The sequence below is a fragment of the Zeus faber genome (genome assembly GCF_960531495.2).
Source record: "Zeus faber genome assembly, chromosome: 12".
Lineage (NCBI taxonomy): Eukaryota > Metazoa > Chordata > Actinopteri > Zeiformes > Zeidae > Zeus > Zeus faber.
In genome coordinates, this window is record NC_137196.1 from 17027878 (window position 1) to 17084865 (window position 56988).

Here is a 56988-nt window from a genome sequence, read left to right on the forward strand (position 1 = left end):
TGCAAATCGTTTGTCGATTCTTTCCTGTATTGTATGTCCGCTGCGTCGCTAAAACAAACATCCACAGCTTTGTTTGAAGCCTTATTTGTCAGGATCCTGACCTGCTTTTGCTTTGTTATCTGTTTCTCTCGGTCTCCCTCTATCTCTCTCTGGCTCCCTCTGTCTGTCTCTGGTTTCACCACGGTTTGCCACTGCACACCTGTCCCAAGTCAGCAGTGTCACCACCTGTCTTCACCTTCCTCGTCACTCCTCTTGTATTTAACCTGTTCTCCACTCACTCTCTGATTGTTGCATCTGTTTGTGGATTCCATGCCTGTTCCTGGACCCCCATTCCCTGCCTGTTCCTGGAAACCAATTCCCTGCCTGTTCCTGGACCCCGATTCCCTGCTTGTTCCTGGACCCCGATTCCCTGCCTGTTTCTGGACCCTGATTCCCTGCCTGTTCCTGGACCCTCTACCTATATATATATATATATATATATATAGTTCAAGTTCAAGAGATTATTTGTCACATACACATACGAGAGAGAGAGAGACAGAGAGAGAGAGATCCTTATTTTATCCTGATTTTAGTCACTGTTTTAAACTTGAACCTAATGTCCTGATTCCTTCATAAGGGATGTATAAATGTATTATTATGTTATAATCGCATTCCTCCGGCTTATTTAGCGTTGCCTTTGAAATCCCGGAGACCATACTTTGTATGCATGGAGGTTCCCTGGGAGTGGTAATTGAATTGATGGCAGAGCCTTGTATATGCTACGTCTCTGAGGCAGGGCGGTGACAAGTGTCTCACTAATCAGCTTTCTGTCCCTGGAGGAGCAACACGTCAATCAGAGGTTTTCCTATGTTAAACTCAAATGGAGGTCACTCGTCTCACCTGTACTTTTCCATGAAAGTCACGCTGTCCCGCAGAAATCTCAATGTCCGGGAAGATATATTGAAGATTTTGACAAGAGCACCAACACAGAGCGGGGGATATGCTGCCTTAGTGGAATTCATCGGTTTCTCAGTGCCTCTTGGTACATGTTTGTAAAAGGTTGTACTTTCAAAAAGTCCAATTTAGGCCTCGTCCACACTTATGCAGATCTCTCTGAAAACGCAAACATTGTACTGCCAGACGAATACATGGAAAACAGAATTCAGAAAAAGCTCCTTCTTCTTTCTGAAAATGTCCAATTTAGAATCTGTCAATTCCCTCTCCTTTGTTTGTATGAACTTCAATAGGTTGGGTCGTGAATGACGTTTGACGTCATATAATTAAGTATTTAATTTTTTTTTATCTCCACTAGTTATGGAGATTCATCGCAAGTTCAGTCGGGAAGACTACCTGATTGTCAGTAGGTGGCGTTCATCAGCTCCAGCATGCAGCCATCCAATCAGGTCCAGCCTCAACCCCAGGGCTACCCGCCATTATTTGAATAGCTGCTCGCTCTCTCTCTCTCTCTCTCTCTCTTTCTGTCATTTCAGATGCGCTCCCACCTCCACCCCACCTCTGCCCAGTAGCAGCCTCGCCGGACTCCCCAGTAACGGCATAGTCTCCATCACCACCAGTATCAGGACTCCATGGGGGGAAATATCTCTCCGGTGAGACCCCCCCCCCCCACATTCATATATTTATATTCAAGATTCAAGAGGTTTATTTGTCACATACATATATATGTTTCCTCCATATATGCAGTGAAATGTTGATTTTGGTTGAAGCTCCGCAGCTTCATGGGGTCCTATTGCCAAATAATATCAATAAATGTCCTTTTTTTTCCCATCTAGTCTCTCCTGATTGAAATACCGATGTCTAAGTAAAGGAAGTGCATGGAAAAAGGCGTATCAGTGCCATTTTGACGGATGAAATAACACTGCATGGCTCCCGGTAGGATCCATATAGCCAAAACATACTTTGTGCATAGCGTAGAACCATGGCCAATAAAAAGCTCTCGGGATAAAATAAATAAAGCAGCAGTACTGTATGCGAGGTGGTCCGATTGCCCCCGGCTGCCGCGTTTTGAGTTTCCCATCTTATAACTCATCCAGCCTATTACCATCTTGTGTATTTATATATTGATTTATTTATTTTATTTATAGATATCTTGATGATTAAATTCGGGAGGATTAGCATTACAAAGCTGCAGCTGTGATCATCTCTAATTACTTGTAAATACCGGTCCCACCGAGCAGCGGCAGCCGCAGACCTGGAGCAGATCAAACAGAACGCGTTAGAGGACGGGGATGTAATTACCACCGAGTGCACTCTATCGCAGCCGCTCCACTAATGACTCAATGCTCAAGCGCGGGTTTTTATTTTATTTTATTTTTTATTTTTTAAACAAAAAATACGGGCCGTTTTCCCGCCCTGGCCATTAGTATGCGTGTATTAAGTTGTTTTTGGTTAATTTGTTCTCGAGTCGCCGTGTTATAAATATGCTAAACCTATTTGTATGCTGAAGAAGTGGTATGGTGGCGACGTGAGAGAAGTGCTACAGCAGGGATCCATTGAAGGAGCCAATTCAATTATTCTGCGCAGCGGTTCTATCACATACATTTTCAAGGTTGTACTTGGCTGCGGTAGATAGGGCGGAACAATATACCATAACTCACAATTGCTTTTTTTGCTTGTTTGATTTTTGCTTTATATTCTCATATTTAAAGGGGACCTATTATGCTTTTCCTTATTTTCTCTTATATACGTAAATATTACAATGTCAGATGTTCATATTAGACTGAAGGGTGAAATAATGAGGTAAACTAACGTAAAGTAATCACCTCGTACCGGATTTCTTTATGGTCATTTGTGCATTTCTCCAAACAAATCCAAAAAAAATAACTGTGGGTTTTTATTGTCGATGTATTTATTTATCTTACCACATTATATTTTATTTTCTGACAGTTACATGAAACAAAAAAATCCCCGCTGCGAGAGTGGCGGTGCAGTGTCCGTGTCTGCTACAAGCCTGGAGCATGGCAACCAAAGTCGGAACAAACTTTTGAATCAGTCCTCGTAGATCTAATACCGGCGAAGATTCGGCAGCTGGATCGCTTATTTCTCGCCTCAAATTTGTTCAGAAGGTTTGAGTGTACCGATGAGCTGATATCAGTGAAAGTTTACAGAGTAAATAAAACAGAGGTAAAGCTCAAACCCCATTGGCTCAGAACAAGGGGCTTGGTTGCTCGTTCATAATTAAAGCTACAAACATTGAAACAGCCCGTTTTGGAACAGTCTGGGTTTAGAGGCATGTCACAATGGCTAGAATGGATAATCTGTCCGGTATTTTCAGCAGAAAAATTCAAGAAACGTGTTTTGGGGACCTCAGAGACCTATATTAACTTGTGTGAAAAGGATCATAATAGGTCCCTTGAACAAATGATGAAATCCCTGAATCCCCGGTGGTGTTTTTTTCTCGCAGCATTTTCAGGTTGGATTCCATTGTTATGTCCAGCTGTTCTTGACCAAAGTAAGCAAAATGAAAATACACAAACCCCTATGGATAAAAAAAACCAAAGACAAATTTAGAAATGATAAGATTCAGAAAGATCTGACTGTGTGGTCAGATGATGAATGTGGCCGAGCATCCTGTGTGTGTGTGTGTGTGTGTGTGTGTGTGTGTGTGTGTGTGTGTGTGTGTGTGTGTGTGTGTGTGTGTGTGTTGTGTGTGTTGTGTGTGTGTGTGTAATTGTTCTGTCCTGTTTTGACTCTGCTCATTGATTACATCACAGTTTTTAGCCTCATTTATGAAATTATTTTCCTCTTTCCATTTTGTTTTGTTATCTTATATCTTATATAATATTATTTTATTGACGCCAAACCTTGGTGGAAGGAGCGAAGCGATGATGACACATCCTCTACTGAATTTAATTAATGAATTAAACATGTGGCCGTGGCCACATTAACAATTAAATTAACAGTACACAACCAACACACACCTCTGCATTATAGGCACATAATAATAGGTGTATAATAGGTATATAATATGTATATAATAGGTATATAATAGGCCTATACCGTACAACACTGTGGCTCATTTTACTTTCAGCTGGTTTCAGTTTCCTCCTGCTCTTATGGTTGATATGAATAACTATCACTTTTCAGTGTATCCACCTCTGAAAGAAGCACTTCCAATATGGCGCTCAGCTTTGTTCTCAAGTTCTTTTTCCCCTTCCTTTTAACACTTGATGGATTTTTCAAGAGGTTTTTTTCCTTCTCAAGCTGTGGGTTCCCTCAAAATTTTCAATCTAAATGGTCCGTGAAACCCATTCACAGTGCGAGATAGATACAGTAGCTGGATGCTTTATTCAGAGGGATTCAAGAGGTTTATTCGTCACCTACATATACATACTCTCATACATATATGCAGTGAATCTTTATATATGATCTATATATATATATATATATATATATATATATATGATCTTTATATATGATCTATATATATATATATGATCGGTATATATATATATATATATATATACCGATCAGCCTCAACATAAAAAACACTGACAGGTGAAGGGAATAGCAGTGAATAGTGAATAGTGAATAGTGAATAGGCAGCCAGCAGTGACCAGTCAGTTCTTGAAGTTGATGTGTTGGAAGCAGGAAAAATGGGCAAGCGTAAGGATCTGAGCCACTTTAACAAGGACCAAATCGTGATGGCTAGAAGACTGGGTCAGAGCATCTCCAAAACGGCAGGTCTTGCGGGGTCTTCCCTGTATGCAGTGGTCAGCACCTACCAAACGTGGGCCAAGGAAGGACAACCGGTGAGCCGTGAGCGCCCCATGGGCTCACTGATGCACAAAGGGAGCGAAGTCTACCCCGTCTGGTCCGATCCCACAGAAGAGCTACTGGAGCACGAATAGATGAAAGAGTTAATGCTGCTGTGATAGAAAGGTGTTAGAAGGGGCTGCGTAGCCGCAGACCGGTCAGAGCGCCCAGGCTGATAGAAAGCACCTACAATGGGCATGTGAACGTCGGAACCGGAACCATGGAACCACGGAAGAAGGAGGCCTGCTCTGAGGAATTATTTTCTTCTCCATGATGTGGATTGGCAGGGTTAGGGTCCGATCCAATCAAGCACCAGTGGGATTTGCTGGAACAACAATATATATACAGTATATATATATATATATATGCAGTACACATATGCAAAAACCCTTCAGGTCACCCACATCAAGCCAGTCAGTAATGATTATTCTAAAGTGTGACAGACATGACTTGATTTGACTTTCTATTCCTGTTTCTTTGCTGATGGCGCTTCCTGACTGTCTGTGTGTTTTGTGTTCAATACAGAACTCGCCTTATTATAGACACACATCCAAAAAGGGATGTCTCCTCCTCGTCTAGACGGGCTCTTCTTTTATAGTGCAGTGATCACGGGCACAGCCAGGAGGTGGCAGCAAGGCGATAGCAGTCCGATTCGGAACGGTCGGAAATGATGAGCCGATTAGCGGGCGTGGCGGCGTCCCAGTTGAACGCACTGACATCACCTAGAAAACACCACAAGCAATCAAGCGGGTTCTATAATCAACCTTAGCGCTGTGAATGGGCCTTCTGTGTGGGAGGATATTCCCCTTGGGACGAGACACGCGGTTTGTTCATATTAACGCCATGTGACAAAAACCATGTGGTCAATCTCACTATACTTCAGTGCTACGGAATGGTAAATAAAATGGTTGATTATCACAGACAAACAAATAATTGTTGTCTGGGTTATTGTTATTGAGTCTAATAAGTCAGGTTGGCTCTAAATCAGCGATTCTCCGCCTTTATTTCATATCAACGACCCTATTTGATATGTATTCGGTCAAGGACCCCATTTGACACGATTCTTTCCCTCTGGGACCCCAATCTGAGGACATTTTCATTGATTGACTTTCATGACTTTGTCCAAACTTCAAGACCCATCTAGACTGTAGTTAGGGAGATAATAGTGAAATTAGGAAAAACAGTAATGGTGAAGTTGAACTGTTAATCATTGCTTCTGGGGACCCCCTCGAAACTCGAGAAGGGCCCCTGGGGGTTCCCAGACACTGGTCGAGATGAATCACTTGACTCAACGAGATGAATCCGTCAAATGCTTGGTCGCGGTACTCAAAAACATCATTTTAATGTGAGTGGGTTTCAGTTATTGAGACACTGAATGAGCATTGTAGTTTGTAGTGATTGCAAATCATTGTTGAAATAGCCAATGCACTTCTCTGCTTCACAGATTATTTTGACACCGTTTTAAATTTGTCACCGTCAGTGACAATGAAGCTTTCATCCCCGCTTGTCCCTGTCGCAGTCGAATCACGTCCGAGTGCGCGCCCTCTAATGGATCAGCCGAGGCATTTTAATGAAAACTCCAATTCCAATGCAGCCCGGGAGATGTTGACATTTCAATCACTTTTTGCATTTGAACGCGACTTTTTCTAGTTTCTTACACAACGTATGTCTGTGAGTGGGAGTAATGGATTTGAATTGGCCATAAGTGGCTTGAGCCACCGAGGGACTATTTCAGGCCCCGGTCGCTCGTAAGGAAACAACCCAGCCATTGGTTCGGTCGTCGGCATCACAGACAAGCGAGTACGAAAGAGGGAGAAGGAACAGTATGTTCAGTGTGCGGTTAAAAAAAAAAAAAAAAAAAAAAGCAATATTGTGTGCAGCGTGTGGTAAAATCAACAGCGACTTGTTGTCTGATTGTCTGAGATAACATCAGCAACCCTCAAACCACCGTTGACCCTTTCCATTTTGCGTGCTGTTTACGAAATGTGACTCACCCCGAGTAACCCCCATCGATTACGTGGAGTAAGTTCATTAACTTGCTCCGGGCGTTTTAAGCTTCAGCGCCGCCTCCCCCGTTAGGAGAGCCATCGATTTCTGATTAATCACCAAAAAAAAACAAAAAGCGAACAAAGCAGACGCTCGCCCGGGCAGACATCGGAGGAAGACTCAGTCCCCTCTGATTAACCGCACAGGACGCCTTCTCTCATCGCTGTTTTTCCAGTGTTGTGTTGTTTTGTTATCTCTTGACAAGAAGTACATTTGGCGGAGGACGCCGGGCGGCGTGGGCGATCCCCCCCTGCGGTTTCGTGGAAAGCCGGGGGTTATTTCTGCGCATTCTGACACCGTCCTCGGATTCCTGACGTTCTGTAGGTCGGGGTCCCCGTGTGCTGGTTGATGCTGGTTGGCCGGGCTCACTCAGGTGGAGGAGCGATGCTTCTCCTCGGCATTGCGTCGGCATTGCGTCGGCATTGCGTCGGCATGGCGACGGTAACCCTGGCGTGAAGATATAGTTGGCACGCAGACACTTAGAGATGTGGGCTCCGGTGCGTACAGTTCTATTTCAAACTGAGCACCGTCGCCTTCTGTGTACGGGAGTCATACGCTGCCCGTATGGAAGACACCTCCGTATTACTGATTTTTGTTAGGTTTTGTTTCCATCTATCTTTCTATCTATCTATCTATCTATCTATCTTTCTATCTATCTATCTATCTATCTATCTTTCTATCTATCTATCTATCTATCTATCTATCTATCTATCTATCTATCTCTGTCTGTCTCTCTCTCTCGCTCTCTCTGTCTCGCTATCTATCTATCTATCTATCTATCTATCTATCTATCTATCTATCTATCTATCTACCTAACCATCCATCGATCATGGACGTCGAACACCCCATAGTAACTCTGTGGTATTTATACTTAGAAGTATTTATTTTGGTATCTTTACAGTAAATCTAATACTAACACTATAGTGCATTTCAATATGGGTTCCCAATCCAAAAAACATCAACAAATGTGATGTGTGTAAATGAGGTAAGGTGTCTCGCCCTCAGCAGAGAGTCGGACGTTTCGGTTCATCCAATAAAAGGGTTTCATGACATCATCTATTTCATTACAGTGAGTGTAGGAGCTCAGTATATCTGATTGTTTCCCCCGCGCGACGCATCACGTCGGATACAGTATCCGCACAAATCCAACGCTGCCGCCAAGGTTTTCGCCATCTATTAATTGACCTCTCCAGCTGAGAGGGAACGGGGATAGAGGGGGCATCATAAAATAGACTATGTGGCTTAGCCAGCATACATACAGTGTACCAAACCTCCCACACACACACACACACACACACACACACACACACACACACACACACACACACACACACACGCACGCACACACACACACACAGACACACACACACCACTTCAATGTTTACCACAGCATAATGTAATTCCATGTTAAATATTTGACAGATAAATAGCCCCTTCTCCCAAAATGACTGAGACAGAGATTGTGCGCATTGCATCGTGGGTGTCCCTGATTATCTACAATTAATGTTAAATTTTTTGTTTTTGAATGTCTTGGGGGGGGGGGGGGGGTCCTCCTGTGAGATAATCTGCCTCCAACACTCTCCAGTCAAAGACTTACTGCTGCTTAAAAAGAACAATATGTGTTTCCACTACACTAATGTACTATTCTATTTAAAAACCTGCATCCACGTTTTTTTTTTAATTTATTTTGCTTCTAATCTGGGCAATTTTCATTTCAAATTACACTTCTTCAGCCCGCGGCACTCAAGGGAGCGTCGCTTAAAAAACAAGGTAATATGAGCGGTCTACCAGTTATTTTTTCTCTCTAATGACTTCTTGATTTTCTCACAATTTTTCTTTCCCTCGTGACTATTTTACACTTGAATTGGATGATGGAAAAACGTGCCAGCTTTTAGTTTGTTGGCCAGAAAGTGAGTTTATGACAGGTGTAGCAGGAAGAATATACCAACCTGGCAGGAGACGGCATTTTAAAATATGATGCGTTTCTGCAATTTCATGGATTAAGAATGATGTGTATGCAGTGTGTGTAGAGCCCTTCCAGCTTTGTTTCATTGTTTTATTCAGCCCCTGTTTGAATAGACTGTTCATGTGGATTCATCCCAAAGTTGATGTATTCCTTATTCCTGATTGTCACATAGACACTATTAACACACTGGGCGTTAGCAGCAGGTGACCACATAGAGATTATTTGGTGGACTCATTTCAATATTATTATTGGAAGAGCATAAAAACAAAGGATTTCGTCAATCCACTACTGCCCTCTATTGGACGTTGCATAAGAAATAAACTGAAGGCTCTAAGCCCCAAACAGTGGATGGACACACTCATAAATACTTGAAGTTGAGGTGCTTGAGGTTTTCCTCAACCCTAACACATTTTGCAAAGTTCCAAACATATTACATACATATATATGTATATATACATATATATATTTGTTTATAAAAAATATATATGTATATACAGTATACTGTATATACTGTGTATATATATATATATATATATATATATATATATATATATATATATATATATATATATATAAATTCAAGATTTATATAAATATATAATCTTTAAGACCACTTTTCAAGGGAAAAAAAACCAACAAAACAAAAAAACTATACAAAATGTTCCTCAGCAACAATAGACATGTGTCCAGAGTCCAGAGAGGACCACAGAGAGGACTTCAAACATTGGACCTTGTTAAAACATTGGACCTTGACAATGAATCAAGGTCTCTGGCGTTCGCTCCAGGAATCACATGCCACCTCCCTCCTGGGCAGCCACTCTAAAGCATCATCATGAAAACAATACATTTCAAAGATCCATCAGAATGTCAGATTTAAAGATGAATCTCTGTATTTCTTAATTCGCATATAGCATCAATATATCATTTGTGTCACTTGAGTCAATTGACATCATACCTTTTTCAGGAATAGAAGATGCATGAAATTAAAGTGCCCTTTCATATGTTCTCCTATAAATAACTTCATTTAAAAAAAAAAAAGCATGCTTGAGTGCTATCAGAGAATACTGAGGATATTTACTGTCCTTTTCATGTATTCACAATTAATGTATTAAAGTTGTGTCAATGTAATCCACTTAAGTTGTATTTGTTGTGTGTTGTAGAATGTGTTAAGATACATGTATTTTATACATATATGTATTTTCTGTGTATTAAGTGTAGTTACACAACACTAACAGCATATTAATGGATAGTATACTGAGGCTGTACTTCAAATGAGTACATACAAGTAAATAAGAATGACTAAACTCACATAAAAAAACACAATATTGGTAGGAATAAACTGTACATTTAACACACTTTATATACTATGTACTAACTTTCAGTATGGAAAGTTGTTTTTGTTCACTTGAGATGTGTGTGTATTTTCTTATGGTTTTTGTTGTTTTTGTTATTTTTGTATTTTAAGCTCTGTGTTCACTAGAGGGCATTGATGAGGTTGGGAGTTTTCCTTCCTTTTTTCCTCCTCAGTTTGGTCGCAGCGCAGAGTTTGGAACTCTAGGGGCCCTCTTCAAAAAGCTGCTACTGTATCTCAATCCTCTGGAATGACCACTATGTAGGTGAAGCCAAGGAGCCCTTTGGCCTTTTCATTGTTCCAAATTGCTAAATAAAATCAAATAAAAAGAAATTACATTTAAAAAACAACTTGAAACTATTCATAAACATGTTTTGGGCGTAACCCACAATAAGACTAATGTTGAGGAAGCATATAAAGAATCTATTTAAAGCGTGTGCGCTGCAGTAACAATGAGGACCCCGGTTCAAAAAGGAAATTGTTTTGGGCATTATCTTGATGTAGGCGGCTACCTGCAGTAGTGCTATTGTGTCAGGCTCCCACCACACATTACATCCCCAACGTGTTGTTATAAATGACCCCGTGGCCACAGCTGAATGGCTGCACCATATGGCCGCGCTGGGCGACCTCTGGCTGCTCACATCCAATTAGGAATCATCCCTCAACCACTATGGACTTTAAAATGAGCATAAAAACACACTTTTATAAACTCACAATCTTCCGGTTCTTATTTTTCTTCTGCGCCTATATATATATTTTTATTTATATTTAATCATTTGAAAAACTCTACCTCGAGTAAGTTTATTGTAATTATTATTATTATTATTATTATTATTATTTTTTTTTTTATTATAAATGTAACTCCCATAGTCATAAGACACTGAGCAAGACTTTTAAATTATCTTTATTTGCTTCTTCAGTCCATAATTATACTGCGAATACTCATATATTAAAGTGGTAATCCATAACATTTTATTTATCCCGTAAAAAAATTCTATGTATTTGGGTTATGTATGTGCTCCTCTGTATGTTGTGTCCTCTGTTGTCGGTGGGGTCTGCCACACCTGGCAAGAATACAAAGATCAGCAGTTTGGAAAGGAATCCACCCAACACAGACAATCTTATGGAATTCCATTTGAACATGAAATGACTACCCCCTATAATTATACAAAAATAAACAAAGAAATAAAGAAATAGATTTTATATATATACACAATACTTTGGAAACCTGCTGGATGTTAATGAAACATTTGGCAAGCCTTATAGGTATAGGCCGAGCCAAGTAGGGGGTCAGATGCTGCAGAGGTATTCAGGGTAACAATAACAACATTTCAGATGTGAGACTACGGGGATATTTTGCCATAAACAGCTTGTAGGAAGGATCATTTGAGATGCTTGGTTCCAGTAGCTGATGCAGAGATACTCCCGTCAGCCACTCCAGCCACTTTAACGGTTAGGCACCAACATTTCAGCAATGTCTGGAATTAGGGAGCGCCACAGAACTTTGTAAATAAGAATCACTTTTGCACTGTTACACAACAAAGTCATGGAAAATGTCCGGGAGTTGTTTTGGTAATGAATTCCATTTTCGGGACCACAGCTTAAGTATAACGCTTTCCCAGTTGAGGGTCTTTTTTTTCTGTGGTTGGGATTATCAGTATCTGGAGGACCACTAATAAAAGTAATTCACCTATCCATTGTTAACAATGAGAACATACAATATATGGTTTTGGATCTACAAACTTTTCGTAAGCAATATTATAGGAGTGAAGACCAGTGTGGAGCGGAGTGGAGTAGGAGTGGAGAGCTTCCATTTCGCCTGTCTCTGAGGATAACCAATTACAAATAACCCATAATAGACCACTAAGCAGAATCAATGAAGAAGCCCCCTTGGATGGCCTCCAATGAGTGCCAGGCATGTCCTGACACCGGGGAAGATATATTGATTGATATTTATATTGGCATGCTGACCACCGAGGCAACCTCTAAAGGCTACATGTAATATCGCAAATGACATGGAACGGTATATATTTACACCTAATTATTCCTGAGGCCCATCTCATCCCTGCTGATGTTTGGGGAGGTTGAGCGTGAACCCACATGGAGCCGTGGATCCAGCGAGGAGAGATTTCCGACCGAAACAAACCCCGTTTTACACCCATCAATATGCTTCTGTTTTGATCGTCTTGTTTGAATATGAGATATATATTTTTGCAAAAAATACCCCAAAACTATGTTTTTGCAAGGTTGAGGGCAAGTTTCCCCTCAACATTTCGATCTCACAATGGCAGGATACTGAGTTGAAACAACACGCAGCCCCAAACACCTACTGTATTTTTAGTTCCCTACAGTGCTATCGTAATATTTATAAAAGTCTTTTTCTGGATAGTGATGTTTCTTGTCCTGTTTTCTTTCCCTTCAATCGTTAACAGAATATTTTATATATATATATATATACTGTATATATGTGTGTGTTTGTGTGTTTGTGTGTGTGTGTGTGTGTGTGTGTGTGTATGTGTATATTTGTCTGTATTTATATATATATATATGTGTCCCCCACGAGTTAGATTAGATCAGCATATGTGTGTGTATTTATATATATATATAAATAAATAAATAAATATATATATATATATATATATATATATTTATTTATATATATAAATACACACACATATGCTGATCTAATCTAACTATAAAGGAAGGAATTTCTGTCTGCATGTATGTCCTTCGATTGTCTCGACAACCGTTCATTCGATCTACTTCACACTTGGCGAGTGTATCGCTCGGGACCCAAGGACGTGCGGCGTCGAATTTGGTGCATTCTGGACACGCGGCACGCGTCATATTAATAAACAGTCAATAAACAGCCAGCAGCGAGGTGGCGGGGCTTCGGGGCTCTGCGGCACCAACAGTGTCTTGGACAGGCACGCTCAGGACCGAATCGCCGACATTTTGTTCAACTGCGCCATTCACATGTCTCAGAAGGTCTTACATTTCGAATGGGTATGCGCAAGTTAACTATAATGACAGGATGCGGGCCAAGGACCAGGCCTTCCAAGAAAAACAAAAACTGCCAGTCCAATCTGGAAAGGGTGTTTAGAACTGTCACAATTACTGGCCTCTTGCCTGATCGGCCTTGATTTTTGGAGAGCGTCACTGGTTCAATCCATTGTTCAAAATACTCCACGGAGAAAGATCTGCGTAAGCAAAAGGTGTGTCAGTATCACATATGAGGGGAGCACATTTAGAAACTTTGCATGCAATGGTATTTCTTTCCCGGATGATTTGAGAAGGTCAAAAGAGCATTTATTCACATTTTCTTTGGAGTACAAGTGTGAAAATTTGGGGGTTTTCCTCCGGTTGATCAGCATGGATTTCATTTCAGTATGTTTTCTAAGTAGGGGAAGTAGGATGAGAGCAATTTTTTTGCTGATCAGTTTGGAATGAGGGAAAAATACTTAATGTGGAAATACTCTGTGTGTTACTCCAGATTAGACCTGATGTTTGCCTCCAATCAATTTTTAAGATCGCAGGACGGCCACGGTAAGGAATCGGCCGTTGGGAGTCACAGTTACTCACTTCCTTGCCTTTCTTGTGAACTTCTCACAGCGGCATTTAATAAAATATGATTCCTCACAGAGTTCAAAAAGAGTTCACTTCAGTATTTTGAGAACAGAGATATGAGAGTCATTTCCACCCCACCTATTACGTGATACGCTGAATAATAAGGAACCAACGCTTAATTATTTGTCAACATTTACACACATTGCTTTTTCCCAGCCCGGTGAGTGGAGGGCTGCAGAGGTTTGCCTGGGTGTGAATCCACGATTCAGGAAGGAAATGGAAACACATGGTGGCTCTTTGGCCCCAAATCCCAGCGGCCAGTGTTTATCCATAGGATTTTCAGACACCAATCTTGTTCACATCCTGAGTCCGAACAACTGCAGCGGCAGACTCTTGGCAGGGCTCCCCCTCATTACCATGCGGGTCTGAAACGGTGCCGTCCTTACGCTCCCGATGCCTTTTCAAACGCGGCCGAGCTCTTTCAATGGCCTTTATGCGCCGCCGCTGGCAGCGTCGGTAGGAGAGCAGATTAAAAAAAAACCTTTCGCGGGCCCCCGTGGCGCGCTAGAAAAGGTACTCGTGACCGACCTAATAGAAGGGGACTAAAAGGGACGAATTGACCTTTGAGATAACAAAGAAAAGTTCCAATTGTACTTTTATCATATTCCGACGGGGCTTTATTTCAATGGGAGGTTAATTACACAACGGGTGGAAATTGTTAAGGTTAATGTTATTCAAATTATTATAATAAAATCCTAGGGACCCAGAGAGGTTGGATCCTCGTCATCTGCTGTGAAAACGTTTTGGAATTGGGGGGGGAGATTTGTGGCATAGCTGTTGACAAAGTGAATAGTAAAAAGAAGAACTTGTGGATTGGCAAATGCTAAATTGGCAAAAAAGAGCATTTATAAGACGTCAATGGCACGCCAGTGGAGCGGCAATGTCTTGGCCGCCTGGCGGCCTGGCTGACAGGTGCAGTCCAGGCAGAAATAATGTTAATTATGATGTAAATAATGTTTAGTGTTGGTCAGTATTGGGGGGGGGGAGCAAAAATCTAATCTCAGAATTTTATTAAGCTCAGTCGAGATCCACTGCCATGCATTCAGGCCGTTTGAACAGGCCTTAAGAGGCTGCCAAGTCTAGCCCTCATTTCCATTGATTATTCTGCGGACCATTCTTTACCACACCTTTCAAAAGTTACATGTGCATATACGGCACTCCGTTCTGGGGAATATTATGTTGTATTACATAGGGTAGATGGAGAACACCATGACAGATGAGCGGTTGGCAAGTGCTGTGGAAGAAATGAAAGAAAAGGACAGCAGACTGTTTATTTACTGACTTGGCAACGTGTGTTTCTTGGCATCGCTGATCCAAAGTGAAGTGAATGGGTCAAGGCTCTTGTTATGCAGCGACACAACTCAGCTGTTCAACAGATTTCAGGTGGAGAGAAACTCCACCGATCCACGAGTGAGTTGTCCAGGGCAGGGACGATAAAAGCGGTGAATTGGCTCATTGGGTGGCAATTTTAGGCAAAGATAAATTGATACACATTAAGGGGTGTTGTTTTTTGTTATACTCATTCTTATTCTTGGAGTATTTTCCCATCTAGGCTTTCTTGTGTTGAACAGGCCGAACGTGTGTTTAGGGCATAGAGTTAACACTGTCAGATCAGTTGATGTAATTCCACACATTTGTCCGATCTTTTTTAATCTGGGCGTCCCAGATTCTTCGAAGGCGCCAAAGAATCACCTTGGACCGCCATTCGGCATTATCTCCTTCCTGCTGAATGATGAAACCTCCACTCATTAGCGGGGGCTGGAGGGCAATACAGCACAATGCAGGGAAGCGCCGCACAGATTAGTTCCTTCCCCAGATAAGACGACCACCAAAGAACGGGAGACGTTAGGCTTCATTTTTCACCCCTGGGACAGCCGCTATGACAGAAGATCCTGTGCTTTTTCAGCCAACACCTGCCCCGTTGTCGCTGGTTAACCCTCCCACCTTGATTCCCAACCCGCTTCCCACTGATTGCAAGGCCCCTTCTCATTTCCATCTCGCTGTGCACACCCCTTTGTATTTAGTATTTATGAGCCCGCATGTTGACACCAGGAAGCCTTTGGTGCACATGGGATTTCATTCTCTGCCCATTCCTATGGGAGGGAGCGCCGGGAGATCGCCACTGCCTATTTATAAGCTGGACACTAATTCAGGTAACATTTCTGGCTGGATCAGAATTTAAAGCTTCATTTGCTATTTTAAATTTTAAATGTCTATTACCACTAGAATTGGCTTCATCAAGTCTCAAGTCTCCCCGAACCAAAATCCCCTGGAGTAGCACATTCTGAGCTCTTCTCTTCTCGTGCTGGAAGTATCATGCAGTTTACATATTACAAATATGAAGAAGAGAGTTAAGGAGTGGTTACGTACCCATTGAAGATAACTTGGATCGCACCATGTACCATTTACCTCCCTGAAGTACAGCAGCATTATCAAATAAGAAGAAAACAATGTTTTACAACAGAGATGAATAAGTCAATGATGGAAATCATTAAAAGCAAAAAGCTGACCAGCTTACCAAATGACTGAAAATGCATGTTCTCCCAATGTTTGCTTGGGGTTCCGCCAACGTGCCCAACATCTCCAAAAAACATGCAGGTTACATATAATTTCCCGTAAGTTTTAAGTGGTGTGAGAGTAAAAAGTGTGTTATCACTGCAAAGGAATGAGGTTCTATCCAGGGGGTCTCCCAGCCTTACAGCCATTGTCAGCTTGGAGAGGCCCCAGCCCCCCTGGAGTCTGACCAGGACAAAGTTGATGAGAAAAATGGATGGATGGATGGATGGAGGGATGGAGGGATGGAGGGATGGACATAGTATTTAATGTGAATAAGACATAAAATATCATGTCCATCCACTTTCCCTTTTCGAAAACCCCCAAAGCAGTAATTCGGTATCAGAGGATTGCAGGTTTGATTCCCATATCTCAGGGAGGACATATTCCTGATATTAGCTGATGACTGGTGGCTGGTGTCTAATCTGCAAAGCCCACCATTTCTGATAAGTGCTTTTGGTTCCAGGGACTCTGGAACAACTTTTCTCTCTCTGCGCAGCAAATGCTGGTCTTTGGGATGAATTCCAATCTGACTGTGCATGCGGGCCCATCAAATACCACGCCAGCTCAAAGTACCCTTTATCTAAAATAACTCGCCACCAAGGATGAACGCCGACCGAAGGCTGGAGTGTAGAAATGAAAAACAAACAAACAAAAAAAGCAAAACGAAAGACATCGCAACCTTTCAGACTAACCCCAGGTTTATAAATCCAGATTAACAAGATGACCTGATCCAGTGCCTTGCTCTATGGCACTCCGGCAGGCGGGAACACAGCCGAGTCACCGCAGGCGTGGCCTTCCCCCGCTCCGCCTCCAAAGCCTCTCTCAGTGGCTTTCAGGACGGCTCGGAGCAGCGTGGGGCGGACTCGCACTATTGTCATTCCCAGCGGTAGCGCCACACATTAGTTCCGCCTCTGGACAGGGCACGCCGCCACGTGAGCGCTTGATAACCACCGCGAGCTACACCACTGCAAGCACTCAAACACAAAATGGCAAGCGCCAAGGGGTCATGGATGGGAACTGGAAATGAAAGCAGTTAATCATCTTCCGTGCAGACCGCCTCAGTTGTTTGTAGGGAGCAGCGGGTGGATGTCTTTGCTGGATTTTAACTCATTTGTCACCGTCATTTGTTGTTGTTGGGGTTCTTTTTACAGCTGGTCGCCTTTTGTTTAATCGCGCGACCCTCATCTGCAAAAAAACAAAACAAAAAAAACCCAATCTGATGAACGCTCAAAGGGCCGGTGTCGCCCAGAGGTCGGTGTAAAGCTCTCCGACGGTTCTATCCGGCGTGACAACACCCTTCGGATCGTGCCGCAAACCCCGAAAAGGGGAAGGGGACAGCGCATGTCACAACAGCACCGCCCTGCATCCAGAAAGGACAAACGCTGACAAACGCCGCCTCAATGTCTCCATCCATTCCCTGTCCCCCGTTCGACATCATTACCAATTCCCAGTGCGCCTTAAGTTCCTTTGTGTGACTCTGCGTGGGTGGATTTGGCAATTTAGAAAAGGTGATGAAGCAAGCACAATAAAACACGAATCATTGAATCAAGTTTTACTATATGAAGATTTATATATATATATATATATATATATATATTTATTATTATTTTTTCCACCACTTTCTTTTATGTTTCCGCCTCCCCCATCTCATCTGTCCCCATCTTGTCTGTTATCACCGAGCTAAGCCCTCCGTCCAAACCCCCAAAAAATCACGGGTCGACTACAGTGAGAGAAAAAAAACAACGACTCCGAAACGCGCTGCCAACAATGTTGATTGAATCCTCTTTCGAGCGGACGATGCAGGAACAATGCTGCATCCTCGCCAAAACAATGCACCCGCGCCGATCAGAACGGAACGTTTTGTCTCGGTCAAATCGCAGAAAAACAAACTCGGTAAACACACTAGGCAGACTGAGCGGAGTGTGTTTGAGGCTGTGGCTGTGGTTAAAGTGACTTAGTCAACTGAAATGTAAATTAGTGTCAGTTAATTCCCATACTACAAAACACGGGACAACTCCCATAACAAAGAATCATCGTGTCATCTTTTTTTTTTTCCATGATTGTTTTTTAATGTATGTTTCACATTCGGGGCGGGGTGGAGTGCGGGAGTCGCACTCATCTGATTTCGCAATTCCTGAACTGGAATGATTTACCCAAAGGTCATTCTAAATATCACACCCGAAAAGAAAAAAAAACTTAAATATCACAACAGAGAACTTGTCAAATGGTCCACCGTTCTCTTTACTAGAGAGCAGAATTCAATTTGCTTTGTCATGGAGGCGTGTTAAAAGTATTAGCTATTGAGACATGCTGACAGATCCCTGAACTTCAAACTCTCGGCAGCCAGTTTTGTTTCCCAATTCTGACATTTATTAATTTACTTTTGTATTTATTTATTACTTTTGCTTGTTTGTTTGTTAATTCATTTATTTATTATTTTTGCATTTTGTTTTTTACTTTTGTATTAATTTCTATTGTATTATTATTATTATTATTATTGTTATTATTGTTTTAATTGTTATTATTATTATTATTATTATTGTATATTATTTATTCAGTAATTACTTTATTTATTACTTTTTCATTAATTTATTAAGTGATTGATTGATTGATTGACTTGATTTATGGATTCATAATTTTTTGGGGGGGGGGGTTATTTGTTTGTTGGTATTTTTTATGTATTACTTTTTCAACACTTTTAGCACAATGACTACAGTAGCCATAAAATCACTAACCAAGTTGGGATTGATGGTGGGCACCCTAAACATAAAGGTAACAAAGTTATCCTAAATCTTCCCCTGAATTCAATCAATTTATTCTTCCCTCACCCTGTTAACTTGACTGTTTTTCACGGAACCCGTGAAAGAGTTTGTGACAAACACAAGATGTACTGTACCTTTTGGTGCTCTTCTGTAATCAAGAGTTGCAACAGCTTGGGATATGCGTTGACTCTTTTACACACGCACACACACAGTCTTCCAGTATGGGGAGTGACTGAGATAGAGGGCGTGGCAAATTAAAGGAACATTGCTGTGTCATAAATAACAGCATCTTCCTTAGATAGAGACACACACACACACACACACACACACACACACACACACACACACACACACACACACACACACACACACACGTGAAAAGTTGAATTTGCAAATAGGGAACCACACCAGGAGAATCATTCACTGACGTTCCCTGAGTTTCTCCATTGACCTGACGTACAGATATTCTGGCGACGACAAATATGAAAATACTGACTAACAGTGAAGCAATTTCCGCAACACCTGCCGCTGCTGCAAGGAATTCAAACTTGGTGTGACGAGGAGGGTGAAATGTAAAGACCCGCGCTCCTCATTCAAGGAAAAAGACAAACGTACAGAGCACAATAGACCGGATTCTCCCCGCGTTTCTTTCTGCCACGGCACACTTTTCACAATGACACAAACCCACGGCACGCCACCTCCAAACGACTGTGCTTATTATTATTATTATTATTATTATTATTATTATTATTATGGCCTACTGCTAGTGATGCAGGACTCTTACGTTTGTTATCAGTTGCCTACTGTAATCCCATTTGTCCCTGATAAATACTATTTATACAACTATCAATATAGGCCGGTTACCATGTCACGGGAAGGGCTGTATTCTTTTCTCCTAAAATGATTTCACCAAAGATGACCAATGCAGAAGGAATGTCACTCAAGAGAATGAATATGTCCAGAAACAAAAGGCTTTATTTCATTTTTTTTCCAATTTCGGAAAAACCTTTACAAAAACCCTTATCCTTTACAAACTCAATGATGCTGTATAAACAGAGAGCGAAGATAACATCCAGAAAACTAACAAACCACTGTGAAAAAACAAAGCAATGTCAAAAAAAAAAAAAAAAAGCAAAACAAATTCTTCACTTGAGTATTATTTTATTACGGTAACTGTGGACCTGGAGGAAATTGCTGTCAGTTTTGAACTTCAATTTAACAGTTTTGAAAAGAGTATAGTAAACAGCTGCACAATGGTCTGCATAGCTTTGTTTGTGGTTGAGTTTGGGTGAGAAAATAAGTCGTCAATTTCTGCTGCTGTGTTAATGGTGTGAAGAGTATTGAAAAGGTAAACTATTGAGAAATGCATGTTCCCCCCCCCCCAAAAAAACCTGCAAACCAACGGAATCAAATTTTTGATGATAAACCTTCACCTTTACAGGTTTTATTTATGGCTTATTTTTTTTTTAAACCCATTTCATACGAAAAAAAAAAAAAGCTACATGTTCCTATTGAAAGCTCATCAGCTTATCAGAAAAAGATGGATCATCGATGGTGTGGTTTGAGCAGCCACACCTGTCCTGGGTCTGGGTAACTGGGGGCCCAGGATCAGAGTGGTTGCATACCTGTTGCTCGTTGGTTCGTCTGATGAGCAACAGGTAAAACCACCATCCCCACACACACTCAGGAGAGAGGAGCCTGCGTCATGACACATGTCTATCTGCTCCTGGGCTTATTCAATCTAGCCCACTCTCTACAATAAACTGTGTGTCTACAACCCCGTCGTCTCTGTGTCGGAGGTCCCTGAAAGCGGCACTTGGGGGGCGTGTGGTAGGCGAAACTGGCACAATGTTTTTTATTATTTGTTAATTTACTTATTATACTTTATTAATCCCTCTGGGGGAAATTAGTTCATTCTCTGCATTTGAGCCATCCTATACCTAGGAGCAGTTGGCAGCCGCAGTGCAGCGCCCGGGGACCAACTCCAGCTCTTTTGCCGGTCCTTTGGTCAGGGACACCGACGGGAGTATTAACCCCCTAACATGCATTGTTAGATTATTGTTATTATTCGTTTTCTCACACCACTTTGCACTACTTTGCACCATTATCTAAATATTTTACCAGATATGTTGGCTGTATCCGAAAGCGACATAATCTCATATTTGCCTCTTTCTAACCGCTGGGTGGTTTCACCACAGCTGGTGGGCGTATGGAAGTGGAGTTATTTAGGACTCGACACCAAATAACATGTAATGATACAGTCCAGCCACAGCCTTTGTTATTTACACCCCCTGAATTCACGACTTCTTAGAAAAAAAAAAAAAACCTTCAAATAAAACCAAAATACAACTCCTGTCAGAAGACCGCGAGGAGGTCTGCGGGAATTTACAACACAATAACTCATTTGTATGACGCCGCAGGTTCCTCCAGAACATCCACCAGGGAAACCTCCACCTTGCACCGCCCTCCGGGATCAGGTCGGTGCGCCATAAATAATTTCAACTCACTTTTGTGACCTTGGAGGATCAACCCGCTCTTCCGAAAGGGCGATACCCTCGGATCCAGAGGAGGGTAGAGGGGAGGTTTTGTTTAGGTTGTTATTTTAGTTTAACAGGCCGCCTACCGCGAGCACCGCGAGAACAAAACTCCACGTATTGGAATGTACCACTGTGCGAGGTCGCGGGGGGGTGGGTCAGGGATCGATTTTACGAAGTCATAATCGAGACCAGATTAGACGCCTCAGCAGAGCCGTAGTGCGAAGTCCGTGCTTTGATGGCGATGCACTTCCATTTTATTATTTTATAAACGTGTTTGTTGTGCCCCGAGGGACATAACGTTATGATGAGTCGAGGTGTCCGGGGATCATGAAATCCCGGCGCTCTCTCTGATCTATACGCAGCACATCTTTACACGCACTTGGACAAACACCAAAGCGTAAACTCGCTGTCTCGTCGCGAGGACGCTCAAATTCAACTCTTTCGCACCCGTAGACGGTTTTAAGCGGCAGACTTTTATGCCGGTGGCCTAGATTAGATCGACAAAGGCGTGCGGTCAAAACGGACGGGAGTATTCCATAATATCTGAGCAGTTGCCATGGTGTCACAGACCCCCCAACTAAGCTTTTGAAAAAAGAAGTGGTTTTTTTCTGTGTTTTGTGGAGGAGGTGGAGGAGACACGCATGGGGCCTTCACAATGGTAATAAATAGACAAAGAGGCCAGAGAGTAACAATCGAAGGGGATTCTAATAAAAGACCCCTGATGTGTTTGTGAGCCTCTGCCTGGCAAAGCGCAGTTTGAACGCTCTCCAAAAAAGTCCCGCTTGGGTGGGTGGTTGCGCTTCGGGGATGGTTGTGGTTGGAGACGTCGGCTTCGAATGGCACACCATCTGAAATACACGGCGATCAATTTGCTGTTGAACACGGTGTGAAACAATTTTAGGAAATTTGCAAAAAAAAAATGGACTCTTTCAACACGTTCAGAGTTGTGAGTAGTGAGATGATAACAGATGAGATGAGAAAAAGAAACATGTTTACAATTCAGTATATATAACCCCCAACTAACTATATATATTTTGTATATGAAAAAAAAAGGCAGTATTTAAATATATATGTATATATAATATTATATATAAAGTGTATGATATATTTGTAAAAAATATGTATATATTATTGTTATTACATACAGTATATAGTATTAGTGAGACGTAATAAGATGAAAACACACACATACACACACACACACACACACAGTAGATATATATACAGTATATACTGTATATGCATGTATACTGCATATGGATATGCGTTTGTCTCCGAGTTGCTCACATTGCTAATCAATTATCTCCATCGGCAGAATTAAGGGATATCCTATATTGGCTGTCGTAAAAATATTAACAGCTCTGCAAATTCCTATGCACTGCACATGCCCTCAGCGGAAGTCAGATAACACATAAATAATTAAAGAAACATCAGGACTGGCTGATGTTTCCTGAAAAAGTTTCACCGAGCGTTATGCCTTGGCTGTTATCTCTAAACCCATTGGCACCTCTCGTCATTCCTCTGGAGAAAAAATAAAAACAACAACCGTCTGAAAGGAAACATTTCTATCCGTTTGCTGACGAGAAAAACAAAAACGATAAATCATCGACATTCAGTCATTTTTCGATGCAATTTTGCGCTCGTTCCCTTCATCTTAGTTCATAATGAGTCACAGCAATGCAGGGAATAATGGGCTAATTTGGATTCTTAGAGCCTCTTTTATTTGCGGTTGTGATGGTTACATAATGTGCGGCCGTGTCTGGGTCACCCCGGTGTGGTGTTCTCCCCTCAACCTCTCATTAGACCGCGGTGCACATGCGAAAGCGAACGTCTGGGGTTTGAAATACAGTCCTTTTGAGGGATCCATTTTAATGGATTCTTCCGTGGGTGGCGGAAAGTGCGGCGGCGGGCGACGCGCGCGCGACGCGCGGGTGATGCGCGGCGCCAGGTTTTCGCCGTTTTTCCAGTGCCGTGCGGTTCTTGCGCCGCTTCTACGTTTTGTTTTTTTTTTGTTTGTTTTTTTTCCTCAGTCTTCAAAGTAAAGCTCAGACTAATTATTCGGGGCCTTTTGTCCCCTTCTTCTTTCACATGCTTGTCTCCGAATTCCTTTCCTTGTCAGTGTGAGGTCGTTGTGAAGGACGGCCTTTATCTCTGCAATCAAAACAACCATTAAACAAATTAATCAATCTGTTTTCTGTTGTTTTTTTGGGTTGTTTTTTTTTTTATAGTCTTTGTTTTTGATTTTAGCTTTCATATAAAATACATTTTTGGATTTTGAGCATTCTCTTTGGCAGCCCCTGGCCTATTTTTCCTGTGAAAAAACAACGTGCTTTGGACATATCAGAGGAATTTACCCTCGGACACGTGACGTCCCATGACCATTTTGTATGAATCCAATTAGATCCGAGCAATTAGTAAAATGAGTCTCAAACTGTCACAGGAGGTTTCATGGGTCGCTTGGCGTTCGTGTTTTTTTGGCGCTCCTCGACCTTTGACCCCCTCGGAATATGTTTGTTCAGCCATTGGCCCCAGAATTTCCCCCAGAAGAAGCATGTGTTGTGTTTGCTTTCTATCTGAACTACTACTACTACTACTACTACTACTACTACTACTTCTTTCAGACCAATTTGCATTGCATTTTTTTTTTTTTGCATTTATTTTATTTTTTTTGTCCCAGTATTTTTGTCATAAAGTGGAAATCCATAAGTTTATTGTGTTAAACAAATCCTATATTTGAACATTTATTCGGCTGTTAAGAAACAGCCCTTCAATGTACAGTATGTCAGTTATGCATTTGCTCCTTCTATACGCTGTTTGCACTGCTAGTGTCAGGGTCTGCCACCGACAATGCCAGCAGGAATGCAAAGATTGTGCAGATGCAAGAAGTGAAAGGCGGATGCATACTTTGGAGAACGGAAAGTGAAGGCCTGAAATCACATTTTATCTTAACTTGCCACTTTATGCGGTAGAAACACACACTTTAGGTGAATAAATTAACTTTAAATGGATTTATGATTACGAGCCGGAGCCAGTTTTGAGTCAAATTCTATTTCCATTTTGTAAAATAAAGGAATTTAATATAGGTTGTTTTTTTGTTTTTTTGAACAATCACACATCTTGGTGTGCCCGAGTCAACCTATGACCTTGATATTGACCTTCTCTTCTCTTTCGGTTGTTTTTCTCCGCGGCAGCAGCCGCCCAATTATTTTCTCTGTGTAAATCTGCCGTACATTAAAACAACATTAAAGTTAAATATGTTTGACAATGTTGTCCGCATTCTTCCACCTTTGACCACCTCGCAATTCAAATTCCACTTGCATCGGCGACGCTTCCTCACAAGATATACGCAGCGTGAGAGTGAGAGTTCTGATAAGACACAGATATATCTGCTGCAGCTGTAAAAAGGTTTATGGAACTGCAACCTCGGCAGATGTGCACAACTGAAAACTGCGCTTATCTAGTTTTATGGAATCGGCCACATCACAGGCATGGAGCTCCGAGGGGAAATGAATCGCACTGCGTGTGCGGTGGGGGGGAGGGAGTGCTGTTTTGAAAATGCTAGATGAGTGAAATAAACACTTGATTTGATGAAACTTTTCCCAATGAACATTGTGTTTGTTTGTTTGTTTGTTTGTTTGTTTGTTTCATTGGTTTAATGGTTGATCTGTCAGATGGTTGCCTGGTTGGTAAGTTGTTTTGGTTGGTTTAAATGATAAATAATACATGTGGCACATATTAAACATAGTATACAACATATACGTTGTATACTGTACTGTATATCTCCATACTAACTTTATTCACATGCACTTCACTGCACATATCTGTATATACAGATAGGAATTAGGTTAGATATTATGTTCGGTTTAGTAACATAAATGCATGCATCAGCACCATTTCACTGCATATATGTATGAAAGTAGGTATATGTATGTGACGAATAAACCTCTTGAATCTTGGAACTTGATTCTTGCCTAAATTCCTTCGTACATGCATTCATTCATCCATTCATTTTGGCTGATGATCTGATGATATAATAAAAAGTTACATCGCCTAATTTCTACCATACGTCATCATCACATATCATACATATCATAAAAGCGGATTGCTCGTATTGATGCATTATAAAACAACACAATAAGGCTGATGATGATGGTTAAGGATCTATCCATAAGGATCTCTAACTCCCTTCACTATAAATATGTATACTGTATATATTCTGTATATATATATATATATATACATTCTTTAACTCATGCTACTTATTCCTCTACAAGGTTTAGCCGTGACTGACATACACTTGGTTTGAGTACTACTAGGACTACCCTTACTAAATGCACTTACTGTCAATTTGGACAAAGCGTCTGCTGGATGATATAATCTAGTGTATTGTGTAGTGTCTAGTGCAGTCTAATCGAGTGTCATGGATTGAACAGGTATAGAAAAACTTTTGGATTCGGAAAAACACCGATCAGCCACAACATTTAAACCACCCCTAATAACCATGTGTAGCTCCCCCTCGTGCCGCCAAAACAGCTCTGAGCCGTGGAGGCATGGACTCCAAAAGGCCTCTGAAGTTGTCCTGTGGAATCTGGCACCAAGACGTTAGCAGCAGATCCTCTAAGTCCAGGAAGTTGTGAGGTGGGGCCCCCATGGATCGGGCTTGTCGTTCCAGCACATCCCACAGATGCTCCATCGGATCCTAACCCCGACCATCCACATGAAAAAGCGACTCATCAGACCAGGCCTCCTTCTTCCATTGCTCCATGGTCCAGTTCCGACGCTCACGTGCCCATTGTAGGCGCTTTTGGCGGTGAACAGGGGTCAGTCAGCATGGGCACTCTGACCGCCCTGCAGCTACGCAGCCCCATACGCAGCAAGCTGTGATGCACTGTGTGTTCTGACACATTTCAATCATAGCAGCATTAACTTTTTCAGCAACACCCCACAAGACCTGTCATTTTGGAGATGCTCCGACCCAGTCGTCAAGACATCATCATTTGGTCCTTGTCAAAATTGCTCAGATCTTTACACTTATCTATTTTTCCTGCACACATCAACTTTAAGACCTGACTGTTCACTTGCCGCCTAATATATATCATCCCTTTACAGGTGCCATTGGAACGAGATGAGCAATGTTATTCACTTCACCTGTCGGTGGATTTAACGTTGTGGCCGATTGGTGTATGTTTAAAGTTTTGAGTGTCGGTCCGCCCCCAATGCTCCATTGTGCTCTAGGTCCTGTGTGTAGGTGAGTGTAATGACATTGTGTGTGAGTGGTGTCCTCGGGGGAACGGTGTCAGCCCTGAGTGACACGTTAGTCATCTTGGCATCCCAGCGCTCACTTAAAGCAACCTTGAGTGCATATTAAATACCCTGCAGTCGGTCGACCACAAAACCGCTAAACGGGCAAAATGATCAAAATCCTGACACTGTTAAATACCCATAAACGTCATCATGTTTACTGCATCGGCTTATGTCATGTCGTATTGTGCGATTCTTCATCTAGTATAACTCCCTTTGTGTCTATTCTGCTTGTAGACCAAGGATTCTTGTCATTTTTTCTTCATCTTGGAAAATATGATGCAAAAAAAAGCTCTGATCTGAACATACATTTGTTTTCACAATTTGTCGCGTTCTTATACCTTTCTTACAAAAAAGGAAGGGAGGAAGAAAAAAGGGTTTGAACATACTAAGCTTGTGACAATAGGGGGATGAAATTGATTTTTTTGGGGACATGAGAGCCCTGTCTTTCTGGGTAGGGCAGGCTGTACTGCTACTTATAGGTTGCCAGTTGCTGCCCCCCCCACCCCGCTCTGTCTCTCTCTCTCTCTCTCTCTCTCTCTGTCTCCCCCCCCTCTCTCCCTCTCTCTCTCTCTCTCTCTGTCTCTCCCCTGTCTCTCTCCCTCTCTCTGTCTCCCCCTCTCCCTCCCTGTCTCCCCCCCTCTCTCCCTTTCGCTCTCTCTCTCTCTCTCTCCCATCTCTCCCTCCCTCTGTCTCCCCCCTCTCCCTCCCTCTCTGTCCCTCTCTCTCTCTCTCTCTCTCTCTCTCTCTCTCTCTCTCTCCCCTCTCCCTCCCTCAGTCTCCCCCCTCTCCCACCCCCGTCTCCCCCCTCTCTCTCCCTCTCTCTCCCTTTTCTCTCTCTCCCTCTCTCTCTTCTCTCCCCTCTCCCTCCCTCTGTCTCCCCCCCTCTGTCTCCCTCTCTCTCTCTCTCTCTCTCTCTGTCTCTCTATCTCTCTCTCTCTCTCTCTGTCTGTCTTTCTGTGTGTGTGTCTCTCTCTCTCTCTGTCTGTCTCTCCCTCCCTTTATTTAAATATGACGACTGTGTATAGTCACAATAATATTCACAATCAGAATCTGCTTATTCAGCTGTACAGATAATTAGCAGATATAAATACCCAAATACATAAAATACCTAAATATACAAAATGTAAAAAATGTGATTCTACCAAATAGTAAATACATGCTATCGTTTGAAAGAAATGACCTTTTTTTTTTACATAAGAAGAAAAGATTTTCACCCTTTGGCTGAAATACATATCTCCATAAGGAAATGCCAATGAGGAAATACTTAGATCTTACATTTAGATTCATTGTCAGTCTTTTTTTTTTTTTTCGATTTTGAGATCAGGTGCAACAGGGAGGTCATTTCTGAAAGTTGATGTTTGACTAGATGACAACTATTCCTTGTTAATAATAATGAACTCTGCCGTGGTTCTTTTCCATCCACAAGTTACTGATTCTGCCCTTGAGAGTTTAACCTAATGCCAATGTGTCCAGTTGTTTGAGGGGGGGGTTGTACCCTTTACCATTACAATTTTTAAAAAGTCTTAAAGAAAAAGAAAAAAAAATATATATATATAGTTGTTCAAAAATAGATGCAATGCTTTCAGATGTGTCATTAAGATCCATTCCTCTCCTGGTTCTTCCTCCTTCTCTCTGTCCTGCGCTGGGAAAGCTTTGATTCGCAGGTCAGAGCGACAGCCTTGTTAAGTCTGAAAACACCATTTCTGTGGGAGGAAGGGAAGGATGTGCCAAGAGTGAAAGAGAAAATGAGAAAATGTGTGGGTGTCGTCTGATCTCTTGTGTCATTTCGTAATGACCAATATGCTCAGTGTTCTACACTTTTATTTAAAAAGTTATTTAAAAAGTGGACTTTGTACCGACTTTTCTGCTCATTTAAAGCATGGGGGTATTTACTGGCTCACAACTTCTGTTTAAACCACACTAGTCCCCTTCGCTGATGGGAAAATTACCGCTGGATTCATCTGCTCCCAAATCCCATACTTCTGTTCACAGAAAGTCCAAAGAGCAAGCGCTGCGTGGGGAGGTGCTGGAAGGGAGGGGGCTGGAGGAAAGGGTGGGGGGCGGCGAGAGCAAAGCGGGAGACCAGCCTTTTGGGTTTCTCATTAATTCAGCATAGCCGTCCTTTTCACTTTTTGGAGGCCCGCCTCCTTGCCATTATCAGCCGGGGCCATATATATGCAGCCCGTCGCTGTTGTTTGCGAGTACACGTTTCCCCCAGAAAGCCCCCCGAGCAGCCAGCACCATGAGGGAGTTCAAGAGCAAGGCGTTCTGGAGGGCGGTTCTGGCCGAGCTGGTGGGCATGACCCTCTTCATCTTCCTTAGCATCTCCACGGCCATCGGGAACAAGAACAACGCCGGCCCCGACCAGGAGGTGAAGGTCTCGCTGGCCTTTGGACTGGCCATCGCCACGCTGGCCCAGAGCCTGGGCCACATCAGCGGCGCCCACCTGAACCCGGCCGTGACGCTGGGCATGCTGGCCAGCTGCCAGATCAGCGTGCTCAGGGCCGTCATGTACATCGTCGCCCAGATGCTGGGATCGGCGCTGGCCAGCGGCATCGTGTTCGGAGTCCGGCCCAACACCACTGACGCGCTGGGGGTCAATTCTGTGAGTGAGACTTTTTGGTATTTCGGGCCCCTGAGACTTTGTGACAATACGGGGGGAAAAAGTTTGAACTTGCATGAGGCTGTGTCTGTCCACTGTACGGCTCTGAACTACTTCCACTACGACTTCTCCTGAGAAGCAGTTTCCACGTGCGTTGCGCTGTGTACTCTTACACAAATGAAAAAAAGATTTATTATTTATCAGCTGAAAGGCTGCATGCTAAATGTGTCTGACGTTAATTATTAATGATTATGGGATGTTGATTCATCGAATGGACTTACTTTGTGTTTTGCTTTAACATGCTGCATTCTTTTTATTTACGTCAAAATTCCTCTACGTTTTACAACCGCTGTGTTGAAATCAAACAGTTATTATCATGATATCCATCGACTACAATGGCAGTGGAATCTGTCGGCCGATGCAATCACACTAATATTGTTGTTTTTCCTTTTAAAATCCATTATCAATTAATAGACAATCCGAGAGGGAATCGACAGGAGCTCAGCGATGTTTAAAAAAATGGAAAATGTTTCATGATGGCCTCGGCGTTAACTCGGAGTGCTGACGAGAACCGTTGTTTGTGCTGTTTCTCTGGGTTTCTAACTGCCCCCCTTTCCCCCACCCCCACCCTCACCCCCTGCAGCTCAACGCTGTCACTCCCAGCCAAGGCGTTGGTATCGAGCTGCTGGCCACCTTCCAGCTGGTGCTGTGTGTCATTGCAGTCACTGATAAAAGGCGACGTGATGTCACTGGCTCCGCACCCCTGGCCATCGGCCTCTCAGTCTGTTTGGGACACTTGGCAGCTGTAAGTAGTGCAATTTTGCAATTTTGCAATTATTATTTTTTTGCCTCTGGAAATACAGTTTATCTGCACAGGAAGTTCAATGCATCTTTTTTTATGTTGTTTGACTGCAGATCAGCTACACGGGCTGCGGCATCAACCCTGCTCGCTCCTTCGGCCCGGCTTTGATCATGAATGATTTCACAAACCACTGGGTAAGAAAAGTAACACAGAGAGAGAGAGAGAGAGAGAGAGAGAGAGAGAGTGGTGTGGAGTGGAGTGGTAAATATGAGTACATACCTCACATATTTGCGCCTGGCTATTATATGTCATGCTTCAATAATTCAATAACTCCACACCGCCACTTCTTAATTTATTCGTGCATATCTGGAAAGTTAATATCTGATAGAGCCGTTCTATTGTTTCTCTAATCGCACAAAGGTTGGAACCTTTATCGCGACCATCTAATCTTCCCGTCTGTCTGGGATTTTTACAATGCCACCCTGGGGGTTTTGAAAAGAGAGCATGCGTTTAAATGACCTGACTCCTGCGTCACAGGTGTACTGGGTGGGGCCGATGTGCGGGGGCGTGGCCGCGGCGCTCGCCTACGACTTCCTGCTCTCCCCCAAACTGGACGACTTCCCGGAGCGCTTGAAGATGCTGGTGAGCGGCCCCGTGGGCGACTACGACGTCAACGGCGCCGAGGGCCCCGCCACCGTGGAGATGTCGTCGAAATAGTCCCCATCGTGGATAACTTGTTTATACTCCTGTACAAAAACAAAAACAAAAACAAAGCATCTTGTATTTACCCTCGCATGTCAGGATTTTGCCTATTATTTTTTTTAATACCGATGAGGTTTTTTTGTTATCGTCCATGGGTCAGTCCTGGGTCAGTCTTGGCTACGGGCCGGTCATTGTGTTTGTTATTATATTATTTCCACTCGATTTTGTTTAACCGCACCCTTTTTATATCCCGACCTGCATCACAAACATGCGTTGAATTTATTTTTTTATTTTATTTAGAATAATTGTTACAAAGCAGCTCTGTATTAAATCAATTTCCCATATTATTTCATGAGTATTCTCTGTGGAGCCATGTGTTTGTGTACTCCTTTTCTTAATACCTGAATAAGACATTTTTATTTTGAATGTATTATGTATATACACTGGAATGTCTTTTGTAAGTAAATAAAGCACTTTTTCTTTTTAACGGCTTTCACCATTTCCATTTTGTAACACAAAGATCAATATCAACATATGTAAAGTGGATAAACCATTGTGTTGATAATCACTTTATCCTGTAAATGACGTCCAGAATAAAATTTGATCAACCTGGAGAACTTGAACTAGAAGTCACATCTCTGCTGTAACAACAAAGTGTTTAATTTAGACTTTAGACTGCAAACAAGGATTTGCAATTGATTCAGCTGTATCAATACTAACTGCACACAAAGAGATAATTCACAAGTGAATGTGAATATTTTGATAAAAATATAAAATCTTGACTGTTTTAATTAAGTTTATTTTTCGCCCAAAATATCAAATATCAAATATCAAATCATCTGGCCCACGGCACGAAGCTGACCAACAATAGTGTAATCTCTTATGCGTTCCTTCTCTTCTAGTCTATTCACACTCATTCATCTGTTTCTGTGTCTCCATTTCTGAGACTTCAACACAACCGATATCTTCAATTTGCACCTCTTTATGGGCTTGTGCATTGAATATTTTAATTTTGATCAACTGTGTGTGATATAATACTAGCTTGCAATATCAAATTCTGGACAACGTGAAGCCAGGTTTCTAAAGAAGATAACACTTGAACTTTTCAAGTATAATTTATGTTCACGATTTTATTTTGCTCAGAAAGGATGAACAAATTACCTTTAAAATGCAACTTCATGAGTGTTTATTTTCTTTGAATCACGATGAAATACACGACTAGAAAAATGGCATGGTCAAATGCGAATATTCAACGCCGACATATTCTGGTGAACATAATAAAGATAAGGATCATAAAAAATGTATTACTATCTTAATGTTGAAAAATAAAAATGAATAAAAGTGATCCAAATTAGAAGACGCATTTTATAAACACTTTTCCCTATTATAATATATCATAAAATCCTGAGGACGCGTCATTCTAATAAAACTCCATCTCCAAATACTATCAGAAAGAAGATGATGTTTTCTTTTGTGTCATTCAAACCATGATACCCTCTGAATTACTGGGAGGCTCCTTCATTGAACCACACCGGGCTTCAGCTCCATCCACTCAGCTCAAGATGAAGCTGGAGCAGGGTTCTGCTGGAACAAAGGTGCCTCCTGTTTATTTGGGAAAGCACTGGAGAGGGCATGGGATCATCAGACCCTACGAGGATCAGCTGGTTCCAATAAGGCCTGATCCTCCAGAGCCACGCGCCGTGCCAGGTGTTAATGGGACTCACGAAGGCTCTCGCTGTTTGGCTTGGGGCGAGCACGTCGGGTGGTGTAGTAGCGGCGCGGGTGACGTCCTCCGGCTCGTCCGTCCCCGCCTAGTTCTCCGATCATGGCCGAGGTCAAGACCTGGGCCTTCTGGAGGGCCGTCCTCGCCGAGTTCTTGGGCACCGCCGTCTTCGTGTTCGCCGGCATTTTGGCGGCCGTGGGCAACCAGCACAACTCCAACCCGGACCAGGAGGTGAAGGTGGCGGTGGCCTTCGGCCTGGCCGTCGCCACGCTGGTCCAGTGCGTGGGCCACGTGAGTGGCGCCCACCTCAACCCGGCCGTCACGATGGGCTTCCTGGCCAGCTGCCAGATCAGTCTCTTCAGGGCACTGCTCTACACGGTGGCCCAGATGCTGGGCGCTGTGGCCGGCAGCACTGTCGTCTACTACGTCAGGCCCAAAACCACCGATTCACTGGGCGTCAACAAGGTGACACCGCCCTGTCACGGTCCATTCATTCATCATTTTCCTGTGAAAGCCAAACACTCATCACCCGAAAGCACCGTGTTCTCAAACTGTTACGCAGCCAATAATTACTGCCGAATGCCGTAACTGTGATTCAGCGTCGCTTTACTTTGTAGCTGACCTTTCACAAACGCAGCCTTTTATTTATTAGTGTGTCTGGATAAGAAAGGTTGAGCTTTCCGGTTATTGGCTGAATTGGTGTACCTCCTGTAAAATGACCACCTGCTGGCATGTTCATGTTTACTGATACTTCCAACACCAAGTGTATACTTGTTTTGGCAGACACTGAAGAGCTGACCCACACACACACAGGGGTCTGGTTATATCCTTTGCATCTATTGAATTATGGTAATGCTGTAATGTCGCGGGTTTTGGAGCACCGAAGGACAGAGGAAACTCTGAAGTTGGCTTCCTGTCTTCTGCCATAGCTTAATGGAATCAGCACGGGTCAAGGTTTCGGTGTGGAATTCCTGCTCACGCTGCAGCTGGTCCTGTGTGTTAAGGCCGTCTCAGACAAAAGACGTGACGTGAGCGGCTTCGCGCCGCTGGCCATCGGTTTGTCTGTGGCTCTGGGACACCTCGCAGGGGTGAGTATATCAAAGCGACCCCCTTCTCATATTTTAGGCGCGTGTGTTTAATCCGGTCTGTCCCGACAACAAAACGGAACGGCCGAACGCGACGCTGGCTGCTTTCATGTGATGTGGCTGATGTGTGTCCAGAAGGAGCCAAGTGGCCTTTTCCTCTAAACTGTGTTTACAGATCAGCTACACAGGATGTGGAATAAACCCGGCACGATCCTTCGGACCGGCCGTTGTTCAACGGTCTTTTGAGGACCACTGGGTAGGCAACGTCAACCCTCTTGTTCGTTTTTTTTTTTTTTTTTTTCTCCTGTAGTCTCTAAAGATGTCTCTGGAAATCCTGTTTCTTGGCGTTTCTTGGCGTGACTTCAGGTGTACTGGGCAGCGCCACTGAGCGGCGGCCTCGTGGCAGCGCTGCTGTACGACCATGTGCTGCATCCCTGGAATGAGCCCGGCCACAAGATGGGCAAGGTGCTGTGGTGCTGCGGCCCCGATCTGGAAGTCGACGTCCAGGATCACATTCTGGAGAACGCCAAGGAGGAAGTCTGAGTCAGGGCCCTGACTTCCAATCCATGTTATTTATATATATATTAAAAAAAAAGGAATTGTTGCAACTTCATAATTTATATGCTGTGAAAAATAAAATGTATGTCAGTGGTTCTAAATTTAGATTTTGTTATTGCTAGTGTCTGTGGCTTAAATGTGCATACACACACATCACATTTGAATAACCCCAAACTGGAGGGCTCGCGCTTGGACTTTGCGCTGGACGTCCAAATTTGGTGGAGCTCATTTCAACTCATTCTTTGTCTGATTATTTGTCAGCGGCCAGAATAGTGTCTTTAAATCTGCGTTCCTATTTAGGCTTGGGCAAATTGTAGTTGAAGATAAAATGCACGTACTTAACTTTGGGTTAGGAGTAGTCTTCAAACTTGTATTTTTTTAGGAATGCAATACAACAGTGGAATTGACAAATAACACAGGCAAGTTATTGAGTTTGACTTTTTTTTTTTTTTTTTTTTTTTTTTTTTTTTTGCTACCTCTGTGAAAGCTTCCATGTTGTTACGGCAACCGGGCAGCTGTGGGGTACTGATAACGTTCCCAATCAGAATCTGGGGCTACCACGCAAAGTTCCCTACAAAGAGGAGCTGAACTGTTATAACTTAAAATTGACAAGTTGTTCTGTAAGTGTAAGATAAGATTGTTACAAGCGGTAGACCTGGCTTCACCCGTCCGTTGAGGTTAGACAAAGGCATTAATATAATTTTGTTGTTTTCGGTTGCATAATCACACTGTTGCTGATATCGCATCTACATAAAAAAAATTCAGGGATGTCCTGTATTTATCTGGTGTTAAAAATCTAATTTTCCCACACTTGTTCACAAGTTGCTGTGTCGATATGCCTTATTTATGAAACATTTTTAAGCTTTTTCCCCTTCAAAGCAACAGAGAACGTAATCTATTTTTTTTATCAGACATTATCACCATTTCCTTCGGTATCTGTGAACACGTGACTTGAATATTTCAAGTGCAGGAATGTCCCGGTTAATGGGCAAGGATTTTAGCAGCAGCCGTGGACCAAGCATTCCATCACATTTTTCATTTTCTCACTAGGCGTAGATATGCATCGGAAAATGTGGATCTATTCAAGATTCAAGAGGTTTATTTGTCACATACATATACATACTTTCATACATATATGCAGTGAAATGTCTTTGCAACGCACCTGGAGATTATGCACAATAGTTACTAAAACGAACAAATCTTACCTAATTCCTTCCGAGCTAACTAACTGAAACTAACTGATTCCTAAAATGTGTAGCAGTTAGTGAATAGAAAAATATATAAAAAAATAAATAAAACATAAAATAATAAAATATTAGGCCCGTACGGGATGTCTCCCAGGGGTTAAAATTGGAATATTCAGTTCTATTTTCTGTCAAATACAAAACGCCCACTGAAAAATACATGACATGCCTTCCGTTTCATACAGTACATCCTCCAGAATATAAACGTATTGGCTAAGTGTAACAAAATGATGTAAAGCGGTTAATTATACATATAAAATATTACATTTGAATATAATGACAAAAATAAATATAACTGCAGAATAATATGGCATCGGGGCAATTTCCCGTTTGGCTGTATCATAAGTGCATTCAATTCATCGTGGGTATTTTACGGTCTCCACACCATGGACCATGCACCGATTATTATTCTTATTATTATTATTAGACAACCATCAAAAGAACTCACAGCCAAACACACTTTTGACAGAAATTCAAGATGATGACACTCGCAAATAGACCTTAATTTTAATTCAACTTACTGAAGTAACTCATTATAGACGGCTCTGACATTGTGCACAAAGCACAACTTCAATAAACAACACAAGAGCAAAGAGCTCGGAGACCATCGAGGCCTTCAAAACCCGAACCATATATAACAGCTTAATGGGGGAGGCTGGTGGCTCAACGTTTGTTTCGTCTCACGTCGCGCCGTAAAGGCTCCTCGCGGTGGGAGTTTAAAGGGGGTCGGGTTGGTGAGGTTTTTCTTTTTTTTTTTTTTTTTTTTTTTTTTTTGTTATCCTCGACCTGTTCATTAGTGCACGTGGCAGATAAGTGTCGACTGGAAACTGTCTTCCATCACAAATAAACGACAAGAGTAAAGAAATAACTCAGGGATGCATGACCTTCAACAGAAGAGGTTCTGATATTCTGTATACTGTATATGGTATACATTATGGTATACATTATGGTATACATTATCATGTATACCATCAAGGGCCAAAGTCAGTGTTTGCAAATTGAAAACCCATTGAGCGTAGAGGATTTAGGTGCCGTGCACCAAAAACATTATCGATGCACGAGAGTTGTGGTGATGTTCTTTGGTGTTTTTTGTTTTTTTGTTGGTAGCACGTTGGTCCTTGTCTCTGTGGCGGATCCGTGCGATGGAATCTCTGAGACCCAGTCGTGTGACGCGGCGATCTGAAAAATCTTCTTCCTTTGTGTGCTTAACCCCAGAGGTCAACGCATTCTTTTTTCTTTTCTTTTTTTTTAAGTCGGTCTGCGGCAAAACACAGACAATGGCCTTTTCTGTTGTCCCTCAGACGTTTGTCAAAGAATCCTTCCCGTCCAATTATTCGGCCCTGCTGTCGAATGTAAATATTTTGGTACCAGGCGAGGGCGGGTGTTCAGTCGACAGTGTGTCTCTGTACCACTGTGAGATGAGAGAGGATAACTGTAGGCCTGCGTGGAAAGTTTTGTATTTCACTCCCTACTTGGAATCCTCTCGATCTCTATCCCGGTTGTCAGTTACAGTCACATAAACTTCTTTCAACTTGTTTATTTGCTCGTTGGCTCAACGTCCAGTAATGTGGTGAAGGGAGTTTCAAGGTCCGCGGTAAAACACTCAACTCGAGCATCCCCTTGCACGAGAGGAGACACATCCCCGACACACAGAGTTTGGAGAATAGTTTATTTGAGTCTTAACTCAAACCCCGCACCCCTTCATCAACTCATCGCTAAATCCACCACAATCCGTGGTCGTTGTGCCTTATCTGGAACCTGAGAGCAACTCCCTGCTCACTCCCTCTCTGCTTTGTGTCAGGTTCTGGCACTAGGTCAGTGTCGGACGGGTGAGCGCCGTGATATGCAGGGAACTGGCTACAAAAAAAAAAAAAAAAAGAACAGACAGTTGGACCAGAGCAGAGCTTTGGATTTGGAAAGAATGTGCCAAATAATATAATGTGCCACCTCAAATGAAGTAAGTTAACCAATCACTCCTGTCACGTCCTATTGACCCATGTCATAAGAACAACTCAATAATGAGCTTTATTCTATCAAATATATCAATGTTTTTGCATGAGGATGTTGCAACTATAACCACAATTGTACATAAAAATAATCACGCTCTTATTTGCCTCCCACATTGTGTACACTGTACAACATTGCCATCCTATGGCCAACATGAACTGAATCACGGCACCCTGCTAAACCCAGTGAGGGAGATAGATTTTCTGCAGATGAGCGGTGATGTGTACTCTGATTACAATTTATAATAAAATTGCATATTATATATATGTATATATACATACATACATCTATATGTATGTGTATATATATATATATATATATATATATATATATATATATATATATATATATGCAGATTAGAAGAAAATATGGATGAATGTGGATGTTAGAAATGTAGTTGAAATTAAAAATAGAAAATAAGAACATATAAATATATGTGTATGTATATGTATAATCATGCGTGTGTGTATATGTAAATGTGTTATTAAAAGGTAATAAGTACAGTTATAAATGTCATATAAGCCGCCTCGTCTCAACGCGCGGAAGGGACCGGAAGTCGTGACTCGGAGGTGCCGGAAGTAGCGGAGCAGAGCGTCGAGCAAAGATGTCGCCGTCCCTGTACAATTTTGTTGACGCTAAGGACAAATTTACGGTGAGACGCCCTCCTTCGCCGCCGTTGGCCGTTTGCCTCCTGCGGTCGACGTCGTAACACAATATGCGACCCACTCCTTACGCGTCAATCGCGATATTCCACCACTCCCACACTTTATCCCCCTCGGAGCTGGCGTCGGTAGCTAGCTCCAGGCTAACGGTTGCCGGTCCGGGGGGAACGTTTCCTCCCATTTAATGACGATGATCTCAATCTTTATTATTATTTTTTTTTTGTTGTTGTGTCGAAGGCTTCTGCTGAGAGCGCCGTGACAGAGCGGAGCAGCAAGCCGTTGGTACACTCGTTCAACCAGGTTCCTGGGAAGTAAGTAGCCCGTCTGATCTGGAAGATTTGACAGGAAACAATGATGAACAGAGCGTATTCATCCATCTCCCTGCATCGCTCCCCTTCACAGCGAGGCCGAGAAGAAAACCACACTGGACCAAGCGCTGAGGGGGGTCCTGGGCGATCAGATTGTAAGTACGATATTAAGTACTAGTGAGTAAGTATAAGATTATAACTCTTATGCAGTTGATCTGCTTTGAATTAACAGGGTTAAAAGGGTCATTGAGGTGCTTTAATTTCACCCTTCAAAGTACTGGAATGCCTTGGAAATAACCCCTTTTTTTGTGCCGAAGTTCTTAAAAAACGGTACTTGAAACAAAAGTATAGAAGTGTCTGTATATGTACGTGACGAATAAACCGCTTCAATCTTAACAATAACAATCTTCTGAGACAGACTCTAAATGGATGTTAGGGGAGAGTTTGTGAGATTCAACCGAACGAGCCCGCTTCCTTTACCTTCACTGCAGGTCGAGCAGAAAGCAAGCTGTGATGACTACCTGTCCCTCATCTCTGTCAGCATCGACGCTGTTACAGAAGGTGGGTTGGGACTAAAGGCACGCACTTAAAAACAATAAGCAGTTCATCTCCTCCGGATTGCGAGAAGGACAGAAAACGTCAAACGTTTGAATGCATTTTATCGTCTCCTATATCTGAGAATTCTATAAGCTGGTTAATCTTTGCTCCCGAACAGTACAGAATTGGTCGGCTGGTGCTCCACATGGCATCCGAAGAGTTGAATAGAAATACTTAATGCCGGCGGGCAGCCGGTCTCAAATAAGAAAGTATCTCATTGACCTTGAATTATCTCAATTTCACATATAATATTTGTGGTGGATTGAACCTCTTTTTTTTCTCTCTCTCTCTCTCTCTCTCTCTCTCTCTCTCTCTCTCTCTCTCTCTCTCTCTCTCTCTCCCTAATGCTTGCAGGGATCTGTTCTGCCACAACCCCGTTCCTCTTACTGGGAGACATACTGGACTGCCTTCCCCTGGACCAGTGTGACAAGATATTCTCTTTTGTAGAGCAGCAGGTGTCAACGTGGAAGTCGGTGAGCTGGTCCTCTCTAACAGTTTCTAGCCTAAAACAGTGATAGTGATAAAAGTCCTTCTAGAGAACACTGAAGTGGGGCTGGGTATTGAAATGACTGACCTTAATTATATTGTCAGAATTGCGCTGCTACTACCGCATATCCAAAACGTACATTCTCTGTACGTTTTAAATGACCTTTTATATTCAAACTCCCACTGTTTGTGTCTCTGGTTTCCTCAGAGCTCTTTCTACACTGCAGGGAAGAACTACTTGTTGAGGATGTGTAATGGTGAGCATGGTAGTGTTTTGCGGGGCTTGAGAATGCAGGACACCTTCAGCTGTGTGTGACTCACTTCTCCATCTGCGCAGATCTCCTGAGGAGGCTTTCCAAATCCCAGAACACGGTGTTCTGTGGGCGAATCCAGCTCTTCCTGGCGCGTCTCTTCCCCCTTTCTGAAAAATCAGGTGAGAGGACAAATTGTTTTTTTTTTTTTTTTTTTTCTTTGCTTTGGGAATAAAATAAAAAACATTTTTTTTTTTTTTCCCCCGTCTTAGCCTGCATAGACAATCGAAAGAATGATATTTGTTATGATTTGTACACGTCACCTTATAATCTTGCAACGCGGCTCCGCCTATTAACAACCCTTCAGCTTGAATCCACCAGGCCATTTGAATTCCAGCATGTACTGTGCAATAACTCATGCTGATGTTCCATAGTAACAGTAGAAGCGTCATCACCCTGTTCCTTTTTCTTCATTTCGGCTTTCTTCATTTTTTTTGTTTGTTTTCAAGGCCTCAACCTCCAGAGCCAGTTCAACCTGGACAACATCACAGTTTTCAACAAGAATGAGCAGGAGAGTACGTTCGGCCAGAAGGTACGAAGCTGCGTTTGAGTGACGGTGACGCTGATCTATAACGGTATGGACATGGCTAATGGGTTACTGTGTTATGTAGCACACAGAAGAAAGGGAGGACGGCTTGGAGGTAGAAGAGGGAGAGATGGGAGAGGAAGAAGGCCCTGCGCCGTGGTAAGCCATTTTGAAATGCACCGCGAGTCCCGTCCACATTTCCCTCGATGCGGTTTTCATCCCCTGTCGCTGATATTTGATTTTTTCATCTTTTACAGTTCCATTCCAATTGACTACAACTTGTACAGAAAGTTCTGGACGCTGCAGGACTACTTCAGGAACCCTGTGCAGTGCTACGATAAATTCTCCTGGATGACTTTCGTCAAGGTAACAAACCTCAGAGCAGTTTCACGTGTTGTGGTTCTCTTCTTCAGCGTCGTCTGTAAAGGTTTTCACACAAACAACAATGTTTTATTGTAGTTACTGATATTGACCAAAAAGATCACAAGTGTTTACCCCGAGCCTCTTTTCTCATCACACTTTAGAGCATAAGGAACAGTTGAAGTGTTTTTTACGTGAATTTAATATTTGTGCCTTTTCTTCTTTTTTTTTTTCTCTCAATGTAGTTCTCAGACGAGACTCTGGCGGTTTTCAAGAGCTACAAGCTGGACGACATGCAGGTGTCTAAAAGGAAACAGGAGGAGCGTAGGCTGTCGGAGGGAGATCACGTCTACTTTGCCAAGTTCCTCACGAGCGAGAAGGTCGGCTATGTTTCTTTTTTATTATTAATATTTATTTATGGTTCTGCTCAACTTAGCGTGGATTGGGTTTCAACCAGTCAGATGGGACATTTTTGGCCATCGTATCATGAGGGCAGGATGCTTGGAAACACACAGAAGAAACTCCCTGTGAGGAAATATTGCCACCATTAGAATTTAGTTCTATTCAAATTCTATCTTTACTTGTCTATGTTCTTTGTATGGCGCTTTTCAGGGACACTTTACATCACACAAAACAAAAGAAATTACATCTTTAAATACAGCAATTTTGTTTTTGTAATTTCTACAAAAACAAAATGACATGAAAAGTGTAGGAAGAACAACATACAAATATAGTGTCAGACATTGAAAGCGATTTTAAAAGGTGTGTTTTGAGGGGGAGCTGTGACGTGGTTTCTTTCACGTGAATACGGGAACCCACAACACATACTGTGAAATATACATTGTGATATCTCACGCCCACGCATAGATTTTAATAATTGATTTATTTTGGTGACTTTGGTCCAAACATTTGTCTCCTAAACCCTGAAATTATGACCTGAACACATTGCCAGCGTTCACAAGTAATTGTTACCAGTGGAGGGAAAGAAACGTGTGATAGTAATGTCTTGAATGTGGTCGATTTAAAGGAACTCTGCTCATCCTTGTCGTTGCTGCCTTTTCTGCCCGTTTTCGAATGTAACAGATATCTTGTTTGTTTGTTTATCCCTGAGCACGCATTTGATATTCCGTGTCCTTCTCCCTCCGTCAAGCTGATGGACCTGCAGCTCAGCGACAGCAACTTCAGGCGACACATCCTGCTGCAGTACCTCATCCTCTTCCAGTACCTGAAGGGACAGGTCAAGTTCAAGAGGTGAAGTGGAGGCGGCGTGAGGCCTGGCGGAGCAGCACGTCAAGCGCTCCCGCTCCCGTGAGGTGTAACATCTCTCTGTCTCCTCGTCTTCCAGCTCCAGCTGTGTCCTCAATGACGACCAGACGACTTGGATCGAAGAGACGACCAAACTGGCCTACCAGGTCTGTCCTGTCTGTCTCTCTCTCCGTCTGTCGATCTGGACGTGTCATTCTACAGAGTTTTGATCAATCGAAACTTGAAACGTGATTGAACAAATGCATTTTGTCTACTAGGTTACACTTCTCATTATTATTATTATTATTATTATTTTGTTTTTATTATTATAATTTTTAGTATTTTTATTATTATTATTATTATTTTGTGTTTTTTATTAATTTAATTTTTTTATTATTATTATTGTTATTATCAATCCCAGCCTCTTGTCAGTTGTTGTCCCAGACTCGTTACTCCACTGCCCCTCTCGTCTCCTTTGTTTGTGTCTTGACGTCTTTGCAGCAACGAAAATCTGCTCTTTCTTCTTGTTGCCTGTTTGGAAATGTTTCATACTCAGCCCCGCGACTCTGCTCATTTTCTGTTGTTCCAACATTTTTAATCGGTTGGTAAACAAGTGAAGGTTGGAGCAAGGCAACAATGGATTGGTTTGGCGACAAACTACACACTCATGCCGCTGCTCCTCAGGAGGCAGAACAGTAATTCAACTTAAACCAATGGTCCGGAGTAGAAGTGTGAATGTTTGTTTTAATGGGGTCGTTGCTCATATGAAGATTCGAATTGCATTGAAACTGTAATGGTCATAACAATTAATGTCTTTAAACATTTTTATCTTAATGAAGTGTTAAATGGGTTTGACTGCAGCTGCTGAGGGAGATCCCGCCCGACGGAGACAAGTTCAGCACCATGGTGGAGGTAAGACCCGGCTGCCCGCGCATCTCACCCGCGGTTATTTTGTCCCGGTTTCCTCTGTCGCGGGTTCCAACAATGCGCCTCGTCCCCGCCAGCACATCCTCAACACCGAGGAGAACTGGAACGGCTGGAAGAACGAGGGGTGCCCCAGCTTCGTCAAGGAGAGGTGAAGTCTTTCGGCTTCCTTTTTTTTTTTTTTTTTTTTTTTGCCATCGAGCCGATTTCCTGGCGACCGTTCATTCCTTACGGTGGCTCTCGTTTTTTTTTTTTTTTTGATCCGCCCCTCTCGTCCACAGGGCGGTGGATGACAAACCCAAGAGGCCCACCAGGAAGAGGCAGGCCCCAGAGGACTTCATGGGGAAAGGCCCCGACCGCAAGATCTTCATGGGGAAGTAAGGAGCCTTGGGGGGGAGCCTTACAGCGGGAGGGGGGAGCCGGGTGGCGCGCGCGTGACTGCGGCGCTAACTCCTTCTCTGTTTCCTCGCAGCGACGAGCTGACCAGGCTGTGGAACCTGAACCACGACAACATGGAGGCCTGCAAGTCAGAGAGCAGGTCAGTGCAGCAAGGTGTGTGTGTGTGTGTGGGTGTGCGTGTGCGTTTATATTTATACTTGTTGGTGTTTCCGCGCAGGGAGTTCATGCCGTCGCTGGATGAGTTCTTTGCGGAGGCCATCGAACAGGCGGACGCGGCCAATATGGTGGAAGAGGAGTACAAGTACGTGGGCAGCTCCCGCTCCTCCTTTTGGAATAAAATGTTTGAACGCGGCATGTTTAACACCGGTGTTGTGTTGCCCTCCGCACATCCAGAGTTGTGCGCAACTCCAACTACGGCTGGCGAGCTCTGAGGCTCCTCTCCAGGCGGAGTCCCCACTTCTTCCAACCCACCAACCAGAAGTTCAAGAGCCTGGCCGACTACCTGGACAGCATGGTCAGCAAGCTGGCCAAGGAGCTGCCGGTAAGGAAAGGAGCGGGCGGACGCCGCGTCTGCTCAGTTATTCCGTACGTTGACGAAGGAGCGCGGCGTCACGAGACACTGTACTAAAGCTGGCGTGGTGCTTCCTGCTCCCCTCACGCAGAAGGACATTCCTTCAGAGGAGATCAAGACGGGAGAGGAGGACGACGACGACAACGGAGACAACCTGCTCAAAGAGACCAACGACAGTGAGTTCCAACTGAGACTTCATTCCCTTTGAGTCGCGGGAGATGCTCACTACAAGTATGGAGAACAGTCGGGGAAATAAGCTGCTTGCTTATGGGAACGCTTGAGTTCACCTCTTCGCCGAGAAGATGAAGCTTAATATTTCCAGGTGTTTCTGTGATGTGTGGAGTGCGTGTTGTCATGGGAACACATTAACTGTCATCCTTGGTCGTGGTTTAAAACACCTTTTCTTTCTTTTAACTTGCAATTCTTCCCAGTTTCCACAATTTTACTGTTAACGCGCGGCAAGCTTGGAGCAAAGCCGCTGCACTTTCAAGCATCTCTGGTCATAATAATCCCAAATTTTATTTTTTTTTTTTAAACCTATGAATTAGTCTTCATCATTACGTAGTCTACTTCAAAAAGGAGATTAATAACAATGCGGGTGGGGGGTCATGGTTGGCCCGGTTACCAGCCTTGCCGACACTTTTGTATGGGACTCCCACTGCGGCAACTGCCGTGACTGGACAGTAGTGTAGTGTCACTATCTCTGCGCCGTCTATGTTCTCCATTGACAAACCACTCCGGCCCGCGTGGGTTTTGAGCGTCGCGGTCTTTCCGTCCCCCAGGTCCGAGCATGCAGAGCAAGCTGGTGTCAAACCAGCAGATGGACGACGTGGCGGCCAAGCTGGGCGCCGACTGGAAGAGCCTGGCGGGGCAGCTGGAGATGAAGGCCTCGGACCTGCGGGAGATCGAGACGGACAGCGAGGACGTGGACGTGCAGGCCAAGCTGCTGCTGGTGGCCTGGCAGGACCGGGAGGGCATGCAGGCCACCGTCGACACGCTGGTCAACGCCCTCAACGCCTCAGGCTTCTCCCAAATCGCCGACAGCCTCAGTGAGGCGTGAAGTTCGTCTTTAGGCACCCAAATGTTTTTTTTTTTTATAAATTGTAAATTGAGTCAATCCACAAAATGTCAATTTTAATGTTGTCTTTGCTTTTGAAGCTCACGTGAGTTGTTTTTTTTCCACTGCAGAAAATTCAATAAAGTTTTTGTAATAAATCCAGGCTTTTTTTTTTTTTTTTCTCTTCCTAAACATGACTCAGACACACTTGGTATAACAGTTTATTCGAACCATCTATGAGAAGCTGGCAGTCAATAACTTATTACAGACCGTGGATAGTTACAAGTCTGACAGATCGTGGCAGGGTGAGGATGGAAAACAGCAAAGCATCGTGGGTGGAAAACCCTGAAAACCAATTCCGTCAACGTGCGAGAATTGTCAAGCAAACCCTGCGTCCACCTCAAGTCCCCGTCCTCGAAAACTAAACAACCTCGCCGGGCGAGACTCGAGACGCCGCCGCCGCCGGGCGAGAAGGGGGCTCGGCCTCACGGAGTCGGATTTAGCGGATGCACGAGTTTGTCTAAGTCACTGATAGTCATTGGCCAAACTCTCTGTACACGTGGTTCGATTGAAATGGCGAGAGAGGATTTTGTTTTCTTGCATGACATGAGCACCTTGGCAAAGGCTTTAGAAAATATACAATGTATAGAAAACATCTAATGGAACCGCAGAGCTAGACTTGAAACCTCAGGTGGGGCCAGTCCAAAGATCGCCGTTTTTTTTTTGAAACTCCAGGTAAATATACTCAAAACACCGTTTGACAATTTGTTTTACAAGCATTGGTATCTGTTACAAAAACAAACAAAAAAAAAAAAATGTTAAGGTCAAATTCTTTTTTTTTTTTTCTTTTCTTTTTTTTTTAAAGACACCCGGATTTATTGCACATCTATGCAGACAGTGCTTAGAAATGGCATTTTGTAAGTGTTGGATGTTTCGTAGGTTCGTCTCCTCTGCACCTGCGTCGCGTTTCATTGTTCCTCTTCAAGTAGCTCCAGCCGGCGCGGGCCGTAGAGTAGAACGTACGCTATATGCCAGTCGCCGCCGCCGGACAGCCGCAGGATGTCCTCCGGAGTCACCACGCTCACCTTGTCGTCGTCGAATTTCACCCACTCATCTGCAAAAGTATGACGACAAATTATGAGCGCCGCGACGGACAAGCCGGACATTGCTGTCCGGCGGCCTCTTGTCCAGGGAGATACCGAATTGAGGAATGGTATCCGAGCTAGCGGCACAGTCCACACGGCCAGAGAACGTGGAAATGGAACTAGAATCCAGCGCTGCGTTTTACATCTGTGCAGTCCGGCTCTGACCCCCCCACCGGTGCTACCCAGGCCTTGGCACACCTGCCGAAAAACTCTACCTATTCAAATTTCCCAACACAGGTTTGAAATTACAAATAAATTCAATATTAAATCCCCCCCCCCCCCCTTTTTTTTTTAAGCTGGCGCACAACCAAATTGGAACACAAATGCGGATATTAATGATATAATAACGATATTTTAGTCGGACAGATGGTCCAAATCATTTGCAGGAAAAAAAAAAAAAAAAAAAGAAAAGAAAAAAGAAAGTCACTATATATAGACACGAGAGCCGTCACAAATATTAGATAAATGGTTCGATTCCACGATCATGCGTTTCCATCCAAACCTGAGTGGAATAAATAGAATGGGAATTAGGTCAGTTTCCATCAGTTGGCTTGAATTGAAAAATTAACTACCTGAATATTTACAAATAAATGGCTCTTCTGCAGTAGGTGGACATGTACTATCAAGACTAATATTATTACGTTTATTAAGTAACTTAATATTAAATTAAGGTTTATCTCATACCCCTATGCTATGACACAGTCTATCTGGGATTACACCACATTCTCCACGCCGGGGGACTCCTGCACGGACACTGTTCTTGAACTTCAGCTCGGCGTTCAACACCATCCTCCCGGAACTACCCCACTCGCAGCCCGCTGTGTCTGCCTCCACCCGTCAGTGGATTAGCAGCTTCCCCGCTGACAGAAATCAGCGAGCGAGGCCGGGGAAACCCACATCCTCCGCCCAATCAATCAGCGTCGGCACGCTGCAGGGCTGCTCCGCCTACCAGCGACCGCACCTCCAGGAGCCGCCCTGTTTGACGCCTCAAGTCTGCGGGCGACACAACCGCCACTGGTCTCATACGAGACGGGGGTGCGTCGGCACACAGAGGGGGAGGTTGGACGGTTGGTGCAACCATAACCTGACAGCGGAGTTCGGAAGGCAACCCCCTTCTCCGTCAACCCCTCTGTGATTTGGACTGGACTTGCCCTCGCTCCAAAAATCTCTTCGCTACCAGAACCGGGAAGATGAGGGCCGACCTCATCGCACCCTGGCCGTCGCATCCTTGAGCCCCCCCCCCCCTCTGGAAGGTGCCTCAGAGCACCGCACTCCAGAACCTCCAGACGCAGGAACAGCTCCTTCCCTCACGGCATCACTTTGGAAGCTACAGGGCAATGCCTGTCAAACATTTATAGCCGTACACGCCCACAGCCATTTTCTCCCCGCAATAAATTATTCATACAAATCTTATATTTAGCCTTTGCACTTCATTCACTTGACTGATGTGCATGACAGCACCACTGTTAACTGTAGCCTACTGTAGGAAAACACTACTACTATTGTTGAATCTACAGTACAGTGTGAGTTACTGTGAAACGGGGGGGGGGGGGGGTCAAAATTCCTGACGTGTGTAAAAGCATGTGAGGCCAATAAAACAACAGATTTCGATGATTAATCGCCAACTTAAGTGTCACGATGGTGACGGCGCTAATGGTGGACTTGGTCTACTGGTTCACAGGAGCGATGCATGGATATCGACGCCGCATCCCGGTTCACCTTCTTTCCTCTTCACCCATCCCACGTAGTGACCCGAGGAACTGGAGCGGCCCTGGTGGGTGAGCACCGCCTGCAGGTCGTAGTAGCCACTGTTGTTGGAGCCGAGGTCTACGGAGCACAGTGTCCACGGTGAGAACTCAAATCATGAACACAGGAAGCCGGGGGGAAAGAAGAGGCAGGAGAAAGGAGGAATAACTTGCCGTCGGGGAAGGAGAAGGGCTCTAATTTGGCTTCTTTTGCCGAGTTGGGCTTTTTCGCCACCTGCAGAGCAAACACACAACATGGAGTCTGAGGCCTCCTCCGCACGTGTACAGGTTTTTTTTAAAACACATTTTTCCCCCTAAAATGCAAAAACAATTTAAAACACTCCCATACGTACGCCAGGCCAGTAGGGGGCGACAATCTTGTAAAACGGTATGTCAAACGCCACAGAAGACCACAAAAGCATGCGTATTGAGCGCAGTGATAAGCTCGAGAGACTTTTAAAGCAACTCCATGTTACTTCCTTACCTTAACAATAAAAGCCTCAGAGTCATTTTGATATAACACTGACTTGTAATATGGAGAATGGCACCTTTCATTCCCACCCACCCCCTCTGAACGCCTGTTCTTGCACAATGTAACTTCTGTGTCCGGGTACGAAAACGCAGGAAAAGTGTGTTTTTTCCTGTCTTTGCGGCACTACGTCGCGGGCAAGACGGACCAGTGGTGTGCCGGCGCCGGCGCCCACACCTCAGCCGGCGCGCACCGGCCCCTACTTTCATTGCGCCAGGGGTTTTTTTGTTTCAACCTCTGACTCGCGCGTGCGAGCCGATCCACCAGGCCGAGCACATCTGGTACCTATACCTGTAGCAAGGACCCCCCACGGCTCCCAAAAGTTACAGCGCTGCTTTGATGGAGACGCGGAAAAACAACAAAACCGTCGCCGGCGGGCCATCGCTGTTGCGTTCTATCGGTAGGGGGAATTTAAAAATAAATAAATAACTAAATAAATTGATACAGTATCGCAATAATTTCCCCTTATGGTACTGTATTGATAATCTAACACCACAAATCTTTTTTATTTCGATTTATGGCCGTGACATATAGGCCACGTCCAGACTAATGCGGATACATTTAAAAACGCTGTTTCCCCGTCCACACTAGTGTTTTAAAAAAGGTGGGCAGTCCACACCGAAACGTCAAAAATCCTTCTATTTCTTTAATAGTCATTGCGCAGGAAATCGACGGACGGAACGGAACAAGTTTGCAAGTGCGAAGAAGCAGTGTCATCGTAATGCAGTTAACATCCGAGGTCATTTAGGATTCTCAACACGTCCAGATCACGAGACCAACGGTGAAAACCTGATGACAAATGGAACTATTAATCCCCGGAGGTACATTCAGGCGTTACAGCAGCAACAACAACAGTGCAGTCAGCGACCATAATATTCATAGCCAATACTGTACAGGCACGACTCCAACAAAGTTAACTTTCAATGGAGACATGGGAAACTAATTTAACGACTTTATAATATGTGATTAAAGCCAACAAGACTGACCACAGGTAAACAGAGTGGTCGTGGGCCATCCCTTGTAGGTTCCTGAGGCATGAGCACGTTGACGTCATGACCTCAGTGTTTTAAACTCAATGTGCACTGAAGAAAAAAAAAAAAAAGATGTATTATAAACTTTTCACGATGTCAGATGAGAAAGAAATGAACGATATATTGAAATATATTGCAAAAAAAGAATCAGACTATCATATCGGGAGCCAAGTATCGCGATAATATGGTTTCGTGACATCCCTGGCGATTCCCACTCCTAGAAGGTTCCTGACGCAAGTGGAGGTCCCGACGTCGGCGTTTTACTCGCTCGTACGTATACACGGAAAACAGTGGAGACGGGAGGCCAAAAGGCTGAGAAAATACTACATTTTCAAAAAGTAGCCTTTTTTGGTGTGGACTGATAGGAAGGTCGGAGGCTTCCAGAGGAGAGCGAGGGGTCCATTGTCCTCACCTTTTTCTGTTGCTTCTCCAGCACTTTGTCCTCCATCTCCTTGAATTTTGACCGGAGCGGCAGCATCTTCTCCTGCAGCTCGGTTGTGCACAGCTCGTAGACGTCCAGCATGAGGGGGAACTTGACATCCTACAAAGAAAGGCGCTTATCAAATCACAGCTTTTGTTTCGTGAATCTCAGAGTTCAGGAAAAAAAGATTTGATTAGAATTCCAAAAAAAAAAACCCCAAAAAAAACAACATTTTACATGAAAAAGGCTCCAACACCCATTTAGAGAGGCCCCTCCGTGATGACCGTTGAAATGCGGCCTTGGAAGTTAAATTGCAATAAAGGTTTAGAAAAAACAAACCTTAAGGACTTTGGCATTGACAGACTCCTTCTCCTTGTAGAAAAACCGAACCATCTGAATTGTCAGGTAGGCAGGGATACGACTGAGTTTTGCCTGTCAGGACACACACACACACACACACACACACACACACACACACACACACACACACACACACACACACACACACACACACACACACACACACACACACACACACACACACACACACACACACTCTTAAGGAACATTCACAATTTTCCTCCGCTGAGGCAGATTGAGGAATGCTTCAAAGTAAAAGCTTACAGATTTAATATACAGGGCGTTTCTGTCCAGGGATGGAGACAGCTTTGTGATTTCTTCCTGCAGTCTCTACCAAGATGAAGCACACACACACACACACAGACGTGATAAGATCTTTGTTACCATGGCGACCGACTTCTTATTTGCAAGTTCCTGTGTGCGTTAAGGCCCTGCCGTAGAACTACAGCTGGTCAGACAGAAGAATGGTGTGTGGTACGTACCAGCCTCAGTCCTGTGGCGAGGTACTTCACCTCCTGGTTGATGAAGCAGCTGAGCTGCAGTTGGCTTTCCGTCCCCTTCGTGGGCTCCTCTTCCTCAGACTCTGTACATTTCATACTGGACAGGAGTGTTAAGAACAACTCTGACAGGACTGAACACATCCCTCAAGTCAAGCAGTCTTTTTTTTTTTAGTTTTTTTTTTAGAATCTAATAAAAGGAGGACTGCCCTCCCAATCCTGTAAAGTGAACATGAGAGTCAAACAAAAACATCAAACGACGTGGTCATGATTCAGTGTTCCAGAAGTGAAACGTTACTTTGAAATCTCTATTAATAACGTTATTTTTTTCCTTCAGTCTGACGTTTAATAAAAATTAGTGTCTTCAAGTAGCCAACTTTTCCGGTTTTACGCCCACAATCCCAAACAATGGATCCACATCAGGTCTCCGCTGTTAGTCAACACATCAATCTTAAACAGCTCTTAAATGTGACATTTATTTTAGCCAAGGACTACATAACAATGATCATATTCATATTAACAGCTTGACACAGGAACACTAAATAAACCGGTTCAGCTCAGAAAACCCACTGAAAAAAATCAAACAAAAAAAAACACCACCAACAATAAAGACCGACTGACTTCAAGGATACGTGGTTTCATATTCCACACCAAAATACTGGTCGATGAGGTTCTTCTTTGGCGCAGCAGAGGCAGCTCCGCTTTCAGAGTCGGTCTAATCGGAGGAAGGAACAAGAAACAGTTTCTGCATTTAAACCTTTTGAGCACAAAAACGTACTAATGAATCCTAAAACGCCAAAGGGGGAAAAATAATAAAAATAAATGTATATTCACCTCCATTGGAGTTTCTGGCTCTAGAGGCTCCAATTTTTGCTGAAGGACTCTCATCATCTCCAGCCAGCACTCGTTGGCATCCTGACCGAGCACAGCATGGATATAAATATAGAAACAAAATACATTTCCCCCCGCCTCACCTTTTAATTTGTTTTGGAATTTTCAGATTTGCATAAGGAGCCCTTTAGAAATACAAAATATAGCTCATGGGAGTAACCCAAGACAAATGTTCGGGCTTCTTCCCCTTTTGTGGTACCTTTCAAAATCCTGAACACATTTGATTAGTAAACAGGCTTTTAAAATTCCTGCACTTAAATGAAAAAGCACAGACAAAGCAACAAACTCGAAAAGACGCTTTCTGTTTGGCAAATCACCAACCAATTACTAAAGTAGTTGGGGTTAAGGAAAAGGCCTCGTTTGGCATCGGTGCGGCACGGGGAGGCGGACCTGCTGCAGGTACTGGCCCTGGTCGCCCTTCTCGGCGAACTGGGGGAACGCCATGTGGAGGAACTGCAGCAGGATGATGGGCGGGAGGCTGGATGAGGTCTTGTCCATGGTCTCGTATAAATCACGGAGCGCTGCGAGGGAGAGCGCATTTGAGCTTTTCCGCACGGCGAGGCTTGCGCAAAAATAAATACATAAATATACAAGCAGGTTGAATGGTGTATTTTCTACCTGCTGTGATGTACTGGGATGGCGCGTTTGCCCCTGAGGATCGCAGAGCACCCGAATACCTGGACAGGGGACAAATAGTTTTCCGCAATCTTTAAAACAATGCACTTTCAATGAAGGATTTCCGTTTTTGGACACAAAAACGGTGTAATCGTTCCCTTTTCTCTGGTAATGGAGCTCTCACCTTCTGAGCGCGGCTTTCAGCTCTGGCACGGTGCGCAGACACTGTACGGTGGCGTTCATGTAGCAGGTGTTGCCCAAGTTTGTCAGGCCACAGGGAAGCTCCATCTAGAAAACACACAAGAGAAACTAGCTTCACCCTTCCTGCCAATGTCCAGTCCCTGGAGAACAAGATGGATGACCTCCCAGCGAGGATAAAATTCCCAACGGGATACGAGAAACTGTTGTGTCCTCTTTGACATTTCACTGCATATATGTTAAGAAGTATGTATGTGACGAATAAACCTCTTGAATCTTGCCAACAAAACAATACAATGCATGTTTATATACACATCTAATAACATCGATGCTGACCAACAACACACATTTCATTCTTATGTCGACACAAAAGAGTTGAAAAAACAAGTGTGAACGTTGACATTTTAGCGTCAGTAACATGCATCTCAGTTGAACAATGGTGCCGTTGACGTAGCTTTTCTACCTGAACAAATACGACTAAATGTTTTAGTGTGATGCTCTGGATAAGTATAGTATTCTAATATATACTAAGCCAAACATTAGTGCAGTATTCAAAATCATGGCCGTTTCTCGCACAAATAGCACCGGGTGTTGGATCCAGAGTGGCATCTGGAATGACTTCAACTGGCTAACTACATGGATCACACGCTCTGCACTGTTTTTATTTGGGTTTTTCTGCCGACACATCTTGGTGTTGGCAGTTCTGCTCCAAATATCACATGGAGTTCAACTTTCCTTCTGGTTCTTTCCATCGTTGTATCGTCATGAACACACTTTGTATGGCGTTTAGGGACATGTTCGTTGGTGGTTCTTCCGTTGCTATGTTCCTTAGCACCCTAGATACGAGGGATGCACCGATTTAACGGGCGTACATTGGTATCGCCCGATATTCGCCTTGTTGACTACCATCGGCAAATAAGAAGACATTCGACGATGGTAGTGACCGATGTTTATCGGGTGTTTACCCACACAGACTTTATTGGGCGTGCCGCCCAGGTACATTAATGGCTGCCAAAGTATATTTGGCGACCCATTTTGGCCTTTTTTTTTTAAACTTTATTTATTTTTATATCGGTGCGAGACAACAACGCCATCTGCAATCGATTTTAGAAGACGCGGAGGGCTTTCTGCAGCGCTTCAAGCAGGTAGCGATGCTGCATTCAGGGAAAACATTGGCATCTGCCAAACTGTTATTTAAAACATCGGTACCGGCCCGGAATTTCACAATCAATGCATCCCTACTAGATACTCAACGCACCGCTGAGGCCAGCTGCTCCTCAGTCATGTCCTCCACGAACATGGGCCGCACAGCCGGCTCCTCAGGCAGGGCGTCTGCAGAGCCCATCATCAGTAAGGTCATTCCCTGAGAGAAAAGACAAACAATAACATACAATCACATTTCACAACTTGGACAAATCCTTCAATTCAAGGCTGAACACGAACTTTTAAAAGTGCTTGCTAAGTTGGCAACCATGAATCAGCTGTTGGTGAGAATGGTGTTGTCAATCCCGCCCCATTTTAGAATTTAGTTAAATATGTATTATATAACATTATATAATCCCTAATTCAAGTTTTTCATTTGTCTGACCACTTTCGACACATTAAATCAACGCGCCACGACGTGAGAGTTTCCAAACAGAAGACTCTTTCCCACATGGAATCCGTAACATCGCTGGATAAAAAAAAAAATATCCGGCAAAGGCAGTAGGAAGTCGTTCCCACATTGGCCCCCTTTACAGAAAAGTTCCGTATGGAGTCTGTTCGGACATAGATGACTGTTATGAATACATTACATCATGCTCGCGCGAGGGGTGTCTAATATCACGTGAGACAAGGCAACAAAATTAGTTTTTAGACGAGTGCTTCACTCCCCGTCTCCCCACCCCACGGACCCTTCCCTCCGCTGACTGAGAGGGGACAGAGTCCTCGTCCCCGGACATAATAACCCTAAATCCAAAGTTATTAAATCAGTGTGATAATTTTCAACCTGCCCTACACTCTCTGCCTCCGGAGAGGGAACGTTCTCCACCCCTTCTCCCTCTCCCTGTCTGCTTGTTCCCTCCGGCTCCGTGCCCTGGTGTAGCCAGAGGCAAAGCGCTTGTGCTCCATGTCCCCGCACCGCACCCCTTACTCTAAAAGACACGTCCAGGGTCTGAGTGGCATTTTTGAAAAGAAAAATAATACGATTTGAGAATATAAAGACCTGTCTCTATAGAGACTGGACGTGTTTCAGTTTCTCATCTTTAAAGCCGAGCGCCACGGTTCGGACTCGCCATTTTTCCCCAAATGTTTTTTTTTTTTTTTTTCCCCTTCCCGAAAACAAATCATGCTTTAAATATTTCTATGATATAAATATTCATAAAAACCCACTACTTGTGCTTTATTTGGATTCGGCTCCACCCCTTCTTCACGGCAATGTTACCGCTTCCATTCCCACACACTCCTATTTACAGCCGTTCCAGCAATTTGCCGGAAATGATACTACTTTGAGAGTGGGGAAATTTACGGAACAACTTTTACAAAATATCGACACCGGCTCCCATTATCAAATGACGCCAACAAGGAACATTGCCGGTAGATTTACAGCTTTCATTGTAAGTGGGAAAGGGGCTATACAGAGTTAGACTACGCTTATTTTTTGTGAAGATATGAAAACTGGTTGACAACGGTCCAACCAGACCGCACAAGGCGGTTGCCAAAGGCCAAAATCTAGCTGCCGGGAATGACAGTTCTTGTCAGGCGCCGCAATTTTATCCCCACTTAAGTGATACGTGACCTTACGACCACATCTGCATCGTATTCGACGCGGGCAACAGACGATATACTTACATTTTTCAGCTTGATGTTTCCCCACTCGTCGTCCTAGAATGAAGAGCAGACATTGATCAGCTGGTTTCGGCGACGTCATTAGAACAGCGGTGTCGGGAGACGACCGCGTCTGGGTTTTTTTCTTTTTTTTTTTTTTGGGGTGCGTACCTTCAGCGTGCCTCCCTTCACCATCACCTTCTGCCTCTCGGGCTGAACCCCCGTCAGGGCGAAGAGCTGAGCCTTGAACACCATGGGCGGCTCCTCCGTGTTCAGCTCCACCCCGTCAAACTTCTCCTTGCCCCATTTCACATTTACTACGAGCAAAAACAAACCAAACATCTCCCGTCATGTATGACACAGCCGATGTAAAGCTGAAGTTAAGGACGTCAGTTCAACCAGACACTGGAAAACATGGTTCCCTGGCAGATACTGTCAAAAAAAAAAAAAAAGGAGGATACAGATGTTTTTTGTCCATTGTTTTGTTTACAGTACATTGTCATTTCTTTCTACTCTGTGGTTGATTTTTAGGGTTATTATACATATTGGCAAACTTTTCTATTTTGTTCATTTTTAGGCTTATTGTGCCAATTTCTCTATATAATAGGCTCGTTTTTAGGTTGGACGGATGACGTCAGTCTTTTTTTTTTTTTTATATCACTATTATTATTCCTCTGATCACCCATTGTTCAATGCTGCTGTATCACCGCAATGTCCCTAACGAGGATGAATAAAGTCTGTTTCCATCTATGTCTATTTGGTCCTGGTTAGCCAAGAAGCTGCAAATGCTGTTACTCCCGCAGCTCAAGAGCAGCTAATCATCCTGAACACACAAATTAGTCCCACGGGAGGGCCGGGGCGTCGCTAACACGGCTGAGAAACCAAAATCCCAAGAATTCGAACTAAGAATGACTAAGTGATTATCTGCTAGCCGACTGACGCTAACTAGCATGTAGCTACAGCGGAAGCGGCGCTAACCGACGCTAGCCTGCTAGGCTAACGCGGGCTAAGCTAACGCAGGAAAGTCGAAATCCGGAGCGAACCACGCGTCGCGTTTCGCTGCTCCGCGGCAACGACAGGGCAGGGCGGCGCGGCGCGGCGCGGCGCGGGCGACTGTCACCTGTAAACACGGGCATGATTCGCCGCTGCTGAGCTCCTTGTTTTGCGGTTCGATTCGAAGGCAGCGTCGGCTTCGATCTCCGAGTTCGAACTTCATTCAAACAGAATGACGCTGCAACAACACGCCGGGGGCTGGACGACGCGCTCTGGCGTCGATCGAGCAGCCTGACGTTTGAGAAGGCGCGCGCGCGCACGTCGCAAACGTTGCAGATCAACAAATAAATAAATAAATATTTATTTATTTGACATTTTTTACTGTATTCATATAAATGTAATAATCCGTCTACGTTATTACATGTATACTACATTTAAATAGAATATAAATAGAAATTTGTATGTGATATTTTTGATTAAAAAAAAAATATATTCTTCATTTATACGGTGTAAATACACACACACACACATATATATATATATATATATATATATATATATATATATATATATATATATATATATGACAGATTATCCCTTTAATATAAATATATTTTACAAAATCAAATCGATAGATTTTTCTCATTGCACTTCAAGTATTAAGAGACTATTAAGTTTGACTTTTCAT

The 56988-nt window shown here is 43.5% G+C and overlaps 4 protein-coding genes across 4 annotated transcripts; 3 read left to right on the forward strand and 1 right to left on the reverse strand.

Moving 5' to 3' along the window:
- The first annotated feature begins 29084 nt into the window (after positions 1 to 29084).
- LOC307237909 (aquaporin-1-like) lies at positions 29085 to 31494 on the forward strand. Its single transcript, XM_080010709.1, has 4 exons — positions 29085 to 29506; positions 30147 to 30308; positions 30419 to 30499; positions 30843 to 31494. The coding sequence occupies exons 1-4, from the start codon at positions 29144 to 29146 to the stop codon at positions 31020 to 31022; spliced, it is 786 nt and encodes a 261-aa protein (XP_079866835.1). The 5' UTR covers positions 29085 to 29143; the 3' UTR covers positions 31023 to 31494.
- Positions 31495 to 32832: 1338 nt separating this feature from the next.
- Positions 32833 to 34358, forward strand: LOC307237639 (aquaporin-1-like; the record flags this gene model as incomplete). Its single annotated transcript, XM_080010396.1, has 4 exons — positions 32833 to 33195; positions 33660 to 33818; positions 33991 to 34071; positions 34182 to 34358. 4 exons carry the CDS (start codon positions 32833 to 32835, stop codon positions 34356 to 34358), a joined length of 780 nt encoding a protein of 259 aa, XP_079866522.1.
- Positions 34359 to 38211: 3853 nt separating this feature from the next.
- On the forward strand, positions 38212 to 45222 carry thoc1 (THO complex 1). Its single transcript, XM_080010776.1, has 21 exons — positions 38212 to 38276; positions 38524 to 38597; positions 38689 to 38749; positions 39086 to 39155; positions 39546 to 39664; positions 39886 to 39934; positions 40015 to 40110; positions 40438 to 40520; positions 40600 to 40673; positions 40772 to 40880; positions 41120 to 41254; positions 42025 to 42125; positions 42220 to 42286; positions 42981 to 43031; positions 43124 to 43194; positions 43325 to 43420; positions 43516 to 43581; positions 43660 to 43743; positions 43836 to 43983; positions 44105 to 44189; positions 44796 to 45222. The coding sequence occupies exons 1-21, from the start codon at positions 38229 to 38231 to the stop codon at positions 45071 to 45073; spliced, it is 1965 nt and encodes a 654-aa protein (XP_079866902.1). The 5' UTR covers positions 38212 to 38228; the 3' UTR covers positions 45074 to 45222.
- A 55-nt stretch (positions 45223 to 45277) lies between these two features.
- Positions 45278 to 56523, reverse strand: usp14 (ubiquitin specific peptidase 14 (tRNA-guanine transglycosylase)). The gene is made up of 16 exons (XM_080011347.1): positions 56428 to 56523; positions 55479 to 55624; positions 55332 to 55364; positions 53761 to 53865; positions 52489 to 52592; positions 52308 to 52366; positions 52080 to 52210; positions 51633 to 51713; positions 51431 to 51513; positions 50784 to 50898; positions 50566 to 50631; positions 50281 to 50373; positions 49933 to 50061; positions 48135 to 48195; positions 47935 to 48042; positions 45278 to 46184 (listed from the first exon to the last, which is right to left on the reverse strand). Exons 1-16 carry the CDS (start codon positions 56441 to 56443, stop codon positions 46039 to 46041), a joined length of 1476 nt encoding a protein of 491 aa, XP_079867473.1. The 5' UTR covers positions 56444 to 56523; the 3' UTR covers positions 45278 to 46038.
- Between the last annotated feature and the right edge of the window lie 465 nt (positions 56524 to 56988).

Bases quoted from the DNA above. Each gene is read 5' to 3' on its own strand.
- LOC307237909 (XM_080010709.1), top strand. From the start codon at position 29,144: ATGAGGGAGTTCAAGAGCAAGGCGTTCTGGAGGGCGGTTCTGGCCGAG. The intron at 30,309-30,418 runs GTAAGTAGTGCA...GTTTGACTGCAG, and splicing joins GTTTGGGACACTTGGCAGCT to ATCAGCTACACGGGCTGCGG. The intron at 30,500-30,842 runs GTAAGAAAAGTA...CCTGCGTCACAG, and splicing joins ATGATTTCACAAACCACTGG to GTGTACTGGGTGGGGCCGAT.
- thoc1 (XM_080010776.1), top strand. From the start codon at position 38,229: ATGTCGCCGTCCCTGTACAATTTTGTTGACGCTAAGGACAAATTTACG. The intron at 38,598-38,688 runs GTAAGTAGCCCG...TCCCCTTCACAG, and splicing joins TTCAACCAGGTTCCTGGGAA to CGAGGCCGAGAAGAAAACCA. The intron at 43,421-43,515 runs GTAAGGAGCCTT...GTTTCCTCGCAG, and splicing joins CGCAAGATCTTCATGGGGAA to CGACGAGCTGACCAGGCTGT.
- usp14 (XM_080011347.1), bottom strand. The intron at 55,365-55,478 runs GTACGCACCCCA...TCTTCATTCTAG, and splicing joins TGAAGGGAGGCACGCTGAAG to GACGACGAGTGGGGAAACAT. The intron at 50,374-50,565 runs GTAAGCTTTTAC...GTGTCCTGACAG, and splicing joins ACGCCCTGTATATTAAATCT to GCAAAACTCAGTCGTATCCC.